The sequence below is a fragment of the Papilio xuthus genome, unplaced genomic scaffold (genome assembly GCF_000836235.2).
Source record: "Papilio xuthus unplaced genomic scaffold, Pxut_1.1 DF826945.1, whole genome shotgun sequence".
Classification (NCBI taxonomy): Eukaryota; Metazoa; Arthropoda; class Insecta; order Lepidoptera; family Papilionidae; genus Papilio; species Papilio xuthus.
In genome coordinates, this window is record NW_013531704.1 from 112,673 (window position 1) to 184,761 (window position 72,089).

The 72,089-nt window shown below is 38.8% G+C and overlaps 2 protein-coding genes and 6 non-coding genes across 10 annotated transcripts in view; 6 read left to right on the forward strand and 2 right to left on the reverse strand.

Annotated features, from left to right (window-relative positions):
• Positions 1-21,794: 21,794 nt before the first annotated feature.
• LOC106121403 (BTB/POZ domain-containing protein 19) lies at positions 21,795-34,516 on the reverse strand. Of its 3 annotated transcripts, none has more exons than XM_013317065.1 (9): positions 33,903-34,516; positions 27,730-27,886; positions 27,233-27,395; positions 23,639-23,772; positions 23,257-23,416; positions 23,009-23,150; positions 22,855-22,932; positions 22,124-22,733; positions 21,795-22,078 (listed from the first exon to the last, which is right to left on the reverse strand). In XM_013317065.1, exons 1-8 carry the CDS (start codon positions 34,085-34,087, stop codon positions 22,127-22,129), a joined length of 1,626 nt encoding a protein of 541 aa, XP_013172519.1. In that variant the 5' UTR covers positions 34,088-34,516; the 3' UTR covers positions 21,795-22,078; positions 22,124-22,126. The 3 variants fall into 3 exon arrangements, with proteins under 3 accessions (XP_013172519.1, XP_013172518.1, XP_013172521.1); XM_013317067.1 differs by lacking the exon at positions 21,795-22,078 and having other exon boundaries at positions 22,126-22,371; positions 22,452-22,733; XM_013317064.1 differs by having other exon boundaries at positions 21,796-22,733.
• TRNAG-UCC (transfer RNA glycine (anticodon UCC)) lies at positions 27,117-27,188 on the reverse strand. Its single transcript has one exon. It is a non-coding gene; the product is annotated as a tRNA-Gly (tRNA).
• On the forward strand, positions 33,707-33,778 carry TRNAE-UUC (transfer RNA glutamic acid (anticodon UUC)). The gene has a single exon. It is a non-coding gene; the product is annotated as a tRNA-Glu (tRNA).
• A 121-nt stretch (positions 34,517-34,637) lies between the features above and the next one.
• TRNAN-GUU (transfer RNA asparagine (anticodon GUU)) lies at positions 34,638-34,711 on the forward strand. The gene has a single exon. It is a non-coding gene; the product is annotated as a tRNA-Asn (tRNA).
• Positions 34,712-39,625: 4,914 nt separating this feature from the next.
• Positions 39,626-39,697, forward strand: TRNAG-UCC (transfer RNA glycine (anticodon UCC)). Its single transcript has one exon. It is a non-coding gene; the product is annotated as a tRNA-Gly (tRNA).
• Positions 39,698-42,404: 2,707 nt separating this feature from the next.
• Positions 42,405-42,476, forward strand: TRNAM-CAU (transfer RNA methionine (anticodon CAU)). Its single transcript has one exon. It is a non-coding gene; the product is annotated as a tRNA-Met (tRNA).
• A 22,403-nt stretch (positions 42,477-64,879) lies between these two features.
• Positions 64,880-64,950, forward strand: TRNAG-GCC (transfer RNA glycine (anticodon GCC)). Its single transcript has one exon. It is a non-coding gene; the product is annotated as a tRNA-Gly (tRNA).
• Positions 64,951-67,214: 2,264 nt separating this feature from the next.
• The window catches only part of fz2 (frizzled 2), a 103,035-nt gene continuing 98,160 nt past the window's right edge, over positions 67,215-72,089 (forward strand). Inside the window, exon 1 of the mRNA XM_013316978.1 lies at positions 67,215-67,250. The gene's annotated coding sequence lies outside the window, so the exon portion shown is untranslated. The remainder of the gene's footprint in view (positions 67,251-72,089) is intronic.

Sequence of the window (72,089 nt, forward strand, 5' to 3'; positions counted from 1 at the left end):
ACATAGTGTGCAATAAATGCATGCATTTCTATCCTTATACCTTTGTTAAACTTATAATATTTATATGTGAGTAGTATGATTTACTTTTGAAGCTTATAAAAATAAATATAATAGTGTAAAATATACTATACAAAATGAGCGTCTATCACCTGCGGCTGGCCAATACCATGAGCCAAGCAAGGCATCATGGCTGCAGAGAAAGAAACCTCACAAGCAGTGGTGTAGTGCGGTGCTGCACGCCATGTGTTATCATTAATGAAAGTCTCATTCGCCTCTCATCGCTGTAACTTTTTATTGTTAAATTATTGTTCCTTTAAGGCGTATCGGAGGAATGCTATATTTGAATATATGAAACATCGGGAACACAAGGAACAACATTGTATAATAGCTTTGTTAAACTGCCAAACTTTGTTACATATTGTTAAATAATTTTTGTCACCGCAGTTGTTGTAAATACATAAATTGAAAATTAAATTATATAAAGTTATTATATAAATTGTGTTATTGTATGTTATAAATAAAATAAAATAATTTGTAATTGTTAGGAAATTTATTTTAACTAAATATAATGATGAAGCAAATATTACATTATTTTTATTTGAAACCCTTTCCTTGGTCTGTGAGCGTGTACTGTTTTAAAGATATCAAACGACGTGTGATTAAAACAGCAGGAGAGCAGACAAAATGCGTTTTTTTACTTTTTTTTAAATACTTATACTAAAGTATATACATTATTCACATTAATTTATTCAATTCATAGAGCACTATTCGAGATTACATCTCGGTGTTCACTTCCCGCGCGATTCTCTCCACTCTTTTTTGCATCTATCTTTTTATTTTAACTAAAAAGGCAAATGTATGTATCCAGTATGTCACGTCTCTGGTAGAATGTTAATTCTGCACTTAACAAGATGTACTTTATAACATAGACCTCATTTAAAAACAGCTAAAAATATAGAAAGTCAGAAAGGGATTTGTACCTGTGTGTGTTACTTGTTACTGTACAAACACAAAGAACATTCACACGCAACAAAGTCATCAATGTAAATTCATCGTAACGTCTGCCTCAGACTACCCTTCAAATTACTTCTGATATTAAAACGTGAACTTGCAAGGTCAAATACATATCAATATATGTTTTATTAAAGAATGGGGCAAACGAACAGTGCGATAATACAAAAAAGCTCACAGATACGTTGCCGACCTTTAACAGAGAATTATACTAAAATAGCACCATCCTTTATGTACTATAAACTAAAAACTGAAAACGGCATGCTTGTAAACTATACATCGACATGTTGTTTCCGCTTTAATTGATTCATATTTTCTTATTGATTTGAGTATTTTGAAATTCAATAAACAGAACGAAAGTAATGTAGTACATTTTAATTTAATCATGTGTGTACTTGTGTGTGTGTGTGCGCTGCGCTGCGCCCCCTCTAACAGCAAATGGTACATACATCTGTATGTGCAGACAGAGAGCACGTACATAAGACATCAACGCGACAACTTGCAGGTGACACTTCGCTGCTATCATCATCGTCCTTCTACTGTGCATTCAAACCTATGTTATATTTATGTTTCTCACAATAAACAAATATTTAATACTAATTTATTTAATATTCACAAGGAAATAAAAAAATACATTTATATATGTAGCAATACATACAACGCTTGTGTCACTTGAAAGTATAAATTAAATACTCGTACTACAATTCATCTTAGTATTGGATTGGATATTTCTAACTATTGATATCTCGATGTATGTAGGTCTGTGTGTATAGTAACGAGATGAATATTCTAATATTTATAAAATCAATAAGTTGTATTTTTGTAACAAATAATTACAAGACAAGAGTGGGTGAAGGTGCGGGGTGTGTGTGGGGGGTGTGCGGGGGGTGGCGAGGCGGCGGCTGCGGGTCACACGAGGCTTCGTCAGAGCATGAGTCAGCGGGCAGCCCCAACTTTTTCATCGACAGGTTGCACTAATGTTATGAAAACCTGCCGACGCGACGTGACGCGACGTGACGCGACGTGACGCGACGTGACGCGACGTGACGCGACGCCCAGCGTTATGAAATCTACTGTTGCCAACTTAATTAGGATTTATTTATATTAATGTTTATTAATTAAATTGTATTTTCCACAAATTATTCATATTTATTTTCATGTTATGTTAACATGTGTTTTGTTATAAAATCTCATACAACAATTTTATATCATATTAAAAACAGGTTATTTTTTTACATAAATATACAATACAACACAATGTAAGTAAATAGTTGCATATGTATATATTTTACATAATTACAAATAAGCCTATCGTTCATAACCTTACCAGAAATGACAAGCGCCCCCCCCTCCCGCGCCCCCTCACTACCGCCAACTACTTTCTAGTATACGTAGGAATAGGATATGGCCAAAATATATTTCGATATTGCATTTGTCTACTGGACGATATATATATAACAACTATATAGTGAAGTGAATACTTATGATTGTCACAAAAACATTATGACTAATAAAATCCGGGCACAGGCTTTCCTTTTCTTTGTTTTTTTTTGATAAATTGCATAACATATAATCATGTTAGAAACAACTCAGCAACAGATGGACCTATAGCAATATCTACATGGCGCGCGGCGTGTCGCACACGATCCTTGTCGAACTATAAACTATAAGTAGATATCCTTTCGCCTTCCTTATTTTCAAAACAAACATAAAAATAAACTGCGCACTTACAGCACATGCTAACGTTTATTAATAAACAAAAGTTAGATGTCTCGACAGAATGCTGATTCTGCAATCTTTTTCATATTGGAGATAATTAAGTAGAGATTTTATAAATAGAGATGTACTGATCGGATAATGTAAAACAAATTGAAATTCCATTAGCAAAGAATATTGTAACATTCAATCTATCTAGGTCAATACTTGTTCCCTCACCACGGAATTCTCATGCGTGTCTCTGGTCACGGGATACAGCATCGCCTTCGTAAGAATTGATGAAACCGTAATCGCTGGCCTCAGATGTCGAGGTAACGGGAACTCTGAAACTGATCAGAAGCGCCGTTTGATTCGACACCGCTGAGTCACAGCGGCGGCTCAAGGCCTGTAGGTACTTTAAATAAGTAGAGCCAATATTTCGATTATAACATTCGTCATCGTGAACAGAAATGTGAGAATGACTCGTACAAAAGTGTCTCCAGCTGGAGAGTGCGGACGATCGTACAGACATCCCGACGGGCCTCGGCCGCGGCTGGGTGTCGTCAAGGTCCTCTTATTTATTTAATGACAAATATTAGAAGTTCATCTAATAGTGAGGCGGCAATTCCTGCTGAACTGTGATTCACTGTATAACAGTGAAAGCAAATTAACAGAGTTAACGTTTGAGACGAGGTAATAAATGCTACAGCGAAATAATCGGGTGAATCATTATAACATCTAACGACTCATATTGTTCTATGGCCGCAAATCTGCAAGATGATGATGCTAGCACAAGCGCAGTGCTTTTCATTTGATTATAAAAGTATATTGAATTATCAACATATTTCCGTAATCAATGAATAGAATATTGTCACTTTCACTGTACATTCCGGAGCTGGTCCCGCGCCAAGGATATGTAAGTAGCGCGTTTGTCTCAGATGTCTACAAATTAACCGGTTATGCAGCCGTCCCGCGCCGGCCACGTGCCGAATGGGACAGGCAAGGGCAAAGGCCTCTCGACGTGCGATCGCGCGCGTGCGCTGCCGCGTGACGTCACATCGCGTCACGTCGCGTCACGTCGCGTCTCGCCCCATCTCGCCGCGTCACGTCACACGCCCCCCGCCGCCGCCGCCGCGTACTTGCTTCTTCTGCTACATGTTATTTATTAGAGCCCAGAATGATACGAAAACCGCTGCCTCAGATTAGTTATAAACCGTATTGCTAATTTGACTCCAAAAAATTTTCATGAATATTAATGTAATAAGATTTTATAATGTTGTGACATCAAAATAGCTAGGATTTAGGTTTCATGATTTTTATGTACACATATATCACAGGAAAGTGTCATCCAAGTCAGTCAGGTAAACATGAATAATATTAAACACTGTTTAACGAATTCAAAGGAGCGTTTCAAAGATTTTGAAAATAGGGTGAGTAAATACAGCACTAGAGTGACATAATAATATTTATGTGAGACATCTGCGTCAAACACTACGCCGAGGCAATACAGATTGGCCATATGGTATCATTTGTTGTATTTAAGTCCCGGATACTTGCGTAGGGAATTCGTAATTCGTCCGATTTATGACAGCACAGTCCCGCTCGCCGCGGTCGGCGCTGGTCCTGGCGTCTCGCGGAGGTCCGGCAGGGGGCGCGCGTCACTCGGCAGGACCGCAGCAGGAACGCCTGTCATTTGTCGGGATCCTGACGCACTGGGAAATTATTACGACGTCTTTTACATTACATCTAGTTATTGAGTAAGACAATGTGGTGTACTGTTTGTGTAACTGGTTACTTCGGCGTCGGTAACTACTTGAAGGCCCGCGAACCTCGATTCTAATTTATACCACTATAAAATGATAAGTAATCGTATGCGATTGACGTTAGGTAATAAAGTACGCTAAGCTTAGCTAATAAGTAATCGATACTCGTACTATTTTATATGTAAAAACTAATTATCTACAGCAGGATTTTGGAAAGTGAATGTGCAATCTTTGTTACCTTGTACATTTTTTTATATGTATAGTTTGCAATTGGATCAAAAACATGCATTGCGAATGCTAACGGCGAGCGGAACGTGTCAGTAAAAAAAATTGCCTTTGACACTTGAAAAAGATGGCTGTGCGGGAGTGAGGGCGGGGTTGAGGGTGCAGGCGGGGGCAAGTAAAGAACAGGAGCAGGACAGGACGGCGGCCAGCCAAGCTGCCAATGAATCACAGCCCGCCGACACTAAGCACATTGCCTTCAAAAGTACTCGGAAACTATTAAGCTAAGGGCGGCTAAGGCACTACGGCGAACTCGTTGTCTTGCAAAAAAAAAACGTTAAATACAAACAATGGTTTTCTTAATGGTCACGGTGATTATAACAGATTAGGAACAATGGTGCGAAGTATGTTTGTCAGCTCGGTCCCTGCTCACGCCGCAGTTCACCGCGCGGCAGGTATCTGAACAAACAAAAACAAAAAGCTCGCTGTGAGTCACGCGGCTATTAGCGATGTTCACGCGATTTCATAATAATAATTGTTTAATGAACCGTTACATTGAAAGTATTATCTGAAGATGAGTATTTAGTTAAGTAAAAGTGTAAATAAAATGAATTTAGTTTACTAAATTCAAGACCGGGTCCAACCTGAGCTTTAGTCGACGGTGCATGTATGATACATAATCATTTTTATATTTGCAATAGGTTTCATATAAAAAAAAACGTAATTAACATAGCTCCTTCTTATATAACAAATACCTATCTCATTATCACATTTGTCATCTTATTAAAAGTGTATCTAGTTAAATATGTATACTGTTAAATAGGATAAAGTTATATTAAACCGTTAAAAATATGACAATAATAAATAAGCAACAGAAAAACATATTAGTTTTATTTGTTGTGAGAGAGATTTGTTGCAGAAAAGGTAAGTAAGCTCTGCGGCGGTCAATGAATCAGCATGCGAGATAAAAGATACACACAAAAACTGAATGAATGCGGCCGCGGCCTGCGGTATGCCTTGACGCCTTCAATGGAAGCGACCGCAAAAACATGGCGCCGGCGCCGGATGGTCCCTTTTAGTTCCTGTGAGTCGGCTGACGTCACGGAATTACCACGAGAGGCGCGGCACCAGCTGTAGTTATCTGTTTTCTTCTTAACACTTGGTAAATGTTCATGAATCTTATCTGTCGCGCTGGAGTTGAAGTCGTGGACGTGGACAGCCAGAGACTTATATAGACAGGCGCTGATGTTAAAATACAATGTAATCACCATTAACCGGGTAACTATTATATTGCATATGAATGAAACCCGGCGGCTACAGATACGTATACATGTATAATATGTGGACTTCATTGATGTATTAATTATCATTTTGCAAGTAATATATTTGTTTAAAGACATTATATAATAACAGTATTTCAATAAACTTATTATACACATAGTTATTCTGTTTCTTCTTTACAATTGTTATCTTTAGCGTCAAGACAAATACGTATAGTTGCGCGGGTGTCGGGGGGTAGGGGGGTATGGGGGGGAGGCGAGATGTCTTTTGGATACAAATGATGTTTGCGTGCGTCATCTCCCGCCTGTGATGTACATTTTATTTGTAAAAATCTTACGTAGTTATATATTACACAGAGATTTATGTTAAACTCTAAAGTGTCACTTACGTACGAGAGTAAAAAAGTTTTTTACGTCAAGAATTTTTTTCCTGTGTGTTTATTTTATAAGTAACTTTGTTAAGTTAAATGTATAGATATATTTCGATGTTCCCTGTTATAAATCAAGGATATTGAAATTAACCACAGTGCATTTATAACATTGTTATAATTAATCATTTTTCCAGTAAAAATACTTAGGTTTATATAATACTGATAGTTTTTCGATCATCGAACATCTCTAAAACGTATAGATCGCTTTGAAAATCTGTCATAGTTCCTTTGAATGTGTAAAAAACGATAACCGTTAGTTTTTACGGCCGTCGTCTCTCTCATTTAACTTAAATAAAACAGAGAAAGCGAAATTTTTGTTTTGTGTTACGCCAGTGAAAATTGACTAAGAGAACGACATTCTATACAAACACGTACTTAGACTTAGCATTTGGATCGAATGTCAATAATGTTGAAAGAGGCAGCTTGTGTTGGCGTTGTTGCATTTTAATGTTTGGGCATTGATTTACTTGTGTGATATTATTGTCATATACCAGGTGTCCTGCGACCTTCGAAGCGATGTCTTTTGTATGAGAGATGAACTAATGGAAATAATTATTGTTCGTTGTGCAATGTTATGAACAAGTATAACTACATAACTCTACAAACTTGCGAACTAACAGTTACAACAACAATCAATGGTAACGCTGATATAAATAATGAATAATTATAATATATAAATCAAGTTGCAAAGTATTTTCTGTCCGTTGGGCGCCGCTCGGCCACGTGTCAAGGCTGATCTTAATCAAGGCATTATTCTAACGCAACAGTGGGTTTCCCGCGCGTGCCTACGCAATCCAGTTTTCAAATATTTGTGTCTCGAGCTTTACGCGACGTCACATCACGCTGGTATGTAATAATATGCATTTACACAACACTATGTAGCACGTCATTAAATAATGTGGGTTTCCAGAAGACACATTTCGATTAATAACATAATTATTAATGCTTAGCAAAGGTGGAATGCTCAAAAACTTTTACTAATATCTACAACGTCATCATTGTCAAACAATAGCTATACCACATTGTTTGAAAACAAGACACACAAAAAACACATTTTTTTTTATTTAGTTAAACATTAAAATATTCATGTTTTTGAATTGTTATTTTTTGCTGTTAAGATTGACAAGTTAACTTTGAGGTTAGGTTAACGTAATTGAAACAATTAATGAAAAGAGCAATCAATGGTAAGTCATACAGCGCATGCTAGGCTAGCTAGTGAATGAACGGAACTATACTATGATCAATGTTGAATGAATGTTGTTGGCCACGATTGTGATACAACGTGAGGTATCGCCGGCGCAGTGTACATTGACTAACTAAGCAGGAATGCGACTCTTTTGCCCAGCTTAAAAAAATATGTAACTTACTTGTAATTATTGTTTACCGACACCCAACTTAAGTTACAAAGTTCAGAAACAAGCAAAACCGTTGCGTGTCAGAATACATTTATGTTTATTTTTAAATACTTTGTTTATGAGATGTTTTCTTTATAAATAACTGACCACTAATGAATTATTCATGGCTTTGGCTGGGACTGGCTAGGTTATATCTCATATGCATATTCATTTGTTACGTCCATAAATACATTCTTGTTTGGTTTGTTTCGATTATAGAAATGGATCGTTGGTCACAATTTGTGGATAATCAAAATAAGCTTGCATCTCGGCGCACGCGCAGAGATGTCACATGGTCCATGCAATTGTTTATATCAGTGACAGTTCTCATTTCATTCTCATGACATGTGATTTTATTAGATATAATTATTATTATACTGATAGCATTTAAACAAAGCTAACTATTTAAAACACATGGAAGTTATGAATAAATAAGGCTTACACGCGAGTTCGTCCGCGTGGAAAAAAATAACTAGTAATAAAAATAGCCTTTATTAGCGGGGTATAGTGTAGCTTCCTAAATGTGAATAGTAGTTTAAAGTGGGTTTCGGAGCGTATGCGATGCAAACAAACATAAGGTGAATGAAATCATTCCTCTTTCAATATCAGTACAGATTTGCAATAAAGATATTGTTGTAATAAGAGAAGTTCCTTTTAAATGTGACTAAATATGAAGAACATTAACACGGCCGGCACACATCTAACGGGTAGAAGTGTGACGATGAACATATTCTGTGTTGAATAACTTAGATAGTAAGCGTGGTAATGGAGATATTAAAGCAAGTTAACTTGAGCGCGGCGTTTTATCCGACACAGTGTTATGATATGATGTTATCATGTCTGTTCAGCTCATTGTGTGATCACTATGCATGCGGGCTGGGCCAGCAGAGGCCTACGTGACGTCACTCGCGTGCGCCGCCTCCGGGGAGTCACCGGTCGCCTCACCCGCTCTGCCTTATCGGATACTTGATCATCTCGCGGCCTTGTTACTGCTTTCCGTTACGCTATGACTTGTTTCAGACATTCTTTCCAAGTTTCAAATACATAGATTTTGATATATATGTAGATTGACATTGCTATTACATACGGTTGCGTCGCCACTTACAGAGTGAGGTGTCACGACACGTGACGTGTGTCGCGGCCTCGCTCTAACACATTATTATTAATACTCAATTATTATATATTCCCTCGTGAGCTTATTCTACTTTCGACAGAATAATATATGACACAATCCTGGTGACTATAGTCATTCTATGAACGTCATTTTTAAGGAAATATTACCGAAATTCGGCAGAAAGCATTGAATATTTGCGCTGCTTGTTAAGTTGAATTTCCAGGATGTACCGGCGATTTATATAATTAAATGTTTTATAGACGGAATAAATACATAATAAGAAATGAATGTAACTGATGTCCATATAAAAACAGAGGTACAATTTTTTTTTGTCGTCACCGGGCGGCTTCAGGAGTCGCGAACAAGTCAACAGCCGCAACCATCTCCAATAACAACCATCTCTGTGGATAATAATAGTCTGGGATGATTAAATTTAATCGCCTTGAAGGCGAGTTGTTTTCTACGGGGACTTGGGTATCGGCAATCTTCGTCCCCTCCGATGATGCTGAGTTGCGAACAAAATGGGTCGTTTTGCAAGACGCCACAAGCTATCGACCGTGAGTGCGGCATATTCCGTTCTCAGCCCCGTAAAGTTGTATATGCGTAAGCATATTGCAAACATTAAAAAAGGATAACTTATGTAAGTAGCAGAGCACAGGATAAAGCCACATTGACGTGTGCATCTGCTCCAATGTAAACATCCGCCGCGTTTCTCTTGAACAACAGTGATTTGTCAATTCTAAAGAAATAATTTCAAATGTAATATACTATGTGTAAGTATTACAAAATTACCCACAATGGCGTCATTTTTCATGTAATGTTTCCCATATGTAGTACAGTATGGCCTAATAGGGTAGAGGTGCGCGAGGTAACGTATTGACGTAAGTGTTTGTGGGAATCCTCGAGCGGCAACCGGGGCGATACCAGCGTATTAGTCGTGTGTTCGCTTGCAATTGTTTCAACTTAATATTGTACGGTGTTTGCTCGCTGTCACTCTTACTGCCTGCTACCGTACAGACCACACTTACTTCTACTTGTACTTGCACCAACTCATTTTTATATAAGGACATACGTTTTCTTTTCTTGGATAATAATGGATAGCTAAGCGATTCGGATTATTGTTGATTGTCTTTAGTTCTAAGGTATTTTTTTTTTAGAGGAAAATGATTTTTTTTTACACAGAATATGACTTTATTATTTCTCCATTTGCTGGTTTTGTTCGTTGAGCCTTTTGTGTGTGAGTGACACCATTATACGTATCGATTGGGCTAGGGTTGAGCACCCGGTGTGTGCGAAGAGTATTTCACATGTGCCCACACCCCGGTAAACAGTGAGACGAGGGAACCAGAGGGGGTTTAGTGGGTAGGCTCCTTGTCCCTTTAGGGATGTGGAGAGAGTCCCACATAACCGGAGTGGCTTTCCCCGAGGCACCCGGTATGCGTACGCATTCACCCTCTTAAAAAAAAAAAAAAAAAAGGGTTGAGCACCCGGGGCGCACGCGGGGATCACGTGGGGTGTCGAGTGCTCACCCTGAATTATTCTTTTGTCTTGCATTCAACAGGTAATTCTAGAATGGGTTAGAAGGAGGAAAGACCTCTTTAGCTTGCAGTCTGCAGCCTGCAGCCTACAGCTAATGTAGCTTGTCGCTGATAAAACAACTAAACTTGTAAGATGCAAGTGTCAATAGAGCGTGTGAAGAAAGAGGACATTTGAACTTTTTACTTGAAATGTGTTTATAGTTTTTCGCATGAGCACTCACATTGGGCACCAGCACAGCTCGCGTCAACATTCGCTACAAAGATTCGCGTCAATGATTCCTACACCACGTATCTACAGCTATATGATAGTATGTTTGCTTAAATGTTTAATTAAATAAATATTATGTTAAATAACTATTAAAGAAATAATTTAATTACTTGTTATTATTATATTATTTCAGTTATAAAATTAGATCGTTGTCAAGTTTCGCTTGTATCGAACAAGTAGTTTCAAGCCGTCGAATGTGTCATTATGTGAATGGACGCTAGGCAAGGAAACATCATGATGGCCAGTCTGCCGATCAATCGAATTGTTTTTTTTAAGAATGTAATTTTAGCTTTACAGTCGGTTTAGATTACTTTTGTAATATGTTCATATGTGTTGTATGTCACTCCAAAAGCTCTTAATAATTTGTAGTCATGTGAAGTAATGATTGATATATCAGGCAAATAATATGAATGCAGCGGCGTGGGCGGCGCGGGCGGCGCGTGCGGCGCTACCTGACTGCAAATGGAAGACCGAAGGCCGCGTGTATTCATAGTGATGTAGGTAAACCCGCGTACGTGCTGCGACATAGGCCACGACATGAAACATTACAGGAAACGTAAGGTAACAGTTCGACGAGGAAGCAGGTAAAGAAATAATATCTTATTTCGTTTCCAACGCGTCGCGGGGAAACAGCGCGTGACGGTGAGTCTGACGTGCGGCGCTTCCACCACATTATACAATATTGTGTTATCCTCTGCGCATACTTGTTTAACTTGTCAGCGCTTGCTTGACCGCTGAATGCTGACCACTGTCTTACCACCGCTGCGCTTTATTATTATGTCACAAGTCAGGGCTATGATGTGACATTTGAATCGTTAAGATCCGTCATGTCCGACATGTGAGCCGAGGAGATGCATCAAGTGACTATGTTTTGTTATAAATAATAATAATAACTAACTAGTTGTATTTAAATAAAAATTATAAATAGATGTTAGTGAGTGCAACTAAATAATGATTATAATATAATCGTATACTTCATTTTACCAAAAATATGTAACAAATGCAATTAAAACATTTCCCCTTGTGTGTCACTAACTTTTGACCTTCGCGACCGTTGCGGTTATAGTAATGAAGATGAGGAATGCGGTTTCCACTCTCCAACTGCGGCGCACAACACGCACGCACAAAACATTATTAACTGTTATAAGAACGACTGATTTATTTCCCGCCCAGCTGATTTGCTAATTAATTAGTTCTATATAAGGATACGACCTCGCTCGGTGTCAAGAGCGAGCGCTTGCCGACGTCACGCGGCGCGATCACGACACGATTCGGATACGACAAATTTCTTTTTAAGTACTTTATCCTAATATTTTAACTTTAAATTATCGTTGAAATTTTGGAAAAAAAACATCCTTAGCAACGTCATCTTTTAAATAATGCAATAAACTTGCTCATGTTGTTTATTCACATTTAAAGGATATTATTGTGGTTATAAGATATAAGAGGAAATGATATGTGGTCGTAATCGTATCAATATCGCGAGGCGCAAGCGAGCACGCCAAGCGACGCGAAGTGACGTGCGCCGACGCCGCGCTGTCTGCGCGCCTCACCCCCGCTCCCACCCCTCCTCGACGCCGTCGCCCGAACCGTAAACAAATAAAGATCGCACCACCGCAGTTATTAGGTCCTGTGCGCGCCCGCACACCTGTCTACATTTAGGAACTTTCTAGAATTAAATAAGTATACTCTCTAATTGTAACATAAAAATCGCAGCTGCTTTTCTCACAACGATCTTGACAAATGGGTTTTGCCAATAAAGGATAAAACATCCGCGACGCATGCCTTTTCATTAACCTCTATGACCTTGTATTACGTTAATCACTTAGAAACTAAAATTCGAAGATTTACCTTGCCTTGTGTACGAAGGGTCTGATAAGGAATAAGACACACTCATAATGGAGCTCGTAAATTTCCCGGAGCATGTAATCGCTTGCGAATTTAACATAGTATCATAGTTAAAGTGTAATGAAAACTTGTTTCCGTTCCACATGAATGGTGGGGTATCCCCACACGAGCTCACGAAACGAACCTGTCGAGTGGTAACGAACCTATCGAGTGATCACGCCAATGTGGCGTGACCCTAGGCGGAGGCTCGCAGCCATCGCGGGCACGCTCAGCTTCGGAGGAAAGTGATGAGTCATTAGGCGTAATGTTACTCAAGGTACTGCTCACTAATAGTCTAATAGTTACCTCACGATTATGTATATATATATCAGCTGAGACCAGTGTTTCTTCATAATATTGAATAATAACATAAGATTATGTACCTACATATTTAGTCATTTCTAAAGAAGTATGTTTCTCAAAACATCGCAATAAAGTGCTTTTTACAATTTATAGAGATATTTTTATGCATACAATTGTTCTTGTGACAATCTTTAAGACTTGAAGCTGAATGAAGTTATTCTTAAGGTAGTCAGTTACATACACGTACACGTACACGTACATACATGTATACAATATGCATGATACAATCAATTATAATATTGGTAAATAGTAATTATGAAATCGTGTTGCAACTACATGTTGTGAAAATTTTCGTAATGCAAGTGGTATGCAGCAGATGCAGCGAGGGCGAGGGCGAGGGCACGGGCGCGGGCGCGGGCGCGAGCGGCGGGCAGTCGGGTGGTTGTGCGGACATCGGTGTCGCGGTGCAGCTTGCACCTCAAATTCAAATTTACATAAATTCCCAATAAACTGAAAATTGATGAAATCGTTTAAAATATAATTATAAATCAAATTTGAAAGTTCCCCATCTTTCCATTGTATATAAAATGTAATTTGTAAAAGTTATGATGGTCATAATGTGCACGTCTCGTGTAGACATCTCCAGATATCTAATATATAGACAGGATATATATTTATATTATTTCTTACATTTCTAGGAGACGACCTAGCCTTTCGGAGCGAACAACTTAATCGATACAAGTAAAAATGATATTTGTAAGTGCTAGATATAATTGACATATGAAGCGAGCACTTTCACCATCAGCTGCTTCTTTCTTTACTAAATAAAAGTATATCTATAGTAAGTGTAAACTCTACAGTCATACTCGGGTTTTCATCGTATCCTATTGATGTCAGTACAGGTTTTTTTTGGAGCACTGGAAAAAATATTTCCATGAAAAGCAGTTGACATCAGTGTGTCATGAGTAATATTGCGGGGGGGAGTTCGTGTATGCGGGGAGAGGGATCGAGAGGTGTGGGCGGGGGGGGGGGGGGGGGGGGAGTGCATCCCCGGCTGGTGCTGACATCGGTGTTTGGGTTTTACAGAGTTTCCAATGAGTCAGACGAGGCTGCCGGCCGCGTGTCCGCTCGCTAGAGGGCGTTACGTAGGTTATATAACGCTGCACCGGCCGTGGCGCCTTGCTTGCATTACATCACCCCAAAATGAAGGGTTTAAACAACTATTATTTTAATACATTGAACTAAAATTAATTGGCGTGAGAAAGCATTGCGTTATGCAATGCTATTAGAACATCGGTGAACATAAACTAGGTTGAAATAATAAACGTAAGTATTTTAACTTATAAATAACAACAGACTTTTGTTACATTTGTACATGTGGTTATAGTGCACCTCCGAGAGGTATCATCGCAGAAATAACATCTTTCGTAAGTATCCTTACAACTCTCCGTAAAAGCGAAGAAGCGATCAAAGAATGTTTCGGCAGTGTTTAAACACACTTCAAAACACTTACGTAAAACTGATTCGTTTTTATCATAAAAAAGAAGGATGACAATATGTTTTTATGCAAGTATTTTGACAGTGTAAATCCAAAGTAAGCTATGTTAAAACAATAGCGTTGTCCTCGTACTGGTACATAACGTAGGTGACTGAAGTCAATCAATAATGATATCATGATTACATAGAAATTAAATTTGTCAGAATTTTAAAAGGAAGTTTCGTGTAAGAATTGATACGTTGTTTCCTTCCTATTTTACGTAAAATACGTTCTGTTGCTAAGGCCCGCATACAATGCATACTGTTTCGTGTCGGCCGGACGCTCTGCGGTTAGGTATCGCCGTGGGGACGTCAACCAGAGAGCAATTAATTTTATCACACACAAAAAGTAATGTAGCTAAAGGCAGCCTCACCGCGGAAAGCCGGTACTAACGCGCAATTACAAATTTTGATAAAATATATTGAGGTATTTTTATGGGTTACAAACTTAACCGTGCTGCCTTGATTGCTACCATTTCCTACTAATTGCTAAAGTGAGTTCATCGAAAGGTTACAGGATAGATGACGTTCACAATGTTACATACTAATGTTAAATGTAACAAGTTGCGGACGTCATCGAATATCCGCTATATTGCCCACTTTCAAGTTACATTGCAGTACAGCACAGGAAAATTTCTTGCGGAGTGACGTCAACGGCGTCCGCTGAGGTGGCAGGTCCGTGTGAAAGCTGTTCCGCGAGTGAGTACACAGTTAGCTTGGAGGGGCGCGGGGCGAGGGGGGCGGTAGCTTCCCTTAGGAAGGATATCATACCGCTGTAGTGAGTCGTCGGTAGTTGCCTTTCATGCGAAAACTTAAACACACAAGTTTTAATTAGAATTAAATATAAACGTTGCCTTTATGATATGTCACACATTGTCATAATATTTGGTAAACTATATAATAATTAACATGATAACTGTAAAACTTTGTACCTAACATAATTTTCATTTATTAAACTAGTTTCAATAGCGAGGAATGTTAATCGAGTCACGATCTCCACGCGTCATCCCTCAACGCACCGTATTGACAATCCACAAAGCCTATCTCATGAGTCAAAACGGAACAGTCCCACGGGGAGGCGATGTGGTCGCTCATTGAGGATGCGAATAGCGTCTTCCCCAACACTATGCCACTATGCTAGCTCTCAGCGCCTGACGCACCAGGTACGAAGTCGCCGCAAGCCACCGGCCGCCCACCGCGCCTGACAGCTCACAAAGACGCCGGCATGCGCACTCACCACCGATAGAGATCGCCTGAGCACTTGCACTTGCACGCCGCACCCGCCCGGTGGCCGCGCTCCTCACACGATCACATGTTCCCGCGTTCCTTACAACGTGCCTCACTTATCATATCTACATATGTTATCATATGAGGGACAGCAATATTTAATTAAGCGCTTTTCAGCTTTATGTATATTATTATATTATATAAATAAAGTTATTGTTTACACGGATGTTCTAATATTGTTTTCAAGTACATTTTGACTTAACCATCATTCAGAGTAGAGGTACTTTTGCTAAAATGCCCTTACAAGGCATTTTGTACCTATATTTTTAAGTCGCAAACTTGGGTATACTTACGTCAAAATTGCTAGCCATGCCAATGACCATGATAAAAAATAAAATAAAGTTAAAAAAACAATGGTAGATATCAATTTTAATCTAAGTAAAAACTTTTTGGAAATGATTAATTGGTTAGCCAATGTTTTAGTATTCGTTGAGTGCACTTTATTTTCCATTTCTGCGAAACATTTGTAAGAAGGCCGGCGCAGGTTATCTGTGAGCGGGCGCACCCACACTCACCGCGCCGACACATTATCATACCTCGCTCTCACAGTTTGCTTACATGTGTACACTGCACCTGGGAAATTTCCCTCTACATTACCGGCGCTGCGGACAAACACGCCCGAACATCTGTAAATAAGGTGCATCAAAAGAAGCAGTGTAATTCTGTCACGTGATCTTTACATCTACCTAAAGGTCGCGCCGTGTGAATGTAGCCTTAACCCGATCTTTGGCCCGGACATGCCGCGCATAAATGCATCAACTAAATGTTCGTATTCCACTGCGGGTTTTGTTAATACTACATGAAAGTAAACCTGTCGCAAAACGTCGATGCAAGCTCGAAGGGCACGGCGCGGCACGCAAGGCTGCGGGGCTCGGCGCTGCGTGGGAACGTGACTCACCGGAAGTGCTACGAATGCCGCTACGCTCGGCCTACAAAAGCAAAACGTTGCAGAATACTTGAGAGATGATCTAAGCCTCCGTTAGGGGTCACCGACCGGCCGCATGTTTGTAAACAGAGCGCGTATCCCTCTGCGGTTGACCGTCCACCGTCGACTTGTCAGTCCGCTGCGGCCATTGCCACACATCACACATCGGTTAATAATGTATATTTCATTTGCTACAACTCAGTTAAAAGAATAAATAACACGGTACACTCAAGTAAAGTTGTAAGCCATTCGGCCTTTTCGGCGCCACAATACGACGGCGCAGCTGACGCGAGCAATGCGAGCGGCGCGCGCTACTTTACGTCATTGTCACCTACCACTGACGTCCGCCAGCCGTTGACATATTTGTTCAAAGTGTGCCAATAAGCTGACATACAGTTCCTAGATTTATTGCCGCAAATGCTAAGAACAAACATAGGCGGTGGCATGATGAAACGAGCGTCAGCCGGAGAGCGAACAGGATCTCTACGGAAAAAAACGACAATATGTTTAAATATTAATGTATTTACAAAGTATATATTAAATGTCACATACATACAATGTATATATTAAATACGTCGTAGTAAGGACAAATGAATTAATATTAGGACTGTGTAATTGTCTTATTATGTTTAGCAAGTTGGTGGCGTCGACGTGTGCGGCCCGCGCCCCTCGCCCCGCGACCCGCGCCCTTCGCCTCGTTTTACACTCTCGTTAATACTGTAACTAATACGTATAAGTAAAAATCACTTTTTTGTATGGGATTTAGTCAGGATTTAGTTAGATAACTATGTTGTTGTTTTATTCAATATTTATATTTGGGTTTTATATGTACATACGCCACCGAACTGTATGTATATTGATGTGTTCAATTGACATTAAATCGCATTATAAATCTAAACGCATTGTATAAATGTACAGATATTTAATATATATGTATGTCGTCAGATTTACAAGTGAATTTCAATGCGCCAGGATACCGATGCTACACAGTTTCAATAAACTTTGAATTAGAATAAGTATTTAGTTGGAGTTGCGTAGTTTAGTTCTCGCAAAGAAAGTATGTACATAAAGCTTTCTTATAAATACAAACATACAATTTGACCTAAGCCGAGAGCAACGGCGCGGGCGCCGTGTTCCCTTTCCGACGACATGACAATGACGGCCGAAATATTCAACAGCTATTATAACTCATGAGATACTGGTACGTGCGCGGCTTAGAGAGAGCCAGCGCGGAGCGGCTCTACGTGACACGCCGCACGCGCTTCCACTCCAAAGGCACGACAGTTTTTTTTATATACAGATAAGGCTCTGAGCAACTGCTGTCACTGCCTTCTCGAGTTTTTGCTTACCCTATCTTTTCACTTAATGGCTGATAAAGTTCTGAAGCATTGATGGGGCATGCGTTATTTTTAAAAACGATGTTGCTACTAGTTTGTCACTATGTATCTATCTATAGCGGTTACTTCCAAGTGTTTTTGAATACTTACCAACTATGTTCAATTAATTTACATAAATTATTAAATTGTTTTTATTTCATTCTCATTAATTTGTTTTTGTATTGGCAACATTTAAATTAGTACAATTTTTTCCTATGCTGGCAACAATTATTCTTTGGATATGCATAAGTGTTTGCTACCATAACGCACGCTATTTTTTCTAATATTAATTATTTTAAGTAACTATTCAATAAATATAATAGTTAAAACAACCACGCTCGTTTAATTCAGAATAGTGTTACGTAGCGTTTTGATCGCGATAGATTTCGCTTCACGCACAGTTTGCTATTTATTGAAATAATTTTATTAAGTTTAAAGTTTTGCGAAGGTCATTGTGATGTACAATCCTTTATCTTTTGTGCTATGTGCAAACTGAATCAATTAGATTGCGTTCCACTGTTAGTCATAGCTGAAGTGTGTTCCCAGTGTTCCTGGTAGATGAGATCGTGGGGCGATGAGTGGTGACTCAGCTGTGAGCTCTCTCGTCTCCCGGTAGCTCATTACCGCTGTGTCATTGCGGTGCACCATGCTCCGCTCGTAACAGCGTGCAGTAATTCGCGGGCCTCAATTGATCGTTTGTCTCACCAATCATCGCGTGCCTCGAACACGTAATAAAATTCGTAGAGAACGTATTACATTCTGTATATGGTAGCGTGGTGGAGATTCTCGAAATTTTGTTTTGGACATTAACATGCCGCTTGAGTCAGTGTCGGGTAAACCCGCGCAAAGCCGAAGCTTTTAAAGAAGCGTACTAAATGTACAGCTTGCCATCATTTAATAATATGTTTTTAGAACGTGCAAAATATGTTAACATATGCCCTGATTTCATACGTACATATGTATGTTGCAGCCAGTCAATATCATTTATGTAACAGGCAACCTCCCCTCCGTTGCTGTCTGCTGCTACTGTCGATTTTTTCGAAACATTACAGTTTCGCCGAAAAAAGCGGTATAGCCATTGTTGGTAACTTTGACCTTAAATATTTTTGTTACAAATGCGGAATCATTTTTGTTTGCGGGGACTTTTACTTACTTACTCCGCTGGCGCATCTACCCAAAGTGAGTCTTGGCCTCCGACACAAGAGATCGCTAAAGTCGCCTGTCTTGCGCCTTCTCCTGCCAGTCCATCGCTTGTAGCTCTCGCAGATCCAACTCTACGGCGTCTCGCCGGCGGTACCTGGGCCAACCGATGGGTCGGCGGTCAGTCGAGGTCAGAGATATGCTGCTTTGGCCTTTCGATCTTCCCCCATCTTTTGACGTTTCACAAATAACGATGTTCCAAACATTCCTAACAATTTTCAGCTGTATTATTATAGCTTCAATATTTAATTTAACCGTATCAGTTATACATGACGCATATTGTGGTGAACCGCAAAATGATGGTTATATATAATATTTAAATGACACCATGGTTGTCCTCTATTTTCTTTTATAGATTTGTCGACGTGCATCAAATCAGTGCACAAAAAACATTGTACATTGACGGAGGAGGAAGCCACATTTATACGTTAAATAAACATAAAAAAGTGCTATAAACAGCGACGTTGGCGGTCGGAAAAATAATTTTCTCTGCATTAGTCAGTGCGCTGTGACTCAGGGGGTCGGATAATTTTCTGCCGCTAATAATATAATACATATTGTATATAGTGTAATCCTATACATCTTTTACTAACAGACAACTTTATTAATGACTCACGTGGACATCTTTGAGGGGTAAGTGGAACAAGGCTTTGTAGAGTCAATCTAAGTTATATTTTTAATATTTGCAGAGTGTAAATAGAGCATGAATCAGAAAACTCTAGTGAAAGCTCGGTCACTATATTCAATAAAAGGATCTGCCTTTTAATTCTCAAATATTTGCATCACCAAAGTTGTACCGAGAATCGAACCGGAAACGCCAAATTTTTGATTCACTCGAACAGGGAACAGGAGTTGAACGGGCGCTGACATATGGAGTAGGCAGTACCAAACGATACGAATTTATCTTTTAGTATTAAAAAGCCAACTTGCATCGATCTCAAGTTAAGCATAAGTAAGTCGTGATAAGACCCACATGTGCTACAATGCCCTGTTCGGAAGAATATCTCGGCAGTTTTATTTTTATACGAATAATATGCCATTACGATACTAGAGATGAGATGAGTATTCGAGTTACCTGCTCTTTTACCTAATATTATATCTGAATTTCCAATTTTCAATCCAAAATTAGGTAGACATAGTCTTCTACGGTTGTAATGCCTATTAGCTTACCGTGGTTTTGTGTAACCTGCTTGCTTACTAAGTATGGTGCGTGTTATGTGTTCATGGTTTAGTGCTACGTGGTTACATAGACTGGGATTACGTGGCGGAAATTAATTAGTACGCTATGGCAGGTGGCAACCGTGAGCGATGACGCGGCCGCGCCGACGTCCAGCGGTCTGGCAAGACACCACGTTGATGAAGATGACGTGTCGCCTTCATATCCATGACACTACACACACCAATCTATACTCTTATTGTTATAGAATATAATTTATATTATGATTGCACAATGTATTGACTTTTAGATGATATAATGGTGGGTTTATTCCTTTTCAACAGATTAAATATTGTGAAACTGAAGTCTGTCTATCTAGTCAGATCTCATTACAAATACATTTTAATTTGTACATTTTGAATGCGGGCTACATTTTCGTGGCCTCACTTTCGGTTATTGAGCTGGGGATCTACAGACAATATTTAATTATTTTTTTACGTTTTAAAAGCTACCGCTTGACCACGATCCCACCTGGTGAAGTGGAGATTTGGCCGAAAGATGGTACGCGCTAGCTTAGTAAGTGCCTATTCACTCTACTTTTAAAGGTCTTAATATCAAATTTAATTTGATGTAATTAATACTCAATTTATAGTCAGCTCACTTTCTCCGAGACTAATTGCGGGTTTCTGCGACCAAAATCTCCGTTTCAAACATAATGTTATCTCTGTATTGGCAAAGATAATGACAGGGATAGCAATATGGTTTATACAGAAGTTTTCATCTCAGAAACCAATGGTGAATCGCTATTTAAATAAAATTGATGACTGACCGATGTATTTTATTTTGTTGTTCGCAACAAATCGTTCTTTATAATTCTTTTTTAAAATAAAGTTCAAGTTAGAATTTTATAACATAATTTCAGTAGAACAAAAAAATGATAATTGTATGGAAATGCCGACTGGTAAGCGGCACGCGAGGAGATTCCGTGTGGATGACGAGGTGGGGCGGGGAGGGGGCGAGGGGGGGGGCGAGCACGCGCGGCTCGCGCGGGAAATCCGCGGGTTTCGCGCCAACACACCGGCGCCGCCGCCACCGCCCGCAGCCCGCCGCCCGCAGACAACCTGACACACTCGCAGGTGACACAGATTGAGAAAAATCATAGAAACTTACGCGTGGTCAGTGCCGGCGTGACGTACTTACATCACATACAGGTGTTGTGCAATATCATACAAACGGAATAACTACAGACGCAAACAGAAAACAACAAATTCCACATTACTAAACCAAATATACTAAACCATGTTGCGGGAAACACAGAAACAATAGCTTATGATAGAACTGCATACAGTATATTTGCACACCTATTTTTGCTTACAAATAATAATAAAACAATTGATTTTGTATAATTAGGAAGTATAATTGTATCACTTACATAGTATGATATATTTATTAAAAGTTATAGATACAGTAACATGTTAATCTCATGGCTTCATCTCTTAACATTTAAAGCTTTAATATATTTGTGCGCTTACGTAATTTACTTACTTATGATAGTATAATTTAAAATCTCTCCTACATTTTTTGATCTTTAGCCCTTTATAAAATTATCCACAACATATTTTAGATTTTTCTACGTAATTTGTGCGTTCTCTATACTAAAGTAAATATGAGACAAGTATTGGGGTGTTGGCGGAGTAAAGTTGATACTGTTCTAATATGGGATGGATGATTAATTGTTTCTCAGATAAGGGTAGCAATAGATGTGACAGTAGTAGAGAGAGAGAGGGGGGTGTCAAGGGGCGCAGGTGAAGAGCTCGTACTCGCGCACGGTGAAGTTGTAGTCCGGCGCGAGGGAGGCGGGGGGCGCGGTGGGGGCGGCGGGCGCGGCGTCGCCGTACGAGTGCAGGTTGCTGTAGCTGTCGCTGTTGGCGTTGCACTGGTGCGACACCAGCAGGTCCGCGCCCGCGCCGAAGATCGGCCCGCAGCTGCCGACACGCACGGACACGTTACATGACAATTGTGTGAAAGTGATGTGTCAGCCGGTTGCGAGCTAGGGCGTACTGACTCGGGGTGGTGGCAGAGCGCGAAGGGTTTCTTGAGGAGGGGGTAGCGCGCGGGGGGCTCGGCGAGGGAGAAGAGCATCGCGCGTTCGGCGGACACGTAGCCCCCCGCGCCCCCCGCCGCCCAGCCCGCCTCGCAGTAGCCGCCGATCACCTCGCCGCGCTGCAGCTGCACCAGCAGCAGCACGGGCGCCACGCCGTCGCAGTGCGCGTGGAAGGCGTGCGCCGAGAATGCGTGCGCGGAGGCGCGGAACACCAGCCGCCACGACTGCTTCGGGCTGCCACACCTGCACATACATATATATATATACACCGCTTCAACTACGGTGACATTGTCTATTACGATGGCTGTGAAATTTTTAGAATGCGTATATCGTAAGTATGTCACATGGTAGCGATAAAACTGACCAGGTGTTGATGAGGGACTGGAAGGCGCTCTTGTCCTGCTGCAGGATAGCCGAGCCCGCGAACAGGTTCACCGCCAACCTGCGACACGGAGCACGAGTCGCGTTATACAAGTGTACGTGCGGCAACACACGCACTCAGAGGAGGGCGAGGTAACCTGGGCTGCGTGCGCTTGTCGGGGTCGGGGCGAGGCGCGGGGCGGGGCGCGGAGTGCAGTGCGGCGCGCCGGTACCGCTCCAGCGACAGCTCCATAGGCACCGCGCCCGTCGGCTCCACCTCTTCCGCGAACACCGCGCTGTCTGCAAATACACCCCGTCAGCAGTCAGCAGTCAATGGTCAACAAACACAGTGAAGCGGCCGTGGAGCAGCAAGTGGGGGTGGCGGTGGCGGTGGCAAGCTAGGTACCGATGAGGAGCAGGCGCACGTGCTGCATGAGCGGCGCCAGGTGGTGGCAGACGCGTGCGCGCTCCTCCTCCGCCCAGTGCGCGGTGGGCTGAGTGACGCCGGCGCGCTGCTTGGCCCACGCCAGCACGCACCGCCACACCTCCTCCTCCTCCAGGCACAACTGCACACAATAATCGAATGATTTACACCTGTTTGAACAACAATTTTTTTATGTATTAAACTTGTTTTTTACAAGCGCCTTCGCAATTATTCGAGCAATCTTTAAGTGTTGAACCAAAAGAACCATAAAATCAAAAGTTCCTTTTCTGTCGCCTTATTCGATCTAACCAAATGCTAATCATACTTTAAACCGTGGAATCACAGTTAATTGATGACAACATACAAAGTCAGAGGAGATGAGTTTGATGAGCGCCTCCTTGGGCAGGTTGAGGAAGGCGTTGGTCTTGACGCACTCCGGTGCGTTGTCGCCGATGAACGCGATGCACCGCTCCATGAACGAGGACGCACTCTTACCACCTGGAACAGACAACACCACTAAAGCACACAATTTTTTGTTTTATTAAAGCTTTTTATAGAAAAATGGGCAAACTAAAAGAGATCTATGCTAGATCTAGGGTCTGCATAGTGTGTGAAAATCTTTCTTATTCCAAACGAGACGCTTAACACTGCATGGTCATAAGTATGGTCCTGTTGATGATAAACTTTCTCATATTACTTGTCTTACATACTTGTTGATAATATCACCAAATTATTGCTCTGTAGTTTATAATAGCCCTGTTTATTATTTATACTTATATAACAACAAAGTAGAGTTTGTATTTATATAAGGTGTTAAAAAAAATTATTATTATTTTCATCGTACAACTATTATTGTGAATAAGACTACTGTTGTCATTTAATTACCCATGCGAATGTCATCTATTTTAAACATATATTTTTTACTAAAGTTGTTGCCATTCTGTGGCTTATCACCTTTTTAGGATTATACAAACTTCTTGACTACCAAGGAGATACTTTGAACTACATTCAACTAAGTTGTGCATAAGCACATTCATAAGTTTAGCAAATTATTTTATAGATTATGATGTTATTTTGATACAACATGTTGCAAATACTTAGTGTCCAATAAAATAAGTTGTATACTATCATATTTATCAATAAATGTAAAATGGTGACAACTCTTAACAACAAAAAAGAACATACCGTGGCTTTGTTGTGAAACCACCCACCCCAACCCAAGGACTTTGCTTAAGGTCTCTCTCCAATATGTATCATACAAACCCAATAGATTAGGGAAAACCAGAAGATGTGGCAGCCATCTCGATACTGTATAAATTAACGACAATAATTGATTGACTTAATGTTAAATCAATTTTAGTAAATTGAAAAATATCAAATCAATCAATCAATTAAAAAAAATAACATTAACTCATAAACTTTTTGTTCTCCATAGCAGCCAGCAGTTGTTGTGGCCAATATGATATAACAATCAATATCAGGTAATGTACATTTTCACAGAGAAGCTCCGGAGCGCACCATGTTAGGGATGACCAGTAAACTATGATATTGATACCAACTTTTTGATATGTAAAAGTTTTGAAATTTTCATCAATTACCTTAACCAATTACCAAATTTATCAGAAAACTACAAAACATATAGATTCAAAAGCAACTTGAAAATATACAAACATAATCGAATTTCTTTTATAAGTTTGGACTAGCTATCGAACAGTAATATTAGTTATTATTTAGAATTGTTAGGTAAAACAAATGAAAGACGAATTGCAAAACTTAGTTTTAATGAGGGAACCTGCAGTGGTCAGAACTCACATATAAATACCACTTAGGTACACAATTTCCATACAATTCACTTATTGTCTAGGAATGTTCACTTAGTTGGTAAAATAACCTATACTTGTGCTCACACAGACGCATTAGGATTCACATTCTGAATTAACGTAATATTGTCTCCTTTCATCATTATTCTTCCGATTTGTTTCCTATTTTTCGTCTTCATATGAACTTCTTCGGCGTCGTCCAAAACTATGTTCATATATTCATCAAATCCCACGATGTGCCCTTCAATTCTCAAATTTACGTTTTCGTATAACCAGATTTGGACCCGGCTTCTGTTTTGTAAGTATCTAAATATGAGGTTGATGGGTTGCACCATAACCTTTTGTACTTTCGGTGGACCCTTGTATGCCATTTCAATTTCTTTATTTGCACAAAATGTTTAATTTACACAACTAAAATAAGCCGCTAAAAACCTTTAGCGTCCGCCAAAAATGGAAGCCGATTGGCATAGACAAAAAAAGCTATTGTCTTTGAGTCATAGATTATCACTCGGTAACAGGTTAGAATAACAATGTTGTATATTCTTTAATGTCAACTATGACTGATTTCCGAAATACATTATTAATAATTTGCATTTTTAATACAATAAACTTTTCTTCTAACGGTTAGTTTGTTACAAAACATACTTGTATGGTGCACCTTTTAGGAATAATTAGAAAGATTTGTCGTGATGACAAAGGTTTTCCTTTTAACTTGATAAGTCTATAAAGGTTACACGTAATCTGTCAATGTTGAATTGTCAAATATCAATGTCAAATTCACAAATTGTCAAATCAAACAACAACAATGTCCGAAGAGGATGAAACTTGTTCTGCTGATAGAAAAAATAAAGATTTGCGAATGTTTCCAAGTTGTTCAAGTTTTGAACTATCAGATCCTCATGATCCTGTTCTAAGCCGCTTAGCAACGCAAATGTTTAAACGCACAAATGACTATCTACAAGGAGAAATGACTGCTGGACAGGAACATTATGTTCTCTTAGAAGAGATTAACAGATTGGTGATCACTAAATATGCAGATCTTCGGTCCCTGGCTGTTAATCTCACAAAATCAATCAATGAGAGTAACGAAAAATATGAAACTGAAATAAAGCCATTACTGCAGCACATTGAAGACATAGACAATGAAATGTCTGTACTTGAGGCCACAGCTTTTCGTTTGGACAGCTACACTAAACAACTTTTGGCGCGTTTTGTGGAACTTTTGGACATTGATGATAAGAGCAATGACAAGTAATTTTTGCCTTTATGTACTTATTAAATCTTTTAGTACAACTTTTTATTTATGTATACTATAAGAATATTGTACAACTTTATATTTGGAACTTTAATTAATCATTTGTGAATCAATTTTTAATGTTGTGTAAAATACTTGTTTTTATTTAATTTGTTTTGACATTTGTGTAACTATTATAAAATAATTTTGAATGGTTAACATTTATGTGGAAACTTATAAGTTTCAATCCGTTGGGGATCTTTGTTCAGGGAGAGTGCTGATATGACAGCATTGTCGCTTGACCACTTGAATTCAATTATTTATGAATGTGGTAATTGCCATTGGTGATGTCACCATAGATTTGGATATGAATGTTAGCCATTTTTAATTTTTTAATGATATTTATAAGAATACAACTTAATAGCTTGCTGGCTTAATAATAATTTTAGTATCAAAACAACCATTTTTATGAATTTTAAACTGTAATAACAAATCGTCAACCTTATCATTTAACTAAGTGATGTTTAAATGTTCTTTAAATGTAGCAAGAGCATGTGTTTGTGCAATTAAATGTTTTAAGCAAATTTATATTGAAGTTACAATAAAAGATGCTTTATATGTTGTCTGTACTTTAACTGTTGGAAAACATTATTTTATTTTCGTATTTCAATCTTATTCATAGCAATATGTTTTACATTATCTATTGACTTGCACACTAATGTAGAATTTTATGTAACTAATATTTTTATTGGTGGACTATAAAATTTTATTATTTATCAACAAAAGTGTGCGATGGCCGGGAATCGAACCCGGATCAACTGCTTGGAAGGCAACTATGCTGACCATTACACCACCATCGCCCTTACTGTCGTTTGATAAAGAGTCTATTGCTAAAATAACTCACCAGGTCTATCCTGAATTTCCATAGCAGCAGCAAGAAGTGTGCATGCACTCTCAACACTCAGTGTGGACGTGACGTGGTCCTCGCAAGCTGCACGCAGATCTTCAACGCCCAAGTCAGCGGCTAGCGTCATCATTTCGAATACCCCGGAGTCTTGCAGCAGAAGCTAGGAAATTTTGTATCAAAACTTAAATACCTGCCGTTTAGTGATTTTTTTTTCAATTTCATAATTTATATACCTAACAAAATTTTTAGTTACTTAATGTAAAAAAGCGTCATCTATTGTCAAAGGCTTGAAATTGTTTACTCAGAGTGTAGCTTTGTTGAACAATAATGCTAATAGGTGGCGGTGTATTAAAATAATTTATAGATTATATTGTGTTGAAATAAATTGTAGATGGCAGCACATAAAAAGGTTAAATGAAATTAATTTTGTTTTAAAAATAGAGATAAATAAAAATAAGCCGTAAATTAAATTTAAAATGCTCGATTTGACATACCTTGCCCGTATAGACGTATTGAATGAAAAGCCGGAAAGTTTCAGGCTGCACGTGCGGCATACGGATGGGCGTCGGTTGAGTGCCGACAGATGGCGATACGGTGCATCCAGGAATTCGACAAATTTCTCCGCGTTTCGTGTTTTGAAAACTTTTACACCTGTATTTGAATAATAATTATTATGATAATATTTTTAATATGGCAGTCCCGAGCTACGAGTCTTTTTCCAGAAAAGTTTGTGGAAATATGTAGAGGCCCTTGGTGCTTGCATTCTAGAGGACTCTTCTGTTTTGCTGCGCTGTCTGTACGGAAACATTATGATGTCAAAGGATGAACGACGCCCGGCAGTAATTAAAAACCAATAATCTCCCGATGAATTTACAAGTGCTCTCTTTGAGAACTTTGTCGGCCAACTTTATTCGAATTAATTTAAAATGTTTGTTTTGGAAAGAAGCAATAGATTTTATTTCTTTAATCACGCCAAATGCCGCTTTTAAAGTGAAACACAGCGCGTTGGCTTTGCATCGTACTTATATATATAATATGATGAACAATATGCAATTTTTTTTAATTAGTAGGAATTTTTTTGTAAAATTATTAAGCAATTTCGAAATACCCAAAGAAGTTTAAACTAAACACCTGTTCATTGTAAACTTATATAGACCAAGTTGCTTAGTAGGAGCCCTACAATATTGCAGTGAGAGGAGTTGTAAGTAGTACGTGGAGTTCTGCGCCATATAGTGCCGCCTAAATATATTAAACTCTAACCGCCGATACATTCCTAAATTCCTTCCCATTTGGTATGCAAATGTGTTTTTAAAGAATGCTTAATAACTGGTATCTTGTGCTTAAGCGGTTAGTTTTCGAAAAGCAGAAAAATGGGGATAGAAAACGCCACTGAAGTGAGTCTCTCTGATATTTACTGGACCTTTACGTAATATGTGAATAACTTATCGGTAAATATAAGTCGACAGCGTCGCTTACATTGTTTGATATATATATAATACATATAATAAGGCGGAATATTGAAAGATGTCGCCGCGGGCGCCGGTCGTCGGGCGCGGTATCCAATAAGGCGGTGGGTCGCGGCGCCGGCGGTCAATATCATAGTTCACAGGACGTGGACAATATTTGTCCGAAGGAAAAGGGTCTCAATATCGCCGCCGTGGCCGCGGGCTGCGCTCCTCATCGGCTATGTCCTTTGTCGCCGATATCTTGCACTCGATTATTAAATGCTTCTTACTTTTCCTTAAAGATACCTTGATTTAATTTTAGAAATTGAAAAGTTTCCTTCAACGTTTCTTAAATATGTACAGTGTGTGTTAATTTCCTGGTTGGTAACACTGTACAATGGGTTAGAGCTGCAGATATTCGGGCGACTATGCCCTACATTTTGACAATGCTATTAATCAATGTTAGGAGCAAAATGTAATTAATTCGCAGGCGACGCCTCATCTCGTCCGATTGCGCGGGAAAATTTGAGCAAGATCATTAATCTTAGGCGGCTGTTGCCTCCGATACTGATTTGGTATTGTAATCGCTGTAGGCTGTACGTAACTTACACTATAGCAAAATTGATTTTATGTTTTACCAATATTGTGTTGTACATCATTGGGCTCTGATCCGATGTTGCAGGAAGGTAAAGTGTTATAGATATTCTCTGTAAATGTTTGACAACATCAGCATCAGCCTCTTTCTTTTCATTGTCATTATAAGATTGTAAAGTATTGCAAAGTATTATATTAAGGCAATTTAATAACTTGTAATAGAATTTGAAATGTTACGATTCTGTCAAGAAATATGAAATATGACCTGTGTAATTTGGTTAAAAATATGTAAACGAAGTGGTACGGAGAAGCTCAAACACAATTTGTATCGTAGCTGTGGAGCGGGGGAGTGCGGACGGGGCGGGGGTCGCGGCCGCCATGATGGATGGAGTTCGCCAGCTGACAGCACGCAAGTGTCGCCTGTGATTAATATTGATTGTGCTCACTGCTATTTTTAAATTGTCCTTTAAATATTAACTTGATCAGACTGAGGTGTTTTGCTAATATCGCCTTTGGGCAGATGGTATCTACAATTAGTGAATATAAAACCTTTTATAGACTTATAGAGTTAACCTGTCCAATTTATCTAAAAAAATTAAAATAATTAGCATAGAAAGTTGTGTTAATTAATTTGTTTATTCACATTATATACTTTGAGGCATATGTTGGTGCGTTGACGTCAGAGCGCGTTGTCAACGTCAGTTGGAGTGATGTGGGGTGTGTGCGCGGTGTGTGCGGGGGGGGGGGTGCAGTGGCGTGCGGCGTGCGACCGCACCATCAATCATGGCCGCCGCCGCCGCCCGCTGCCGCTGCACCAAATTATGTTTGAGCTTCTTTGAGCGATCACGTTTAGCGTTTACACAACTTGATTGATAAACAAGCTTTTCTACTTACATTGATTTTCTTTTAACTTAATTAAAATACATAATTTATAACTATAATAGACTAACGTGTTGCTGATTGTGAGATACGTTTCTACTACGTTTTGTAGACGCGTCTTGAAACTGAACATCTCAGTAGACCTGAAGAAAAAATCATACAAGTCTATTGGACTTAACTGGAAAAAGTGGTGCAAAGATCTATGAGGAATTATGACTTGTCTACTACGATTTATGAAGTTTCGAAAAATATTTATATTAAAAAAATAAAACATGAGTTCGACCTAATCTAACGTTTGATGTCGTCAGGTGACACGTCACAGACTTTGTGGTAAATATTCCTGTTCTCATTAAGAAATTGCTGCGCGCGATGAGCGACACCGCCATCTTACGATTTCCTACAAACGCTACGTATAACTTCGATAATTCTACATTTTGTATTCGCAACAATTAGCAAATTAAGAAAAATGTTATTCTCTTAGATCTTTTCAGCGCGTTAAATATATTTTATATATTTGACAAAGAAGTATTTTTGTCAATAGCTCATGATATAAAATACTACAGAAACAGACATAATAAAGTTGTATGCCGGTTGTCGACAGAGGGCGACGGCAATTCAGCGCTATTCTGCCGTCGCTTCAGTCCTCAGCAAATTACAGACATCACGCCCATCATGTAATGATACTGCTGAGACGGACCACTCTGACAATACCAACACAAGTCTACTGACTGTGTAATGATTACTTATATACATAAGTGATTAAGGTCTAATTGTAAAAAAAAGCAATGTTTTTTTACCAACATAAGTAACTACACAATTTCTTAACATCCAATGTTGTAAAGAAGAGGTACGAATGGGCTATTCTTGGTTGAATTCCTTAGTTTTTAGTCGTTTGAATTCTGCGTTATTAAACTGTTTTTATTATTTAAACGTTCGTTACAACAAAAACAATTTTCAATGAAAATTATTCGTAACAATGGTAGCGGTAGCGCATGTATACAGTTTTCAATTAATGTTGCGACTGACAAAAACAATGGCAGCAGCTCCTGTCACACTCCAAACTAGAGCGAAGCGGAACTGAAAATAATTACACTTTCAGAAATGGAAATATGTTGTGGAGCAAAAAGAAGGTAACCAGAAGTCGCTCGGCCGCCGCGCAGCGCCGCACCGCGCCGCGCCGCGCTCTGCCTGCCGGGTGCACGCAGTCGTCGGCAAACGAGAAAAGTTCCAGAGTTTCGAGTGTCGACATTCACACGACACGACTATACGACACATTGTTTTTAAAAGTGCAGGTGTAGGTGTTTTGCTTTTATTTAAATACAAATAATATAAATAAATAAATATTTTTTAAAACAAAATTTATCGTTGACTATGTTCTGATTCGCGTTCACGTTTAAAATCGGCAAATATCCGGCTCCAAGATTCGCTTCTGAGTTAACCTTGTCTTAAACTTGTTGGCTGCTGAGGAACGTTACTTCCACTCATGTGTCCAACACATATTTAATTAAATTGCTATTAATATTTATGGTCGAAGGAAAATTAATTAAAGTTTGCATAAGAAAATTATAATTGCATCTGCTTTGCCAGAATATGATGAATGTAGTATTGTTTCCCTGTGAACACAAACTTAAACAAAACATTGCAATCTCAGGCATAGTATAATCGGTGACAGCAACAGTGGCGCCGCGACGCCGACAACATGCAACAATTCCAATTCAATTACAACACTCATTGTGTAACAACAGAGAACCGATGTCGCAAAAAGCCCGCGAAAACACGTAGCATTGCGCGCGAGAATTTCTTAATGACTACCTTATATTATCCTCCAGAAATCTAAGTATTTGCATTAAAGCGCTTACTATTTTATACAATTATATTTATATGTTTAGCTTTTCGTATAGTAAGTTCGCATATTTTAGATTCACTTCACATTAATACATGTGCAATCTCTGAGACGGAATTTAAACAATGGTAGAGCTCCTAACAACGACATCTGTTGTCCGATGGTCGGTTTAACCATTGAAGTAATAAGACCGGCGAGAAACAGGCATGCATGTGAGGGATAAAAAATAAAATATCCTGTCTTGGTCCTTTCCTTTCGTTTTACTTTTGAACATATGAAATTTATATGAATGATGTTTTAAAAGACGTGAAAGTCTTTTTCGTATTTTTTAACAAATTGTGGTAAGTTCGCACAACCCTGTTGGTGTTACGGCAGTGAAATCTCACGGTTGGACACAAAAAAAGAAAACCCGTCGTCTGAACCATTTGCATGGAAATAGAAGAAAGTTTCACGCAACATATGCTGTGGAAGCGAAGCTGACAGTGCGAAAAAACGAACTCGACCGAACTCCACAAGTTATGCCGAGAGTTGGCCAGACGAACTCCCAATGGTTTCAAATTTACTGAATTATTATAAAGCACCGGAAAGCACTCTGACGATATGATGAGCGATAATCAATGTTAAACTTTGGGTTTTTGAGACCAAAATATCAGTTTTAAACATATTGCTATCTCTGTTTATCAAAGATTATGACAAAGATAACAATATGTTTTAGACGGAGATTTTGATCTCAGAAGCCCACGGTTAGTAATGTCATATCCGTTAATGATTTGTGTTGTGTTGTGCGTATAGTAAATATAAAATGGGAATGAAGGCTACGCTGAAGTGAATTTTTAGCGGTAATTCGAAGTGAGGAAATAAAGGTAAACAATACAGTATCAGCTGTATGCGGGGCGGCGGAGGGGAAGGGGGGGGGCGTTTGTCGCAGCTGATTGATGCGTGAATTTGCGCCGCTTCACATCTTTCCCGCCATTAATCTCTGGCGCGGCGATAAGCGCGCCTTCAAAAAACTTATTATACTCTACGTTGTTTCATTAATTATTTCCAAGTTTTATAAGTAATGTTCCAGTTGCCACGTTTTTCTGAATTTGAGTTTTTAAATCAAACATCATTAGTGACCAAATATAACAAGTTTGCTAAAAGATTTCCCAGAGACATTATAATAGGAATAAGCGCCATCTAGTAAACGTAATTAATAACATTATGCAAACTGCGCCAATAGATATCGCTAGTAGCTTCGCGTGAGTTTGAGCGAAATAAGTTTAAAAGTTAAAAACTTGCGTTAAAATTAGAATTTATGATGTAACGATGAATATTAATTCACAAATTACTCCTTTTACGCCATCAGAAACTCGAGTCCTGCTTCATTGGGTAATTATGGGGATTTAACGCACAGGCGTTAAAATGATAATTTGCATTTGAAAAGTCCGCCAAGTTAAATTTATGTGCATTTATGAAACGTATTACTCTTAGCTCTTTGCTGAAGTTTCTAAGCGAATAGCTAATTGTAAGTGGATTAAGAAATATGCAAGAATTTGGGAAAATTATAAATACATAACTTAATTTTAAAATAGCTTTAATCTATGTCAAAGAAGTTAGCATTTCGCCCCTTTTAATTAAATTAACGACTAAATGCTTTCATCTTTTGTTTGAAATTGTAAACAAAAGTGCTGATGACATTGCTTATATTTTTTGATAGAAACCAACAACTCCCGTATGGTCTAGTGGCTAGGATACCTGGCTTTCACCCAGGAGGCTCGGGTTCGATTCCCGGTACGGGAAAACACTTTTTGTTTTTTTTTTTAATTTTTAAAAATATCCCAGATCGTATAATCCAAAACAGTTTTACTTGTATCATGACTGACACAAAATAACCGTTCAATCACGAAATTAATATTTTACTTACCTTGCAAACAAGATTATTCTATGAGCATAAACTTTTTCCTCGGCGGTGCCCAGTATAAAGACGACATCCGCGGAGTCCTGGTCCTCGGCGAGGCGCAGCAGGTCGCGCAGCAGGCCCGGCAGCCCCGCGCGCTCCACCGACGCCGCGCAGCACGCGCCAGCCACCCGGCTGCCCAGCGCCGCCATCGTCACACAACACACCGGCGATTTACAAGTTTCTTCGATTCAAAATACCAGCATTGACTCCGCTTGTAGAAAACGCCGTTATTCAAGTAACGAAACTATGTAAACATGTATAGAATTTGAATAATCACTTAAACTAAACTAAAACTATCAAAATATATGTGCTCCGAAGCAGCTTAGTTCACTAAAACTTTAATTCACTTCTCAAATAATTGAGACGCCAAATAAATGCCGCTTTTGTAAGCTTAGCGGTCAACATATAAACATAACCTCAAACTCGAACGACAGCTTTGCACTGAAATAACTCGAAAACAACACAAGACGTTTTTCTACAACCGTGTTGTATAGATTCTTCTGAGATTTAAAAGGCTTTATGTGTTATTTCTTAACACGGCATTTCTGTGTCTTTAGCTCCGGATCGGTCGTAAAGGTTCAAAACAGGTTTGTTTTGCTTCTCAGGTAAAATGGGTTTAGCAATACATCTTTCCTTGTCTTGCACGTTGTGATAATACTCCTTATTTCCAATTTGTAATTTTCGAAGTGACATGCACGTGCCTCCGTGGCGCAATTGGCTAGCGCGTTCGGCTGTTAACCGAAAGGTTGGTGGTTCGAGCCCACCCGGGGGCGAGTCTTTTTGTCAAAGATGCTTAAATGTAACCCACTACCGTAATACGAACGTTCTCGTTTTAGTTCAATTATGTTTTTGTATTGAAAAGTTAACACTGGTTGAATTGCGTCATTTTGTTTTTGTTATATTTCATTGTGCTGGTTAATGTACAATATAATTCATCCGTGCGTCTAAATAAATGATGATTAATTTGTTTATATTGAATCTTGATGCAGTGCTTTAGCCTTAAAGTGCCCACATGTCGGCAAATCGTGCCGCGTTACATTTATATACACATTCTGAGATGGGAATGTTATTTTGTTTTTATTTGTTTAATACAACTAAATAAAATTATTATATAATAATGTGTAATTTATTACAATTTGCCGATAAAGTTTCTTCCGTCTAGAAACAACATTACAATGTTTCTGGTAAGCAATTCGTAAATTAGACGGACGGAAGTGTTCAGCGCTGACTGACAGTTCGGAAATTGGCGGCCGTCCGCTGTCAGCGCACAACCAGCAGACTCAGCGCAGCGTTAAAAACAAAATGCAGAAAAAATGGCTGATTTTTAAAGGTTTTGATTCACAAAATAGATAAAAAATATTAGTTTACTGTATTATTGTAAAGAAATTAGTACCTATTTCATCTACATATAACATATCTATTTTTCTATTTAATTCATAAAATTTCACCATCGCAAAGACCAGCAACGCGTCTGCAGTTCCTCTGGTATTGCTGATGTCCATGGGCGTCGCTGAACACCTCGGTGTTCCCGCTTCTGTTATAAAAAAAACCTAAATGGCGACGATCAAGCAACAGTTTATCTGATGTAATGACAAGCATGTTAGATACGCAAAGCAATAACTATTTTTATTGGTCACTTCTAATACATACATATAACGAAAAAAAACATTCAATATATCTTGGTAACGCAGACGATAAAAACGATTGGAGCAAGAAACGGTGTTAGGCGAGAATTAACTGCTTTTAGAACTGTAACACAATCGACAATCATAATTTAGTCGGTGTGTTTATTTGTTCAGATGTATTTATTGGCGGGTAACGGCCTCGTCGACAGCAATATCGCCCGCCGGCCGCCCCCCGCACCCCCCGCACCCCCTGTCTTCACTATGCTTGTCTATGCTCATGTTCAGTATCGGCTGGAATGGAACATAGAGAAATTAGGAGCACAATAATTCTTGGCTTTGTTTTCATGGAGGGGAACCATCAATTATGATTGCATCTTATATATAACGCAAATTGGAACGATTTTTTTCCAGTCTAGAATAGAAATCGTTTCATTCTATTGTATAGTAGTTTGGTGCCAGGAGCCAGGGAATCGAGTATCTGGGTATCTTCCGGGGATGCTTAGCACCCTCCCTCCGTTACGCGGATTGTTTTAGTCCCTAGGATAAATTATATTGCCTCACTTATTTTGTTGTTAGTTGCTGCGCACATTAAATCTCATTATAAATCACGTTTATCGCTGAATAGTTGACTATTCTGTATTTCAGTCTAAGTCCTGATTTCTGTGCGGCAAGATGTTGTCTCCCTCATCTCATTCTGTTCTAGGACAATCTAAACTGACTGCTTGATGTACAGATGCTGGCTGGTTGATTGCTGTATTTTTATTGGAGTATATTTATGAGTTTCAAGGTTATTTGTCTGCCGGTGTTTTGGGGGTAAGGGAGGGGAGGGCGGTAGGTCTGAAGTGAATTATAGTGTAAGCACGCTGCCGCCGCCGCCTCCGCCGATGAGCTGCAGCTGGGCAACACCATTCCCAACATTGTTTTGATTTTGTACAATTTATAACATAATTTAATGGTTGTACATAAATTAACATCAATGTATGTACAGAGTGCGCATTGATAAGGCAAGTTAATTAGGTGAATATGTTTATACTAACAATATATAAAAGATAACAAGAAGCAGATCTAACTCAATTCACTATATAATTTCCTATTTGTTTGGTTATTATGTGAACACACTTCCACAGTCAATTTGCTAAGAAATCGTTTATTTCGTTCTCAACATTGAAAAACGGAAATACGTTGTTACACAAAATGTATTTGTTATCACAAAGCTGGCGATTTTAAATTCGTTGTGTAAATAGCGCTGATTAAATCAATCAGTGTCAGAGCCCGGTGCGTCTCTAGGTACAGTAGACTTCGTTTGTGGTGTCCGCTTAAGTGGCAATAGCAGCGAAACGGTAAAGATGTCTAGTAGATAACTACGACCTTCTGATGTAAAAAATGTAACAATAGCTATACAATAGTCAGAGATACATTGAATATATCTCGTCAACTATTTATCTGAATAAACATCGACACTGATCTCCATTGGGCCAGCGTGGTTGACTAAGTTCTAGTCACCAAAACAAAGGGTAGGCTCGAGCCTCTCGGTGAGGACATTTATGGGTTGAAGACGATGAAACTTTTATAGCAACCTTGTATTATAATTGTTTATTTGTGGAAAGAAACAGAGTATTAGTTTGTTACAATATGCAAGACAATTTTCGTAACTATAAGACTGCGTGCGAAGGCGATTGTACATCTTTATACGATATACAGCCGATGTGTTTGCTCATGATAATTCCAGTACTCAATAGAAGGATTATTTCCTTTCTGGCGACGTATCGCCGTGTTTACTTACACGTGTACTTTTTGATAAGGGCACAGATTGGAGGTATGTATGTCTGTCTGTGCGTATCATTTATATTTGTTTAGCGCATGTCGTTGTACCGGACATGAACTAGAATCATATTATGTTGTATAATATCGATGATTTAAATGTGGATTTGGATAAGTTACATAATATGTATATCGTCGATAAACTGCATAATTACTAAACAGAACATTGCAAATCTTTTGTCACAATTTTATAGCAAGTTTGTTCCTAGTTTTTGTGTGTAATGATAAATATTTTTTCTATATTTATTTAAATCTGTATTAATTTTATGTTTTCACAAAATTAAGATTCATTAACGTATTTTTTAAGATAAAACAATTTACAAATGAAGTACATAGCCAACTTTAAAATGAGAAATAGATAATAAAGCTATATTTGATGTTTGAATCTTATATATTTATGTGAGAATGTAGTAATGACTTGTGAATTCAATAAGTAGCTGTTGTAGTGCGAGGCGATAGATAAGACGTCGCGCCGCGTAACTTATCACATTGAAGTGATAAGATATGGTCGGCTGTAAATCATACATCGTTGTTAGCAAACATTTCTATCATTAAACACGTGTAACAATAATAACTGTTCAATCGATAATAATCCCTGTTCTGAGCTACCTAATATGTCCTAAATAACAACATTTCCTACACAAAATGTGATATTGATCTACATTTAAGTACTTTTGATACAGTTAATACGATTTCTTAGTTGAATAACATCTAGATTTTTGCTGGTTGACCTTTATGTAATGAAGATAATTAACTGGCTGTATGTTTGCATATGTCATAAACTAGCTTATATAAAACTTAATGAGTAAGACCCTATGTGTTCTTCCACAATATGTTCTGAACATCTATGCCAAATTTCAGAGATATCTGTTTATCGGTTCCGAAGATACCTACAAACAACATCCATCCATCTAAACTTTTGGTTTTATAATATTAGTAAGATTAAAACCGAAGCGATTAACTTAAGAAATACAGAATTTGCACCAACTTGTATGCAGTCAGTACACAATGTTTTCTGTTTTGTAAAACAAACAAATGAACTCTAGTTGTTAACAGTCAACATCTTTTTAAGAAACCTTAAATAAAAGGGGGATTATTGGCTGCGCGACCTCTTTCGTTGCCGCTGTCGCCCGTCACAAAGGCAGCAGTTGCAACTTTGCAAAACGCAGTGACACGGCGCGACACAGTGCGACACGGCGGCACTCGCGATCGCGACTCACGACGCTTACACACTTCAGCGTGTCCTGGCTTACCTTGTACACAGCACAGCACACTCTAACAGAAGTGACAGATATTTTAAAGTGAAACCTAGCCTAATTTAACGAACCTAGTGTTCTATAACTAGGTAGGGTATCACTCTAAAAGTACCAATTGTGTCAATCAGTTAATGACAAGTATTTGAAATTTTCGTCTCATTTTCTTATAAGTATCGTTGTCATACTAACTAAAGTATGACAACGACTGATAACTGACCACTGTCGCAAGCTGAGTGGTAAACACACTTTAAACCTATACTTTATTGTCATAAAATTATTAGTTTGTAATTCTTTCAGGAATTAGACGGTAAAAAATTGATGTCAGCTCTAGAAATTGCTGCGCCGTGTGCAGTCTCACGAGTTGCGCCCTCTTCCCTTTGAGGCGCAGATCAAAGCACACGCGCTTCTATTAGCCCTGATTACAGCGCGCACTCGGCCTTCGCCCCCGGCGCCCCGCTCCGCGCCCTGCCGCCCGCAACCCGCAGCCCGCATTGTCTCCGGCCTTCGCCGCGGCAAGAAGCTGTAGTGTCATCGGCAGTTTAATTAGCCATCCTGTCACATAGTGCGCCGCGCCCGAGAGCCCGAGCCGCGCCCGAGCGCCTGACACTCACTATCGCTAACTACTGCTTCGCGGATTTTTTTAAAATCCCGCCATCGGGCCTCGAGGAGGCTTGTTTTTGCATAACAAAGCTTTGACTTAATTAATCGTTCACGTTTGAGGGCATCTACTGATGTTTTCGAGTTTTCCTTTTGTGTACAAAAGTCTGTGTGTAGCGGTATATATGTACATAACCTCGGGTCTGTACAACTCAAACTTACATACTTGTCAGTCGTCAAGGATACTCCTTCATTGAGGATTTCTATAAAGCGTAGAATAGCCTTTGGGATCCGATTTATAATATTTACGCGATTATTTAAGCAAAGCTGTCGCTACTTCTGATGTAATCGTAATTATGAATCTACATAAGCTATGCAGTTGCCAGTGGCGATGGTGGTGTAATGGTCAGCATAGTTGTCTTCCAAGCAGTTGATCCGGGTTCGATTCCCGGCCATCGCACACTTTTTGGAAAAAAAAAATAAAATGACTTATAACCATAATGTTCCAAATACATAGCTTTTTTACACAAAAAAATACGATATCAAAGGATTTTTTACTGGATATTTTTACTAAATAATATCAAGTGGTGGTGGTGGTTTTAGTAAGAAGATTGAAAATAATGAATGTGTTATAGTAAATGCGTCAATAGATGGCGCCACATGTACATTTAATATGAAGTCTTCGGAAAATATAAAAAGTAAGGCTGACCTCATGTCTCTTATTAAATAGTATGACGGATTGAACGTGAAAAGTTAACCTAAAAATGTAAAATGTTTATTTGTGACTCTGAGGATATTGTAATATTAAATATTACAATTCCTTCAGATTTAACTAAATTTTGGTTAAATCTGAATGCAGTTCAAAGATATATAAGTGATAAATATTTACATTATATCCATAATAGATGGAGCAAACTCTGGTTTCTGTAAGGACTTCGTTTGAGGCGACGTGACAGCGTGACTAATGTCCCAAACAAACATTGTAACAATTAATTACACCGCCGCTGGGAGCCAATGTTGATCTATAAATATATAAATCATTTGGGAGCGAACTCGAGGAGATAACAAAATACATAAGCAATTAGGCTCAAATTGTGCGGAATTCGATGTGTTTGCCAACGCGCCGGATATTGTCTCGACTGTCAATATTGGGGGAGAAGTACGTCTTACGACGCCACAGCTTTTCCACAGTATTGGCCAACGTGTAGAGAAGGCGAAATACAAGATTTGTACAAACATTCACAAAACATAATATGTTGGCCGATTTTGGCCAACATGTATAGCAGGCATTGGACAAGCAAACTCTTAACACCTCAGTTAGTGCGCAGTATGGCTTATCTCGTATTTGTCTTTATTTGATAGTTAAAGAGGCGGTTAGTTCCTCCCCAGTACATAATTGTGCATGATTGTCTTGCCAAAGTTATTGGAAGCTACGTGCGAGATGCGAGGGGTGAAATATTGATGTGTTCAGTTGCGCATTGTAGGGTGTACACGACAACGTAATACAATTTTGTAACATATAATAGTTTATTTGGTTTTATTTCTGTTTATTCCTAATATACTGTTAAAGAACTGCAAATGTTTTCTTTAATTTATTCACAATGCATTAAAGTACATGTGAATGTAACCCTTCTATTCCTTGGGCGTCTTTTAATTTCTGTGAACCGTTTATAAAACGACAGCGAAAGTCAGTTTGTAATTAAAAGCATATAAGCTTAGTAAAGAGATGTTATCATTTCATTTGAGTTAAAATATCAAAGTGGCTGGTGTGTGTAAAGGCTGCAGCAGTGTGCGGTCGTTGACTGAGCGGTGTCTAGTGCCTGCTGTGTAGTGTCTGGTGCCTGGTGTCCATTGCGATGGCAAACAGAGATGCTGCAAATGAACTGAAAGGATCTAGGTCGCGCTTGCGGCTACCTGTGTCGGCACTACTATTCTAGCGTCATACGATAAAATGTCGACGTAGTTTTTTTATCACTTATTGCGCTGTCTTTATCTAAATATATCTGTTCGATATTTTGTTACAAACTACATAAGCGTGTAGCTTGACGATATCAAAACTTTTATTGAAAATGTTTTTTTTTTAGTAACACCAGTTACTAAACTCACCAAGTATAATCTAGCTTAAGGTTTAGAATATACCTAACGAGGGTTTCGAATACGGAGGATTCATACTTAAAATTTTTATTGACGGTGAAATGTTTGAAGACTCATAGTTATCGAAAGATGGTCTTTGATTTCTTTTTATAAATTTTTACCTTATAGTTTAAGTAATAGTCTTAAATGTTCGTCATATAACATGAGATGTCAGAATAGGGGAGCTGAGAGACATCCCACAGTTGAGTTTAATTTCCTCAAACAAATAAGAGGTAACGTGCAGCGCAAGGAATTCTGCAGGAGAGATATGTGAGCACAGGGGAACACAACTTTTAAAATGTATTGCATCCTTTATTACGAAATTTTATTTTAACTTTGCAGGTTGTCACTAAGTAATATTCATTCATTCGTTTTAACTTTGTGATGATGCATGAAAGCCTGGTTCTAACGGTATTCTTTATAATAATACCGAATTGTTTAATCGTTTTGCACAAACATCGAGATAAAACGGATTTAAGACATATCAAAGTGTAACATATTACCCGGCTATCAGTTTGTAATCCTTCCGATGCACTCCAAAATGTGTTGGTAAAGCGCGGCGCAGTCACAAGTCACTTTCATTAGGCTACAGTACAGGCTCCGAAACAAAAACGAGTGTACGCAACAATTCGCCCTTGCTACTCCAAGCCCCCTCCTCCATGCACCCCGCACCCCGCACCCCGCACCCCGCGCTTCGCTTAAAACCCATTAAGTTTGCCTTTGATGTGCGCCGCGCCGGCTCTGATTGCGCCGCTTCGACTGCCCACTTATAACTATTGCCTATGGTCTTCGGGAACACTTACATTTTTCGCTAACATTGAGGAAAATTGTTTTCTTTTCCGATATTTATTTTGTCATATCAGATTTATGTCAACCAGAATATTTTAGATTTAACATACTTTGTAGGGTGGTGAGGTAATCACTTTAGATAGATCTTTTTCCATATGAAAACATAATGTAAATATTGTGTTTTATATTTCAATATTAAATTGTGTGATAAGTTACTAAATCAATTTTTCGCAACAGTTCATAAGAGCAGAGTGGCGCAGTGGAAGCGTGCTGGGCCCATAACCCAGAGGTCCGTGGATCGAAACCACGCTCTGCTAGAACACTTTTTGTTTGTTTTTTTGATTGATTTTACTTTCAAATATTATGTTAAAATTACTAATTTCTCTTTTTCAATATTTTATAACAGTTAATTTTTTTCAAATGTGAATTTCATTTCTCTGTTTTACAATTTTTTTATGTTTTTTTTTTAAATCATTACAGTAATATATTAAATGATATTACGTAATGTCGGATGAACAGCTATATTGCGGCGTGTACAAAACAACATTGTTTGTGTGGCGGTGCGGGGGCGGTGCGGGGGGCGGTGGGGGGGGCGGTGCGGCGGCAGGCCACTCATATCTTAAGCTTCAAGTTTCAAAAATCTTGCCGCCTAATTACATTTGCTGGAGACGTAAAAGACAAATAGCGGGGATGTTGCACAAAGAGAAGCGGCTCTCTTCAGAGCATCGTCTGTGTCGCCGACATCGCGTCGCATCTTAACCAAATGCCGTGTTTGTGCGCACCGGATCTTTTGTAGGAGCACGAGTTGCGGAAATCATTTACACAAGTAAAGTATTACACAGTCCACGCTCACTACATTCACATGTCAACGTAAATTACTTTAAATCATAATGGTAGTTAATTTATGACAATTTAACTTGTTACTGCACTTCGCATATTATCTCGTAGACTTTTACTACAAAAGAATAATACTAGTAGATAACTGTATAGATGTGTTGAAGTCGCTTTTATTAATTCATAAGCACCTATAAAAACTGAAGTATATTCAACAAGCACACTTCAACTGATACATCCGACAAAGTCAAATACAAAACTTCCTCCTTCAGTAATCGGTTTTAATTTCACCAAGCGAGTCGCTGCAGTGCTATAGCGTTGCGTAGTTATCGGCGGGTAACTTTGAAAAAGGCACTATTTCGCGAGTTAAAAATTCCCTAAGCGCGAGGAATGCGCGAGGCGATGCACAGAGAGCCTCATCAGGGATTCCCTTTGCTCCCCCCTCCCAAGCGCGCACCCCGCACCCCTTGTTTCATCCCGCCTCTCTGTACCCGTATATCTTACTTCAGATTCGGATATACGACGATAGTTTGCTGTGGGGCGCTACTGACAGCGATAAGTATTTCATTTTCTAATCAAACTGTAAATTGTTATTTATGGACCGTTTAAAAAAATAAACCACAATTGTGTTTTATTTCAGATAGATGGCGCTGTACTCAAAAAATACTATAGTTGAATCGGATATTTGAAGTTTTATAAAATGAATCGCCTTCAGTCTTTGTTTCAGTAACAGTGCTGTTATTTTTTTTTAATGAAATTATTTAATTGTAGGAAATAGTGCGGTTAATTTAAGCGAGTTACCAAAGTGTTTTATATGCGACACAATTTTGTGTACTTATATAATGAATTCTTTATGTGCCACGGAGACGGAAAACGAATTAGCATATTGCTTTATAGTAGTGATAATATTAGGTCCATATGTGTTATAATCATAGTTATTACATACGTTTGCAGTTAATCGATGTATTAAGCGATGAATAAAATTTATCAACGCTATGGAAAACTACGTCTGATATAAGCATCTCATATTAAGTAGTTCGCTTCATCTAGTCGGCAACAGTATCACAAACGCCTAATGCCCTCTCAAACTACAAAGTTTTCACGAGCGTCTTCAAGATCGATTCTTTATAGCGCGCACGAGGCTCGTGCTTAGGCAGCGGCCTGCACCCCCGCCCCCGATCCCGCGCAGCCCTCACCTCTCGCTCGCACCCTCGAGATAGTACCACTTTCCCTTACCTCGCAAACGTCATTGCGTGGCGCATTGTCTGACCCCAGACGACGATTCAAATTAAACTCTGTTAAGATAATTCTAAAGTCGCAACTGACTCGCCACGACGGCGTAGAAAGGAAATTGGCATTTACTTGTGGAGTAGAAAAGCCAGTTTTCCACGGCACAATCCGAAAATGTTATCCGACAGGACGTTAGGGCTGGAGCACCTTTACTAGGGGATGCATTGTAAATATTTTGTATTGTGTGTGCAGCAAGGTCGAAGGTCGCTGCCGACCCTGTTTCGCAATAGTTGCATTAAGGTTGTCGCTTTGTGCGCGGAGTGGAAGCCGCGGCCGCATTCGCTAGCGTGTACCGGCACGCGAATGTTTTTGTTATATTTCAGTATTATTTTTACAAAATCAAGTTGCAAATTCTTAAAGTGAAGTTCAAGATTCGAACCGCGGACGTTCACTGAGCGCGCTTTTGTTGACATTCGGAGTTGTGGTGATAAGTAATGTAGTTCGTATAAGTGTATACATTTAATACGAATAATAAAGTAAGTCTTAACTTATACATTTTGATTGAGTTAACAATACGATAAGGTGTTATACAAAATTTTTCTGACAATACAAAATCAAACATATTAAAGGTAAGATAAGATCTTTTTATTTATCTTTAGTACGAATAGTTAAATTAAAAGAAAAAGACTTTTCCTTCCGAAAATAACGTTTTATTTTAGTCATAATCTTTGAGTAAAGTTTAATTTCCGTAGATGTTTAAAAATGAATTGAAAGTAACAATTGTGAGCGGTGGGAAATCCTCGAGTGGCAGGTATAGCGTGGGTCGTTGACCCCGTTGCCATGGCGACGGCGGTCACCATGTGCGCAGGAAGGCGCGAGGCTCTCGAGGGCCGCCGTCGGGACCCCGCCGAAGGCACTGCTTTACGATGCCATCGGTTGATTTATTAAGCACTTAATATGTTTTAAAAATTGATCAAGACAGAAAAACCACTAGATATTATAATATCATAGGTGAAATACATCGAACTATGAAAACCACTTTATTTTCCTAAGCAAGTATCGTTTATATTGTAGTCATGGAGGTTAGATGATGTGCCGGGTTCACCAGTGATGTCATGTTTCTAAAGGTTTCAATTTGGTTTTATAATAATATTGCATTCGACTTTCGTTTTGTTTTTTAAGTGCATTCAGTTTCATTCTTACTTACATTAGTAAGAGAATTTAAATCGGGAATATTTTTACGAGTCTGTTACTTTTTACTAGAAATCAAATGGTCAGCGGCAAGCTTCGCTGTTGTCAATTCTCTGCGCTATCCTACGTAACTTATTAAATGTGTGTCTCTATGGTTCTACAGTAATGTTATAATATTAAAACATTCTATTTGTCGCCCACAGCGCTGCGGCCCGGGTTTTATTTGCATACGTACGATTTGCTTCATTTGTAGACCAGTTAGTTTTCTGTCGCAATTATGTACAAGTTTTGTTGCTTGAGTATGCGCAGGTTAGACATCAATTGGAGGTTTTATTCTATTTTTATTTAAATGTTTCTTCCTTTGATGTTCACTTCCCATATTCAAACGCTCACCACAAAATATCCATCTAATGTCCCTAATTGAAACACAAGCACACAAACATACACACAAACACGCTATAAAAGATCTCCAGTCAACAGCCTGCTATTGTTTAACCCCACACATTAAATACTTTTATTGTGATCGTAAAGTGGCGAGCGTCAATTTGTCCTCACATCGCCGCGGAGTGCCCGCTATAGTTAACGTTTGATTTACAACAATGCAAGACAGGTTGTTTCCTACAAACTTGCTTAGTTTTTCACGACAGATATAAAACAAGCTTATTTTCGAAAGAAAAGAAGAAATAGGACAGTAAGATACGCAGGTAGACTAAAAAACCTGTTTTTTTCTTTGTCAGTCTTTTAGTTTCGGTCCTTCGTTGCCTTTTCCACTGATTTATTAAAGTTATCGTAATCTTAGAGAGTCGTGGTGAGTGTGAAATGCGGTGTGTTGTGGCGGGGGTGCAGGGAGGGGGTGCAATTGATCGGTAAGGCGAGCCGTCGGCAGCCACTATAGCTTCACACCTCGCCTTGTCACGGTGTCGCCTTACGCGAGGGTGTCGCAAATTAAATTGCTCTTGTATTAGGGCCGCCAGCTCCCCTTCGCTTAGCCTTACAGTCTTAAACACTACATTTTTTTGCGTGTTTCCTGTCTGTTATAATTTTTTCGTAATTAGCATTCGCGAAGAAATTTTGACTGAATTTTAAGTTTATGTAACAACTTTTGTTACGAAGAGAATATTATTTTAACTTAGTTAGTAGCTTTTAGTAGCTCCTATAAGAGCAGTTACTTTATGTCAATTGAAACTAAAGTCTATATAAAAATGTGTTATTTAATTGTAAACAAAAAAAAATGTATGTAAGTAAGTAATGTTTAACACGACACACTGGGGTGTGCTCCGGGGCTCGCGACACTCGTAAATAAATGCAAAAATGTCGTTAAATATAAACAAAGTTGTGCGCAATCTCTGCAGTTAACTGACGACACGTAGCTCATATATTTTGAAGATAAATAAACATTGTTTAACTGTAACATTATATCGCATATAATAATGTTGGTTGCTAATTATTTAAAACACTTTCGTGACAACTAAATCACGGCCATACAATTTGTACGCTGTGTTTGAACTACATATACGAGTATGCTGCTTTTGAGGAGATTTGACTGATGGCAAACACCGACTTTACTACATAAGTCACTTATACTATTAGTTAATTAAATACAATTTTCAGAAAACATTTGCCTAAAACAATAAATACGTTTGTATGTGATGTACAAAGCTTATTTATACATTGCTATAGAGATGTTATATTAGGAAAATGTGTGTTGTAAATGTACTCAGTTTGAGAGTGCTCCTCAGCCCCTTAAACACACGCAAGGGCTGGCTGGAGTGGTGTTGGAAGGTGCAAATACGTCGCAAGAGATTACCAAGTGTATAATCATTCCACAAAATCTCTATCTAGTTATACATTTGCTGTGACTTTTTCAATCTCTTACACTGTGGTGTCAACTAAGTAGCTATTATTTTGCACTGAGTAACGAATATATTTACATAAATTAAGAGCCAAAGTTCACAAATTGATTGTAATTCATAAAAATTTCTTTACCCACTGTGTCGCGATTATCTTGGGGGGAAGCAGAGCGCAGGTAATTAGATTTGCTAGTTAATATTCACTGTGGAGGTTTACATTAAAAACCTATGTGCCATAGATGACATTTACACAACTCAAAGTATTTTATAATATGCCTTATTTTCTTATCTATCATTCTTAAAATTTACTTTAGTGTTATGATGGCCTAGCACAATATGTAAATACGGTTTGCTTAATATATTTATAGTTAACCAATAACTAATGTATCGAAACAAAGGAAATAATATTCATAATTTAAGATTCAAGTAAGTGAATCGCTCCAGTAACGTTCTGGCAAAGTAACAAACGAGCCGCGAAGTAAACGCTCACTGGCAAAGTGGCAGTCAGCTGGCCATCCAGACAGCGCACTCCGCGGCTTCTGCCAACTCACTGCTACTCACTGCCAAATAAAAAGTGCCGGGACACAATCGTTTTCATATCATGAATATTTTCGTACTAGAAAATATCAAGTTTAGTCTTTTTATTTGTATAAAGCAACTATTCTTTATTGTTAGAATTAATTATAAGTTATATAAATATATAAAGTTCACTAAAAAACAATGTACAATCATCAAAGAGCACAGGATCGCGGGTGTCGGGTGAGGGGCGGCGGGCAGGGGCTTAGGTAGCAGAAACGAATTAATTTCCGCAGGTTTCAGGTGTGAACTAGACGTTGCCTGTTACAGCGCGTACACATTTTTTTCAGCTTCCGAGAGTAATTTCATACATGAGGATTCCCTTTAATTTTCTTGTGAGTCTAATTATTCGCCGGCTTATTTGCGGGGGGGGCGTGGCTCGACGCAGGCGGCGAGGTGCGAAGCTTCCACTCCAGGCCACACTGTTTGAGGCGCGGAGTGCGTGCTGCGGAGACGGTCGACGGTTAAATTTAATTTAATCTAATTACGTATAATCCGAGCTCACTTTTGGACTTTAACGTTTATTTTATAATGCGCGAAACGCCGTGCCTCAGTCTGTGTGTCAACTTAATACTGATTTTTAATTATATAATGTGATTTAACTCATCTTGTTTTGTATTTTTTGGAAAATTTTTGTAAAATAATATTTTAACTATTTAACTATTATCATTATAAAGCTTTAGTTTATCTTTTTTTCTCAAAAGATAGAGATGGCCATTCACGCAAAATAAGCGCTAGTCGTGCAGTTACGGAAACTACAGCGCTCTGTCTACAAAAGGTGGTAACTTAAATTTAGACAAATGTCTTGCTCGATTGATGAGAACTCTTAATTATTCTACTTGATGTAAATTTAAAGAATTTAGATTCGAATCCGTTTCATGTATTATAGAAAGGCCACAAATGTCTCCCGCCGCCCCTCGCTTGCCGCACGTCTTGTCACAGTCGCAGCGGACACTCAGCTGCGGATCGCAATTAAACAACTCGCTACGACATTTAATTAAAACCTTCTTTACCGACCCACTCCCTCCTCACACCGCCGCCCCGCACACACCCCGCTAGCGTCTCTCTAAACTAGCCGTTAGTGTTTGCTAAAGAAATGTTGTTTAATTAAGAAATTCGTGATTTTATTTTGTCGCCGAAACGGCTTTAATTTTTAATGGCTGTCTTTCCAGAGGCGGTCGGTGTTGAAGTTAGTTTTGTTAAGTTGTCCTTTGAGAGTGGCGGACGTCTGACAATGTTGCCGCCGACACTCGCCGCAGTGGCGCAATGCAAGCATGTCTTTAATTAAAAGTAATGTTAAAGTAACAAGCCGCCTTAATCTGCTAATGCGTGTTAATTAATTAATTAACTTTTGCCGCTTGCTGAAGAAACTCCTATAACATTTCCACTTTTTATAATTTAACACGCAGCAGCAACTCACTCACTCACACTCTCACTACTTCTATTATAATTAGGTCTGACTGTACTTATGTAAGGACTGCTGTAATTCATCAAAATAAATCCTTAATTTCATTCGTTCGATAACTACGCAAAGTATTGTAGAAAGTTTGCACCTAGACGATATGGAAGTGGGAAAAAGAAAAAGGATCGCCAGTCTTTTGTGCGGCTCCGTGGGGGTCGCTTAATTAAACAAACGGCGGTTATAACGGGCCCCCCGGCGGACAATAAGCCATTATTGTTTTAAACTGACCTCCGGCGATGAGATTTGTCTTTTTTCCGACGGTTTTCTTACGCCTCCACTTATTTGGGCACGGGAACAATGATTTTATTAAGGCCTCTTGGCTCCGGCGGCAGTCGGCTGGAGGCTGGCGGCCGTGTCCGCCTCTACGTGCTTCTATTGTTGTTATAATAAGGCTTTCTAAGTGCTTTCACTTATTAGACGAAATATTTCTTACTTTATTTTGTGTATTTTCTAAAGATTTTTGTTTATTCCATTCACGACAAAACATGAGTAGCTATGTCGTGATAGCTTTTAAATATGATAATTGGATATGGGAAAGGATTTTGTATCACCGATGTCGTAGTTGACCAAAGGCTATTAAAATTTCGATCACTCGCTATCCGTCTCGCTGTGTCGCGCCATTGAGATGTCCAGTCTGAATGCAATTTTGCGCAAATCAAAAATGTCACACAGCGGCACGGTGTCCGAAGGGTCACGTAGCAGCGACAGTGACGCCATCTGTGAATTGCACTTTTGTTGCTGATGTATAATGACTGTATGATGTACACTACAAGGTACAAGCTATAAATTAATATATTAAATTATTTTATAAGTTACCTCACGCATTAGTAACTTAACATTCTTAATATAAGCAGGTGACAATCGTACCTATCATTTTGAAACAATGTTTTATTTTTCAGTATAGAACTTTAACGTAGCTTAGCTATTTCTTAGCTTGTAGTGTAGAGGTGGCGAGCCAGGGGCGCGCAACCCCACTTCATTAGGGGCTCGCCCCCGGAGGAGCAGCGCACGTGTGGCGCGCGGTTGGTCACCCCTGACACCAGCGCACTTGGTCCCTGGCTGCGGCGCCTTTCAGTTCAATTCCTAAGTAGGGGTTTGTTTTTATATCACGTTGAGGTGACTAAGAACATTACAATAAATATATATGAATAGAAAGGTTGAAGAGACGTTGAAAACCTTGATATCTTACTAATATTTATATGAACGGATGGATAGATGTTTCAATGGATGAACTATCTGGAATAACACATAGGTCACTTACTGACATATTTATTTGTACGCACACGAAATTGCTGCCAAAGTCTAGTTAAGGTTATTAAGCGTGTAATCTAATTGATGAATTAATTGACAAATATCATGGTTCTAAATACCAGCTTTTTATTGTTATCTTTGCCTTGTTTAAGTTTTATCCATCTCTGGTGGATTGAACATTGAACTGAAATAATTCACAAATCAAAGCCGTATTGGTAAAACGAAACGTTGATGTCATAGTAAATTCCAGTAAGTAAACGTGTACGAGAAAATAATATGTCTTCATTCGTTGGGTGCAATAGTGGGTGCATAATAATGGTGGGTTCAGGTTACACTGGTCCCTTGCTGCCGGGAATCATTACAATTACGCCGGAGCTTGACTTGCAAAATTTTTGATTTAAAATACATTTAGGGCTCAAATTCAGAGGAACAATGTAAGCAACACCTGGCAGGGAAACTTTAGGAGAAATAACAAAAGAAGTTCTTTTTAACAGTCACTGTTTAGTTGTGAGGAGATAAGTGTCGTGTCATGAACAATTCGCATATAAAACTGTCTCTATACCGAACAGAATGTTGTTATTATCTGTTTTGTTTGTGCAGCAAATTGCTATCGCCCAATAATAACATCCAAAACAATACATCTAGGCTTAATTCATAATTCTCTTTTCTAGCGTTACTTAGAATGGAAACGTTAGATTTAAAGGTGGTTTTGTAACTAAAAAGTACAAGTTAGATACAAATATGAGCGTAATTTTGTCGCGGAATGTATCTCTTGGTTTTATCTTAAGTTGTGCTTAATAAAAAAATAAACGATATCATTTGCCTCTTAAATATGACTTGGGGACGGAGGAAAGAAACTTGACGAAATGTAAAGACAGATGTTCCCGCAGGAAACTGTCCGGATGGAATCCACAAATATGCAAATAACATAGAAATCGCTTTCCCCAGCTCCCTGCCCTCCACCTCCCTCAGCCCCCGCCGAGACCCCGCGGCGTATAACTTTTTTTTTATCGTACAACCGCAGCGATACGATACAGCTCATTGCCAACTTTTGTATTTTTATTTACCGCTTTATTTAAGTCTGTTCGCTTTTTGCTCGCTTTCTTTTATATTTTACACATTAACAAGCTTCATTGCCGGACACCTTTTTATATATATATGTACATAGGTCCTTATGATATTTTCTGTTCGGTTTTCATTGTGGCAAACTGACTAATGTCGACAGTAGTTGCTAATGTTTTATAACGAAACGTCCGTTCGTTAAACACTAATTCGTTCGTTTTATTAAAATACTACAAGTTTATTTAAATAAGCGACGTGGTTTATGTAATCTTGAAAAGAAACTGAAAATTAGGTCAAAATAATTTTCCTTCAGATGACGACACTGAATTACTGACAATTTGCCGAAAATATCTTAGATTCTATAATTAAAGAGCGAGGTTTCCTTTGACATCGTTTTTGGCTTTGAAGTTTTGCTAGCGAGCCGCCGACGTCGCCGCCGCGGTCACCGAGTGTTCAAAATATACGTAATTAATATGAAAGTTAAAGAAATTTTATTAACAATCTCGTTAGTACAGTCAACTCAAAATTCAAACATAATGAAGCACTTACAGAGATAGATTAATATTAAATAGGTCGATCACCAGTGAAGTGTATTGTTTTAAAGATACACATATCCTTTCTCTTAATATCTGTTAATCTATTACGCTTTGCGATCCTCCATTATCCGCTGCCCGCTCCGCTGCCCGCTCCGCTACCCGCTCCGCTCGTAGCTCCGCTGTGCTCTCGCGGCCGGTGCATTGTGCGGCCTCTCCGCTCTCTATGTGCACATCACACGCTCCGACACCTCAACTAAAAGTAAGAGCTATTGTACTTTCGGCATACAGTCCACCACAAAAGTCAAGTGTTTCACAAGTATTCTCATTTATTGACTTCTGTACTTAACTGTACCTTTATTTATAAAATTGTATGTTAGTTTAGCTTGTATGTATCTATTGTTATATACTTATACTTACTTTTGAAGACATCTATGATTTGATATTTGACACATCCGTGTTGGCTGAAATGACTTTTGGCTGCACTTTTTTGGTACTATAATTGTGAAATATCGGTGTCTAAAGACTTATATCACTAAGTAGCAAAGGCTGTATTTAGACCTAGTTTTCTTTTAATTCCGCGTGGACAACGTCGCGGGCTAAAGATAGTGAATAAAGAAATGCACTTGTGTGTTAGAGTGTACGAGTAACAAGTACTCCATCACAGATATTGGCGCCGCCGCCCATCAGCTGAGTCCATGTAAACAGAGAGCTACGCATCTGTGGAGGGTAATCGCAGTTTTAAATCTCTGTCCAAAGTGGAATACCTTACATTCATTACTGTTTTAAATTATTTAGTTTCACTTTGATACTGTCGCTGAAATTAAGAAATCAACATTGTTTCTTACTAAATAATCAGTACTAAAGTTATTTTATTGTATTTTATGTACTTTATACGACTCTTGATTTCAAATGTTTTTCTCTGTACTATACAAATATATTTAACAATGATCTATTTTTATTTATTCTTATAATTACCTCACTTTAATGCTAAGTAAACTTGGTGTACTATTTTTTTTAAGTTGCCTTCTCCAAGCTTTTGTTTCATCCATAGCCGAAGCGATGCTACGTGAAAGCCTACGAGCGAAGGTAGCGGCTACGATGCCCATGGGAGTCTACACCCCACTTCACGTCGCAGATTGTTGATTGTTATGTAAACTGAAGATATATTTACATAGCTTTATATAGTACATGCACTTTATATCGATTTAACCTCAACGAAATTCTATTAACTTGATTATATTTACAAGTAAATAAAATCATAATTAGAACTAAATATCATTATATCTTATATTCATCCTAATCGACAACAAAGTTAAACGTTTTTATTTACATGGCAGCAGGCTCGTCCACTGCGACTACTACTATAATCCGTCTCCGCACTGAGCTGTATTAAATCAGCGCGGTTTATCTGTCGTCTCCGGCCGCGCGCTGCTTGCATATTTTAACCTCAACTCTGCAGTACTTGTAGCCTCTATTGCATAGGAATAAAGGTCATTTTATATACGACGTTGACAGGTTTAACCTTGGTACGCGAAATAGATGCGTTCGTTTCGGCAAGCTGACAAAGTTAGTGGTGCCTCTAGTTTGAAACTTATATTGATATACATAGCGACTATTTTCACGTAGACAGTTGAATATAAAAGTTTGTAGGAAATATAAAGCAGGAGGCTTTGTGGCGCGGTCAGCAATAAGAGGAAACGGCGCCATCTGTCGGCCGCTTCGGCTTCCGCCCGCCGACTTCCGTGAGCAGGCTGTGAAATTTTGAATAGGATTATAATGTGGCTTATTATAACAATGTTTGTCTTCTTTTTTACGGGTTTTCCGTTGCGTGGAGTTTTCAGTTAGTGTGTTTTATATTGTCATGAAAAACTCTCGTAGATATGAAATGAAATGGAAATGTGTCACTAATTTTAAGAGTTAAATTTTTCGTAGCTATTCATTAGATAAATCCGCTATTGTCAGTGAACTACAAGTTTTCGTAATGTACTTTTATCATTGGTAGTACAATAGACTAATTTAAAATAAGGTTAATTGCATTAGTGCGCTTCGCTGGGCGGGCGGCGGGCGGCGGGCGACGAGTGCTGCAGAGTGATCTGCTAATTGAGTTGCTGGCAGCTCGCAACTCTCAAGGCGCAGGTGCCCGACACTCTCGTAATGTCATAACTAAATTGAACTTATTTTGTTCTCTCGCAATCTCGATTCTCAAGTATATCAGTCATTTTTTTTTCATACAGATGCCCGTCCACTAAAATTCTTAAGAGAAATAAGCAAACAATAGTAACTCGCGGTTTATTAAAAATAAGTCGACAAAATCTGACATAATAGAAACTTTTACACATATCTGAACCGTACATACTTCACGTTCTCGTTACTAAGCTCGTAGTCCGATGGTAAAAGAGTTTCCATTCGCGCTGTTCGCGTCTTTACTTTTTATAAAATTTCCTTATTTTATATGTCATTGAAAAATACAACGATCGGTATTTTCATCTTAAAATACAAATACGGAAGCATTCGTTCTCAACAATCATATCGGAATATGCGACAAGGGGAGCATGAAATTCAGTTCGCGTTTGCAGGTCACGGTTGGCTGGCCGCTACCTCGCTATCCCCTGAGCACTACCGCTACCTCTCTATCTCTCTACCTGACTATCTCGCTACACCTGTAGCGCCTCCGCTCCGGCGATCGGAAAATAAACTGATGCGATGTACTCGCTTCAATAACTTCGACTTATGCTCTAACAACAACAACACTTGTGTTATACAAACTTTATTTACTCACTATCTCTCTACTCTACCTTCTCAAGCATACTTTTCACAGTAAAAATGTCCTTTTCCGTTGCTGTGAACATTTTGATCATGGATTCATAACAATCGGTTTAGTCAAATAGAAAACGTAATAAAGTTTTATTTGCATTTATGACTCGAGACTTGACTTGCTAACTCCACGACTACAGCTATATGTATGTCGGCTTACAAAAGTAAATACAAACAAGTGAATATATCAGAGTTGTCTCTGCGCTGCGACAAACAGTCGGCAAACAATCGCATTCTATATCAAATGACTTCATATTTTACGGATTAGTTTCTTCCGGTGAACAGAGCTCATAACGCGCGCCGCTTGGGGCAGCTGCGCTGAGTGAACGTACCAACACCCCCCCCCTCCCCTCCCTACTACCCCCACCACAGCCCACCCTGACCACACGTCGCATGAACAATGTCCTCTAATACTTTTTAATAAGTTACTGTAAAACTGAAAACATTTGTAAGTAAAACAGAAAATTACTCCTAATCAGTAAGAGTATTTAAGTATGATTTTGTATTATAACGATTCTTCGATAGATATAAGAATCACTAAAATTCAACGTACAAGTTAAATATCTCAGACTATTGAAATAGTTCAGTTTGCTTTCAGTTTAACGCAAAGTTAGAGGAATAGAGGAAACTCTAAGTTCGACACTTTATCACCTTTGAAAACTCCAGAATTACTGTGTAGTGAGAGTGCCGCCTTCATTTTGTATTTTATGTTTTATTTGACATTCGGAAGTGTTGCAACTCGCCTTTAATGTAGAGTTGAGAGCGAGTAAAATGTCAGAAAGTTCGGAAACTTAGAGCGCACGAATTTGTTCATTATTTATTCTGAGTATTTTTTAACATAAATAAAGAAAAATTTTATCATCTTTATTTTCTAACAAGACAATTTCGTATTCGCTAAAGCTTAAAAACAATATTTAGAAAAGTGAATTCTCACCTTATTTGCGATTGAGGTGTTGACATCTCGATTGCCAATAGCACAGTTGGACGGCTCTTACTGGAAGGCTGCGTTATGAAGGTGGCGGAGTGGCGGTGGCAATCCTGAGGGCAAATATTGACCGCGGGGAGGACGAACTGTAGCCTGCGGGGATGACTGGCGTATTGAATCTACTGATCGATTTCCAAACCCTTTTCGTAGAGAAAAAAGTAAATATGACTGAGCCGTTGTGTGAGCTCAATTGTCACATGCTGTTTATGCCAATTTTACATCAGTCGGCGATCACGTTGTTATCTTAAACTATTCACTTTTGAAGAGATTATTTAATTAGAAGTAAGTAATTTATTGTCAGAATATTTCAACATCGTACTTGTAAAGCATAAATAAGGATTCGATACATGTAACGCGTCCGGGTGAAGCGGCGGTGCGGTGCTGCGTGCGAGTCGCCTGCAAACATCTCATTGTGTGACGGGTGTTTGTGGCGCTGTCCGCTGTCAATATTTGCACAGGAGAGGAATCGTATTAAAAATCCTTTAAATTCACAGATAAAAGTAAATATACACGCTCTCGATACGTGTCAGGCAGACAAGTTATTAAGGGATTTTTTAGTACATTTTCTAAAGTATTCTGTTATTTTTATTAAATATTTACGCAATATATTGAGACGATAGCTTTAAATTATTTGTTCTGCTACTGAAGCTCCGATTTTGATCAAAACACGTTTCTTACTTATAGTTACGCAGTTTTTTCCTTGCGCTTTGTCCACCCCCCACAAAGCTTATCACCGATGTAATTGCTTTTTCGGCCTTCAATATTTACGGGAGCGATGCTTGATGCCTTCCAGTCAGCTCGCCCGCGATCAACAATATCGCAATTTATTATTCCCAAAAATACTTTTTGGGGGTATTTTCCCTCGTTGTCTTTCTTCTTCTCGCTTATGCGAGGTTATATGTTGCTATCTCTGTCGAACTAGCGCGATTAAGTGAGTTAATTACAGGCTCGACCAGCGCATGACCGTAGCCCTCCTCTTGTATAATTAAGTTCACACTTAACCCTTTTACTGCTGCCCCTTTTTATGTATTGATATATAATATGTACAGGCGATAATTGTTGTTTGTTCAGACAAACGTTTTATTTTATCTTTATTGTTTTAGTGACACTAAAGTTCATTGCAATAAATCTTGCCATACGCTTCACTTTTTAAAACAGATTGTTGACAATTAGTAAGAACAAAAGTACTGGTATTTTATCATACTACAAAGCTTTAGATGTTGAGAGATGAGACAGTTTTCTTATTATTAGAACAAAACAAGGCTTTGTCTACATACATTCATTTAAAGATTTCCACAGCGATAAGATTCAGGCAAACAAATTATTGCAATCCCTTAAATACCCTTTTATTAAGAATCCTAAATCAAACAAGTTCGTAATATGTGTTAAAACCTATCAGCAAAATTTGAATAACAAACACGGGCTATGAAGTATGTGATGTAATTAATCCCCGTCGAAGAGTTGAGCCCCGGGGGAGAGGGGGGGGGAGGCATGAGGATAAATTAGCGTCACGTCGATTAGCGGCGCGATCCCACCGCTAATAACTACCCATAGCTAGAGATAGCTACTATCTGTGTGTAGATAGCGCAACCACAACATACCGCAGCTATTAGTCTGTAAAATTTAAACAGCTGAAATTACACGAAACACAACGTAACTTACATAGTATGTTGTGTAGAGGTAATTCTATAAATATTAACATTAATTAAGTAGTAAATTAAGGTGAATCATAGTTGTTTAAATTTCACGTCACCTCTTCACCTGTACTGTATTAAACTAAAATACGTGAATTAGAATAAAAGTATTGTATGGCTGATACAATTTTTAAAATCTATCTATTAATAAATAAAGTTATTCCTACGTAATGTTCGTCTATTCGAATCATTTTTAATACCTCATACTTTATAGATTCGGGGGCGAAATGGAAAATAGTTTGACAGAGCAATTAAAGGGTAGTCGATGCATTAGGAGCATTCCGGCGCGCCTGTGCCGCGCGGGGTGGGCAGTAACTCACTTATGCAGCCGGCACGGTGACTGCGCTCAACAGATTCAATTTGCCCGCTTTTATTGAGTGAAAATTGCTACAGACGGCGCGAGGCCCTCCTTTTGCCTCTGCCCGGCCCCGACCGGCACTTTGCTTGCCTATCGCCGCCTATCGATTCCGACTTTGATTGTGCAGATATCCTCTCCCTTTGAGACTTCGTTATCATGTACTGTTTTACAATAAATTAAAATACTTATCATTTACTTCTAAATAGTACTTGTATGAATACGTTATTGTCCGTAATGTAACTGTTCAATTGTTATTAAGTATTAAGATTAATATGTATGAATATATGTCCAAAGAAAGCACAAACTGTTGTAAATATCTTTGAATGATCTTACGATTGTAATGTAATGAAGAAAATATATTTATATAAGCTTTATAACTCTGAGAAGAGTTAGTAATCTTAATAAATAAAGCTCAAACTTAATTCGGTTACATAAAAGGCTAGATGAATTACAATACAAACTTTTCCTATAAATCTCTAGTTAATTCTGCCTGGGTTTTATTCATACAATGCCTGTCCGCCATCTTGAGTAGAAATTTATATTGTGCCCTCTTTGTAATGTAGCCACTAACATCCTACTTGTTCTTTTATATTTTTAGAAAATAAGAATATCCATCGAAACAAGTCTAAATACTTTAGGTGATTTCAACTTTTCTTAACAAGAAAACCTAATCTCATGTTTTATAACCCTAGTCAATATTTCAGTAATAAATTGGATTGAAAATAAAATTTTCGTCTTCGTGTCTATGTGTAGATGAAGCTAATCAAAACGGCGTTAACTAGTGCAACCCCGCGGCGCGTCTTGCTCGTCTTACGATGTAACGACCTGACAAACGGGCGTAGAGAGCCGAGGGGACGGACATTAGGGGAGGACCATCAAGATTCATTTATGACTGTTTTTACGATCGTGTAATAGAGTACAATGTATGATTTTACTTATGATAAATATAAGTAAATCTTTTCTCAAAATACTCGATACATTGATTAAAGTCTTTAAAGCCTCGGTTTTAAATGTTATGATTATTTGTAATGAATCAAATACACTTAAACGATCGTTACACAACATTTTGATCGCTTACTTACAATAATAGCCAACATAACAAAAGAAGTACGCTCTCGAACAAAAGCGTTCAATTGCGAAATGCTTCATTTAACAGCGATAGTGGTGCCCTAGCGGTACACTGCAACACAACAATCACTTGGCAACATTTGGAAATGACATGGCAGTGCGAGTTTATACAATTGCCGTAAAACTCGTACCCTCTGCACTACTCTGTTGGCACGCGCCGCGCCGGCTACTGTTTGATGATCTTACGAGCCGCGGCCCACCCACTGCGTTTAATGACTGAAACTAAACGGATTCCTTAGCACATTTACGACGACTATTCTAAGTTTTGGCATATCTGTCTCTAAAGTATTCGTTGTTTTTTTTTATTTTAATGGCATGTACTCCGACACGCTCCACATTCATATATATCTTGGATACTAAAAGTCAGAATGTAAATAAGTAATGATTTTATACATTGCTCCTAAAACTAATCACTTAAAACATTTCAGAGTTTTTACGCTTCTGTATAGTTTTGCAGCGTAAACGGTTTATGTAAAATCTCGTCTATGGGATTGTAAAGCTGTATTTAATACCTATGTTGTGAATTTTTCCCTAAGTTTTATAGAAATAACTTAAGTTAATATAAAATATTTAAGCTTTTTACTTTGGAAATCCCTGCTAAAGTGAGATATGGTAAAAGTTATAAAATTCTGCAGTGAAATCATCGAGATAAAATAGCGATATGTAATCGAATCATAGCTTATGCAATTTATGTAACCGAACGCAATGCCGGGGCGTGTACCTGCCGACGAACTAATATAATTACCCAACACCGCTCGGAACTTAATCAAATGGAATTCTCGCCGCAAATGAAATGTAAAAACGTAGTCGAAACTAACGGCTTGCTATTATGGAAGCTCAACGAGACGCGAACCGTCTCGCTCGGGCGCTAAACGAAATCGAATAAAAAATATACCGGCGAATTCGCTATGAGCCGCGAACGAATGTTCGTCTCGCCGCGTCGCTGAGTCGCTCGCTCGGCTGCCTACGCCGCGTCCTGATAGCGTGTTAAACTTTTATCGGAAGACGGGCTAGAGGATTTTCACAGGAGCAGATAACTTTGTAAAAAAAGTGAACACGTTTTTATTTATGTACAATTATTAGACATCACACGAACAAATAAATATTAGTTATTCTTATTATTCTAATGAATTAAAGTTTAATAATGACAAATTGTATCTATTGACATATACATATGTAAACAGTATTCATAACATATAGTAGGTAGGTAGGTGTTATATTTAAAAGCACGATAACAAAACTAATTGCACTGTAAAAGTTGTTTTATTCATCAATAGTTAATTAATACTTTAATACTTTTCGCAAGAACTTATATAAAATTATATGAAAATTAAAGACGCGAAAACACCGCTAACAAACCCGCTTTTAAAGAAGCGAGCCAAGTTAGGTCGAGTTGTCGGATCTCGCGATGAACTACGCAAAAGTTCCGCTAAATTTTCTATAGAGTCTCTCTACGCTCTACAGAGTCGTAGCTACGTCTCGTAGCGAGTGGCGAGTCTTTTCACCTGGCTGCATAGTTAGCCGGCTGCCGGCGGTCTGTCCGGCGCAGGCATCTTGTGTCACAGTTATTTTCCCACTTCAATAAACTTTTATTTTTTAAACAGGATATTTGTAGATATTTCATTTTTGGAAGGCTTATATTTTTGGAACGGTAAGAAGTGGTAGATTCAATATCAGTCTCATCAAGGTACGTGCTAGATGTAGATAAAACCGCTAAATCTAATAAAAATACGGATCTTCTATCAAACAGAGCAAGGAATACGAAGCCTACCAATACGGAGCCTAATTCAGATAAAATTAGTCTGAATGAGGTTCTGTTAGACATCCAGACTTCCTTCCCTTCCCACCGGGTTGTTCCTCCCACAGGTAGAAAATAGCGTTCGATGAATTAACACGAAGAATTGCACCTTTTAAAAGATTAACTTTTTAGACCGCCCTCAGAATGTTTCACCCTCGTTTCCCGCCACCGCCACCGCCACCGGCACACAGGATGGAATTAAATTCCAATCGAATTACCTGCCGGTTCCCGACGTGCTAGTGCTAAATCAAACCTACAAAATTTGTAATAAAGCTTAAATTGCATCACGCTGCAACTGATATTGACACTCATGCAATACGTAGGTTGTAGATTTACCACAAGCCTGGTATTTAGTCGGATATTACTAAATGTTTCGGGATATAACAGGAACAAGAGAAAACTTTAGGAACTCTATGTGTTTGATGTTATATTATAATATTATTACTCATGATTTCCTGGTTGTTACGTAGAAAGAGAAAGTAAAAAACACTGAATGTTATAATCACAGTAGTTATCCTGTATTTACTTGTAGTTTGATGTGGTCACTGTGGCAGGCGGTGCTACTGAAATGACATTACAGAATAGTTTGTTAGATGTACTGAACCGAGCTGAAGTGTGTGTATATCTACTTAGTGTGATGTCCGGCATCTTGATATTTACTTAATGATAAGTAACAATAAAAATATGAACTGCAATAGGAACTTACTTCTTCAGCTACTTAGTAAGTAAAGTAAACATTAAGATTCATCAGGAAAAGTAAAATAAACTAAAAAAAAGGTTCTGTTAGTATTCCCATGTACATATGTACGACATAAAAAATAGTCACATGATAAGATTGTGTGTTTATTATAATATTTCAAATGAATATATTAATAGCGTCAGCTTTATCTTGTGTAAGGCGCTTAGCGTAGCACGTAGCGCGTAGAGAGCTGTCGAAATGGAATTAGAGAATGTGTGTAGCCGCGGGCGAGGGCGCGGGGCGAGAGCCGAGGCTCTCGGGGGACGCGCCGCCCTATTGGTTTACTGTTTGCACGGGACAGATTGCAGCTAGTATTGCAGTGTGGCGGATGGCTTTCCAAAAACTCGTTTTATTCCCGTGTTCCCCCTCTCAAAGTGGTTAAAGTACAAAGTGTAGCTGATATGAGAAACGCTCGCATCCAGTCAGTCCAGTCCGCGGTAAAAACCCAAGCCTTTGACAAATAGCGTTAAAGCATATGTCCGTTAGACCATGACTTTCCGTGCTCGAGTTGTATTCAGGATTTTACTTTATTTTTCACCAAATAGTTCGATTACTTTTTTAGCTGCCTTAAGCGTATGCAATTATGACGTATGCTAAGATTAAAAATATATTTTTGTAAAAAATTCTATGCGCGGTTAGATCGATGTTTGTATTGTCTTATTTCATAATTTTCAGAACTGAAGAAATGTTGAGGCTGTTCACTGTTTGATTGATAGATTGTGCTACATCCATCGCTAAAACATGCGGGCTGCGTCCTCGTTTGCTGAACGCCACTAAGCGAGGCTGAACGAAGCTGAACGAGTGTGATCCGCCCGCAGGCTGTAATCAATCAGCCTGTATCCCGGTCGATCCTTCTTTGTGCCAGGATTATCTCCCTGTGTGTCTCCCTGAACACTCGCTCCTCTTACGCGCCCTAATCAATTCAAATGGTTATGGCTCAATGATTATGGTTGTGGCTTCTGAGAATTAAAAAAAACAAGACATCACGTATCTATATGATTTAGTAACAGGAAAAAACTAATACTTACTTGTGTAATGATATAAAAAAAAGCTGATAGTTTTATTTTGCAGTAAAATAACGTTTTTTCTTAGATGTGTTGCTTATTAAAGACGAACTGAAAGCTATAATGTTTTAAAGATGGATAAAAAAAACAACAACAAACTGCGACAAATTTCAGTAAAACGGAAATCACCGAAACGTCCGTATTTCGGGCGGTTACAATAATATAAAACAAAGTTGTTGGCTCGGGCACTACACGCGGCACTCCCGAACACCTCCGTTAAAATTGTAAAGTGGGAGGAAACAAAAAGGCAGCCTCAGCCGCGCACAATGCCGGGAAAACTCATTTTGTAATGTTTTTTTTTTCACCGTTAATCCGCAGAAAAGGCGTGTGGGTGGTGATGATTCGACCTATGTATTTCTTTTTTTGAATTTCTCCCAGTGTTCCTTTGAATAGATTATGCGTGACGTAGACTCCACTCCCTATGAATAATTGCTGCGGGGAAATGACAAAATTTCTTTCCCTTTTATACAAGTTTGTAATGCAAGTGCCTCTTCGTAATACAACGTTCAAGTTCACTCCGCTAGGCGGCGCCCCGCGTCGGGCGGTGGCTTGCGGCTCGCTTGAACACATTTGATTGTCTACACTTTTCTGGGATTTTATACAATTAATAAAATTAATTGAATGAGTCAAATTAACCATCTTAAATGAAAGCATAATTTGGTTAATAGGTTAGTAATGAAGACTTTCACAGACCTAAATAATCACGAATGTTTGTGTTGCTATAAATATGAATTGTTATAGGTAATGTATTACCATCAAGTTTGTCACCGCTATAATCATATCTGTGACTACAATTAGTCATTTTAATCTGTAGCTATAAAATTAGTTAATACCAGCTTATCGGTGCGCGCTGACCGCCCGTGTCGCCCTAACAACACCATAAAGCACCCCTCCAACCTCCTTTCCCAGGGCAGCAGTAATTGCAGGCGTGTTTATGAATTGCCGGTGTTACGGGGAGGAGGAGGGGGGAAGCGCGTGCGACAATAAATTAACGCCATTTATCATAGCTCAAGGTTCCGGCTACGAAAAAGGTGCGTTACAAGTCATTAAAACAAAAATACTATACTAATGTGGTTAATTTTGAGTTGGTTTTTCGCCTAGCTCAGGAGGCGGGCGTTTATATGAAGTATAAGCTATGATTAGCTTAAGTAAACTTGTAATGAGCCGCAAACAGAGTTGCATCTAATTCCCTAAATATATTTGGAATACGGTCGAATAATTCATAATAATATCTATTTCCTTAAATTTAAAAACGTACTGATAGTTATTAACTTAATCCAATTGCTATAGATAAGCCCCAAAAGAAAACATGTTGAGTGGTAACAGCCGACGGCTGAGATAGTTCCCAGAACGCGGCATGCATTGCAAACAAAATCCCGACTGCCCCGGCTGCTCCCGCCGGCCCGGAGCCCGCTCCAGCTGTGCGCGCTCGCACGGGATTACACGCTGATCCCCGCGCGCCTGCGCCCTAATCCCCGTTCCCCGACTGCGCCCGAGTAGGGATTCCATAATTATTAATAGTTCATATCGCAGACAATTAATAGAGCTAAATTATACATTATTTTAAAATGGTTTTTCTGCATCAAAGTAACCGTCTGTGTAATTGCAACTTTTATTTACTTTAACTGTAAATGTATGACATTATAAATGTGCATTATAATTATGAGAAAGTATCATATGTTTATTGAAATGTCAAGTCTCTGCACCTGCTTTGTATAACACAACAATATATCTACTAAACTAAAGTGCATCTCCGTGGAAACTAATTCAAACGTCAGCGAACTGGACAGATAGAACAGCGAGCAGATTGTAGCCAACATGGCGGCGCTGTCTCACTTCCGGCGCGCGCTATCGCCACCACTTCCGCACAGCCTGCGATGGCTGACGCAGCCGTGGCTGTGTTGCTAGACGTATTGTGTAATTTATCTATCAAACCATTATGTGTTCAATGGTAATTGTTGTAGAGCTATGACTTTAGCGTCATTGTACAAGGCGTGCTACACTTACTCTACTTGAAGAACATTCAAATTGTTCAAATGTTTCTGAAACATCTATTGTGTTATGACATAGGCTTAAATTTGATGCATGTAAAGTTTGTTACCAAAACCAAGCTCTACTGCTCATACTTTTACTGTGTATATTATACAGGCATCAGTGGTTCAGTGGTAGAATGCTCGCCTGCCACGCGGGCGGCCCGGGTTCGATTCCCGGCCGATGCATATTTTGCTTTTTATCGGTTATCACTTTCTCAAATATATTTTTACTACTTTTTTATACTATTCGTTGAAATGCCTGCACTGCAACTATACACATATCTCTAACTATTCGTTGTATACTGTAAGGAGTTTTTTAAATAAATACATAGATCTCAATGATTTTTTTGTAAAAAATTCCATGTGCAAAATTGTCTGGCAATCAGAAGGTTAACGAGGAAACGTTTAGAAGTCACCTACTTTAGTCTTACAGCGTGATAATTAAATCGGCATCAGGAGGCGGCGCTCACTCCCGCGCTTTCTATATACATATATACATACTTATACTCTGTTAGCCGTTACTGACTGACGATATGCTCTCGGTATGTTCCAACGAACATTACTTAACATCGCCTACATATTGCCTCGTATCCAGTGCAGAAGATAGCGTGCAGGGGAGCGTTTTATTAATTTTATTTTAAAAGATAGCAAACTAAATTTTGATTAAGGGATCTTTTTTGATTTTCTATTTAATCTGTTCTGTAACTGTTAAAAGCAATAATGATATAAATTATTCGTTTAATTATTATTCAATAAGTTGAAATAACAATAATAAAAGATATCTCTTAAATGTAAATGAGGTTTAAATTATTTTTAACAAAAACTCCTAGAGGAAATGTCCTGAGTCCACTGGCGCTAAACGTTGCCGCGCGAGTCGGCCAGGCGCCGGCTAAGTGGCGTTTAATTAAAAATATGTCAGGATCGAGCGGCGCGGATTACGTGCCGCTATTGCTGCGCGCCCAAATTGGATTTGTGTTGTTCTTCAGGATTTTACCCCCGAGCCTTTATGGGTTTTGGTACTTAAGTAGACCCAGTTAATTTGTTTATGCTAATTCTAGCGAAGCGGTCGGACCTCTGCTCGTTACTCGTACAGATTTGTAAACACGTCTTTGTCCACGACAATTAAACAAAACAATTACCAAATAATTCGAAAAAATCTAGATATTTTTAGACCGAAGACAAGCTGCAAACTGATCTGGAATCTTTGAATTATTGTTGTCTAATAACCTAACTTACAAGAGAATGTCTTTTTTTTCTTATGTTTAGAAAAGACGATTTAAAATCGTTAATTGCGAATTGTAAAGGAAGCCGTAATTGTTAACTTCTAATTAACATTTTTAATACTATTTTAAAAGCTTTCTATGGATTTATACGATTTACGATAACAATATTAAGAACTATATATTTTAGCACTTAAAAGTGCTTACAGACATAAACCGCAAACCCGAAAATAGTTGTAATCTGTTACTATTAAATTTGATAGTATCGTAACACCGACATGCATGTAAAAGTTTAACAATGGCTAATAAAATTAAACATGCCGGCAGAGAGGTGGGTAGAGGGCGCCACAAGCACCAGGCACTCGCTACCAATAAAATGTCAGTTAAACGAAGGAAATTAAAAGGTTATAACTATTTATGGATTCTAATTTTGTTAGACTGGATGTGAGGGACGACGGTAAGGTGATTAGAGTTTGAGTTGCAACGCTAGTGGAATCCAGTGATAATATTGTTTGTGCGCTTTTATAACCCTCTCTGTAATTATTCTAGGTCGGATTCAATCAGAGCACGTCATAATGAGAAAGTTCTAGGTACTATTAGTGAACTCTAAAACAAATAAACCAATATTTGTTTATTGTACAACATAAAGTAATATCAATCAAAGATGATGTACAGATAAATGCATCTGGGACATTGACGAAGAAACTTTGTTCGAGTGGATTGTAAGACTACATCAGAAAATTGTGAAGGAGATGTATTACTAAGGAGTCAGGTTGCTGGGCGCTTGAGCGTCTGGGCGGTTCAAAGCATCGCCTCTCGCCCCATTCGGCCGCCACCGCCACTCGCTCGCCGCCCAGCGAGCGCGCCGCCCGCCTAACACGGGATACCTCGCGACACCCGCGAACTCTATGCGATCGTAGCTCGAAACTTTATTCGAGTACACGCTGGCACCGCGCGTACATCGCGGAGTACATCGTAATAATAATAAAAACGATAACCGGTCGAACGTTAAAAATAACGAGCTAGTTAAACAATCGTTAACCAGTTCTTAACTTACTGTTTGGACAACACAAACACGGCATGCCGATAGACTTACGACTGTGTGCTCGAGAGACTCTAGGCCTTGGATCGTTCGCTTTAGAAGCGAGATTGGCGTGCGGCCGCGTTCCGCAGCTATAGGGAAGGTGTCGGGTCCGGTAAATATTTACGATACGCAGCGCGAGGGACTACCGTGCGCTGAGCGGCGCGGCGTGCAGCAAGGCTCAGGTAATACTGGCGTTGGACTCTACTATTAGTTTGCTTTTACATTTAAAAAGTTAGTAGAATAACTGAAAACTTGTTATTAATAAATTTATCACGTTGTTTATTTATTGCATTGAAATATGTGTATGTAGTGACTTTCTTTACTTAACGAAGGTTTTCTTGGAGGATATCTTTAGCAATTGTCGCTAAACGTAATCCGCAAAATGGGCTTCGGTTTCTTTTTTATGCATATTGAAGACCATTTATTTAATTGATACGAGTAACAATATTAAGTATTATTTGATTTGAAATGCTTTGTCGAAGGTACGGAGCATTGCCTCCAAGGTCGCCGACCCTGCCGTCTGGTGGAGGCCTGCAGGCGACCGCTCCCTCAGGACCTCACTACCTTCCCACCACCTGCAACTAAATCAATTTATGTACCAATCGATGTACGTATGTTGTACGTAAGTACATAATCAAAACGAAGAAATAAAATTACTTATGACGCGCCATTCGAAACGAAGTCGCATATTACAGTTCGCTATTGATCACATTCGAGATTTAGAAAAACTTTATTAAGAAAATAAAGATTATTTTGTAAATCTAAAATACTTAAACAATAATTTAATGTTAAATCAATATATAACTGTATCTATGTATTTAAACAAGTAAATGTTTGAAATGTACGTAATGACAAAGTGAAGTAGGTTGTTACTTCAGTAGTTGATCAGACGTGACACAATCACGCTACCAAGCGGCGACGAGAATAAACAGTAAAATGAAATGTTAAATGAGGCTTTTGTACTCTCACAGGCTGCGGTGCGCTAACGCAAACCGAGTAAACGTATTAGTTGATTTACGTCGCCTGATTGACGTTTATTAAACACGGTGGTTGCAGTTAAATAATATTTGTTTTTACTCAGAACTATATACTCTTACATGTATTGAATTACTCTCAGGTTAAACTATCTACAGTGATGTGTCAAGCACAACTCCATGTAACAGTTGAAGTTACTCGTATGTTCAAATTTCAGTGACAAGTGAAAGCTCGACCGCGTATAATCAAATCACTCATCTCCTAAACGAAAGATTCCCCAAACTTTGTACTGGATTAGAATTCCTCGCGCTGTCCAATCACTCGCCATTGTACGCCCGCGGTCCGCGCAATTAAATTACACGCCCGGCCTCCGTACGCTCTCTGAATGTGTAAAGTATTCTGGCTGGGGTTCCGATGGCGCTGTTATTGCTGTACTCCACACTTGTGCATCGCTTGTTAATACACTCCTTGATAATGATGCGAACTTTATGTTCCTGCAATACGTTGAAATAGATCTTAACAGGAACTAAAAATAACTGGTTTAAATCGTAAATTCCTTGCAACTTATAACATAGGATCAATATCGTACAACTCAACATTGTATCTGTAAATAAAAAGTGTAAAGTTCTTTCTTTTCAATATGTTCATCGCAAAGTGCAAAATAAAACCCGTAAAAATAATACTTCTTCAAATCAGCATGGAATTGAGATTAAAGAGGTGATCGTAATGTTAGTCTAAATAAATAAAACACACATTTGCAGAATCACTCTAGATATTGTCCTTGTTCCCCGCAATGTGTTCACACGTAGCGTCACTTTGGGAGTCACCTCAGTCGCAATCTCTTTCAGATTCACAACTCGCACAGCGATAGCTATCATCATTCAAACGAAGCAATTTACGCATGACGTAACAATATTTTCACCATCTGCTGTCTACAAATGCTTACACGTCAGAGGATTCGTTTTGAATGATATTTGTTTTGGTATTGGCGCCTCTATAGCTGGCGACGAGCTCGATAATCCGTACAATAGATGCGGCAATTCATCTGCGAATGTTCCCGCGCCTGCACATCTATGGCGAGGCGGAGACAATGCAATTTGTTACCTAAAGCCGAGGCGTTAAGTGTCACCGGCAGTGGGCGCGGGCAGGCAAACGTACGACGGTATAATTGGACAGTTATGACGGACGAGGTGTACGGTTAACGCAGATGCCGCGGTATGGTGTGCCGTACGATCGCTCCGACTGGCTCGCTGGCGATTTATTTCATTTCATCAATAAATTTGGGAATTTCCGCCGGACCATGTGTTTTAAACGTTTGGACGTTGTTTGTTTTATGATTTCTGTCGACTTTTTGACGTATTTTTTAACTCTAATTGGGAGTTTGATTTTAAGCCAGATTTTTCTATTCTGCTATCGGATGTTTGAATAGTGCGTTCTGCATGATGGAAAATTTTAAATGCATATTTTATCCACTAACACATAAAGCGAAAAATTTTGTTCATGTTGATTGTGCAATATTTTTATAAGGCATTTTTAACAAAATTTGAATATGAGCTTGAATTTGTCTCCTTCGTGTGTTTTAAGAACACATGTAATCTGCTGTAATATAATACAATCCAGTGTTTACTTTTTGGATATCAAATACCTAAATCATCCATCGGATAAATATAACACATAGAGAAGTTGAATGTCTTGTGCGGTGTCAACGTCGGGTCCATAAGTTATATAAGCCCCCGACTTGCGCCTGCCTTGCGAGGGACAAAGCTATTATCACACCGAGCTGTCAAGAAACCGCGCGAAATCGAATCGAACTTATTATAATATAAATCGAAAATACCCCGTGACTGACGGACGTATATTCACGCCGGCAATTAAAAGGGGTGGACGGCGAGGGTGGAGCTGTCATCCGTCACGCGGGATTACTGGGGACACTATTATTATTAGCAGCCGCCGATAACCGGTTTAATCCGGTTTTTGTTCGTCAATTTTCGGACTGTGATTCGCATCGTGGTGCCTTTTGTGTGCAGTGAAACACATTTTATACTTGACTTAACTTGTGACGTCATTGTTCTTACGAAATAAATGAAGCACAAGTACATGTATCACACCTCTATTTCACATCTCTATTTCTGAAAAATAAGAGAACACTTAAATATTTTACTGACACCCTGCAATCGAGCCTTTAATTGGACCGAAAAATAATTGTTAAATATGACATGATATCGAACAGTGTCTGAGAGATATTAATTTAAAATGTTATTGTGTTGTAGTGCCCTCTGGCGACGGGGCGCGGCACACGCGAGGTGCAAATTGAGCCGCGCCGGTACATCGTTAGCATCTCTCTGCAATTACGTAACTTATATTGTTTACAATAACCGTCTGTAACAAAATTTTAACGGGTGTAATTAAAACTGAGTGCGCTAGGTGTTACGCCGTGATAGGGGTGCCATTGTCATGATTACGTGGAAATAATTGAGCTTCACTTGAATGTGGAGTGAGGCAGAACTGATGCTCGTTGTTTGGAATTCCGAGTGGCGCGGAACTGGAATTCCGCGTTGTCTGCGGCCACCGCTATGTGCCCCTGTCGTGCTGTGGTGTGGTGCCTCGTTATTCCAAACTGAAATCGATGATTCATTTGGCGCGAGGGTTTATCAATTTATGATCGCCTAGTACTTTGCTGTTGTGATATGACCGTGTTTTGTTTTATTTAGGCTTCAATTTACCTTCATATAAAGTAAAGCAAACGTTTTTAAATGATAACAATTTTGTTCTTTAGCTTATCGAGTATATAATAAATATTTCTGCGCTGTAAAATACATTTCGATACATTATGAAATGATGTAAAAAGAAATACATGTTTCATAAAATGTTAAATCAAAGAGCGCTCGTGTCCCGTATCCTATTTATTAGGAGGCTAACATTATTTAGGCAATAAATCCAATAAGTTCTGATGTAAATCGAACAAGCAATAAAACTTGAATCAGAGAAGTAAATTGAAATAAAGGAAAATAAAAAACATTTACGGTGGCGGCGGCGGCGAAACGTTGCAATTTCCTCGGCGCTGATAAACTAATAAAAATGGAGAGATTCGAAGACGAGACGACGAAATGCGCAAAGAAACATCACAGACAGACAGAATGGATACGTAAACTATGGTTTTAGAAATTGAACGAAACCTTTTAAAGGTTTTTGATAACAAGATTTAGATGTATTCTTACTGAGGTCTTCTTTTTATAAAACACCAATTTAATCTATTTATGAACCAAGTGAATAGTAAAAATGTTAAAAGCGATCCACAATGGTCAATGACAAAGGGTCGTTAAGTTGTTCCGAGCTCAGTGCTCCCGTCTCAGCCCTCCGAGGGCTCAGTCCGAGGCGCAATGGACCGTACGACTGGGATTGCTTCATTTGCGAGCCCTTTACAACACGCTTTACACGTTCCAACACTTCTTTATACTTCCCTGCAATCCTTTAAGAATGTAGATTAACAGACAAGTATTAGACAGAGCATATATTTTTGTCTTAAAAGTATATATAAAATTGTGTATACACTAACTGATGAGCACGTGAAGAATTCAATGTAAAGCGTATTATGCTTTAGTATGTGTAACTGAATAGTTTTACAGTCTACTATTGTACTGATATCTAAATAATCGAAAGGTATATTGTTTTAGACTTCTCTGGAATCCTTTTGTCGCACCGCCCCGCCGCAAAGTTTCCCGCAGCTATTACCGGGAAAAGGAAAAAATTAAACACATCGCGTGTCCATTCGTTCCTCATTCGCGTCCCCACAGAACATCTGCTATATTCCTTGCGATCGTTTGTCATGCGGCGAGGGGAGCGGGGAGCGGGGCGCGGGCCTGAAGGGGGGAGGGGAAGGGAGGATACGCTGAGTTTTCACTTTTTTCCGTTTCTCCCTTGAATAGGCCCGCGTGTGAATAATTTAACTCCGCCTTCGTCCTTTTTGCGGCGGTTAAAAAATGAACCGACAACCGCGTTCAGCTGAGTGCGCCGATGAAACTTTGAGCGGTACCGGTGCTTTTAGG

Bases quoted from the DNA above. Each gene is read 5' to 3' on its own strand.
- LOC106121403 (XM_013317065.1), bottom strand. From the start codon at position 34,087: ATGGCGGCGCTGGGCAGCCGGGTGGCTGGCGCGTGCTGCGCGGCGTCG. The intron at 27,887-33,902 runs GTAAGTAAAATA...ATTCAAATACAG, and splicing joins AGAATAATCTTGTTTGCAAG to GTGTAAAAGTTTTCAAAACA. The intron at 27,396-27,729 runs GTATGTCAAATC...AAAATTTCCTAG, and splicing joins AATACGTCTATACGGGCAAG to CTTCTGCTGCAAGACTCCGG.